Source organism: Hibiscus syriacus, unplaced genomic scaffold (genome assembly GCF_006381635.1).
Source record: "Hibiscus syriacus cultivar Baekdansim isolate YM2019G1 unplaced genomic scaffold, ASM638163v2 tig00111837_pilon, whole genome shotgun sequence".
In the NCBI taxonomy this organism is placed as follows: domain Eukaryota; kingdom Viridiplantae; phylum Streptophyta; class Magnoliopsida; order Malvales; family Malvaceae; genus Hibiscus; species Hibiscus syriacus.
The window spans coordinates 11,837,372-11,909,460 of record NW_024063194.1 but is presented as its reverse complement, the minus strand read 5'-3'; the positions used below and the strand labels follow the sequence as shown (position 1 = coordinate 11,909,460).

The window sequence follows — 72,089 nt, the reverse complement described above, 5'->3', positions numbered from 1 at the left end:
TTTTCATACTTTGTAACCCCTTCATCAACTGTCTTCTTGGGTTCCTCAACAGGTTTCCCAATATGAATACCATTTCGGGTAGTAATAGCCTTGCAATGCTCATTTCATTAGGTTTTCCCTTATTACTTTAGATTCTCGGTATCGCTGGGCAACATCTCTTGTAGTCTATTACTCAAAGCATTCACAATTTGGCCAACTTGGTTCTCTAAATCCCTTAATGATGTTGATTGATTTGCCATGTACCCCTTCATTTAAGGCTTCAAGAGATGGAAGATTGTGGCTTGTGTTAAAGATTTTCCTTGATAATTCTGCCTTTGTTGTGACTGTGTAGCCTGTTGATGTGTCTGATACTGAGGCATCAACTGCTGCTGATTGTAATGTTGTAGCTAATTGTAATGTTGCTTTTGTGGATTTTCAACATTTTGGCTCCTCTAAGATAAATTGGGATGATTATGGAAGTTGGCATTAGAAGTGTTTCCATATGAATTATCATTCCTACTGTTGTTCCTAATGTAGTAGATAAATTCAGGATTTTGGGGGCATTACTCATAACTATGATAATCTTCACAATAAACATATGAGAGAAGGGATGTTTTCTTTACCTTTTACATACCCCTGGCTTTTATAACTTCTTAACAATATCCATCAATGTTGTGATTTAGGAAGTCATGGAATTAAAAGCATCAGAATCAACCATTGGAACATTGTGTCTTCCAAACATGTTTCTCGTGTTGGGATATTGATAATCATTTTTTGATATTCGTTCCAAAATATCGAAGGCTTCATTATATGTCTTTTCTAGTAATGCTCTGTTTGCTGAAGCGTTAACTACCATTCGAGTGTGCATGTTCAACCTGTTTTAGAACATTTCCATTTGTGCCCAATGTGGGAATCCGTTCATTGGACATTTTTTTAGCAAGTCATTTTTTAAACATTCCAAAGCCTCGTACAAACTTTCATCTTCTATATGTTTGAAAGATGTCAAGTCATTTCACGGCTTCACATTCATATTTGGTGGATTGAATCGTATTAGAATTTTTTATGCTAGCTCGTTCCAGGATGCTGTAGTAACATGAGGCAGCGATGTCATCTAATCTCTAGCTTTGTCGCGTAGCAAAAAAGGGAACAACTTCAGTTTTAGTGCTTCCTCAGGAACTCATTGTTGAAAAAATGAATCACATACTTCCATAAATGCTCGAAGATGTGCTCTTGGATCTTTGATGAATGGCCCACTATATTGCCCCATGGATTGCAACATTTGAAACATCACTAGTTTCAACTCAAAATTGGCAGTATGAATTACTGGTCGCACAATGTTAGGATGTAAATCATCGAGTGTTAGCACCACATGCTCCTGATTAGGTTGATTACGGTTATCTTTATTGTAAAATTGGTACGGACCAACTCCATTGCTAGTCGAGAATTGATCATCATCTCCATATTGTAGGGGAGGTAGAGCATTGTTATCTTGCCCAACCATGGGTTCTCAGTTAGCTTCTCTTCGACAGTAACAAAATGTTCGTTCTATTTTTGGATCGAAAGGCTCTTGGTTGTTGTCACTCCGAGACATAAACCAATGAAACTAGTAATAAGTAACTACAAAAAGAAAAGACACAAATAAGTAAATAATAAAATTAACTTTAATGCAAAACTGATTATCCCTGACAACGGTGCCGAAAACTTGATGTTAGGATAATACTGTAGCATACAATGCAAGTGTACGTATCATATCAAGTAATAATAGTGGTAGCTTTATATCTCTACGAGTTTCGAATCCCACAGAGGGCAAGAATTTTCACAAGAGTTAAATTGTTAATTGAAAAGATATCTATGCTTATGAAAACAAGTAGTAAAATATAGAAATCAAAATATAAAAGACCACGCAGTGCTACAACATAATGGAAAGTATTAGGTCAAGTATCAAATAGACTATAATGATATATGATAGCTTTTAATTCGATCATGCAATGAATTCTATTCTCATGTGTCTAGCAATGATTAAAAATATTTGATCAACATAAATCAATTATCATTAATTAGAGTAATCGAATTATTAATAAAGCTAGAAAATTAGTAACATGATTCTCAACATACAAGATTGTTTCTAAGCAAAACCAATGCTGACAAAAATAGAAAGAAGTATCAATAATACCTATTTCTAAATACTAAAAATAAATCATGTTTGAAGTTAATAATATTTCTAATATTAATTTGAAAGTATAACAACACATGAGCATAGTATCAAAACATAAATTGAAATAAAAGCTTGCAAAAAACAACTAAATTTAAAATCAAATATCATCCACAAAGTTTTATAAAAATCCTTGTCTACTTGCTATTCATTATCTCCAACAAATAGCAAGAGAATAAAGTTGATCTCCTTGATTGCTGATATTGCTCGATGAAGCTCTCCAAATGTTGTAGCGCTCCCTCATGAGGGACTTAGGTACCATGGCTTGACAAAAAAGATAAAACGTTAAGAAGATATTTTGAAGAGTGAACAGTGAATGCCTTTGGATCAATAAGTCCTCCAATTTATAGGCTAAAGCAGTTGGCCTCCACCAATCAACTTCTTTCATGTTGCAGGTAATTCCAGTATTTTGATAGATGCCCTCGCTAGCTATCCCTTCCAGAAAATTTTATAACCACCTTGTCGTAACCGTTTATCGGCGGGACAATCGTTTAATTGTTTTAAAAATCAGTTACGACTTTAATTTTTAAAATAAGGTGATTTGGAATTAATTTGGATAAAATTGAACAGAGTCGCCATCGACCTTTTGGGTTAGGTAAGTCGAATACCTAAAAATGTCTTTTAAAAACAATTTTAAGAAAAATTGTTTTTAAGACAAAAGCTGGTCTGCATTTACCAAAGATTCGATTAAAACGAATTCAGGAGGTGGTTACGCGTGGGGAAGGATTAGCATCCCCACAGCGCCAAAAATTGGTATTGTTTCGCTTACACGTTGTCGTAATGGTGAAAATCCTGAATCAAATATCAAGTTAAAATATGATACATTTATTAAATATTGATTAACTTATTTCAAATTAATTAATTTTAAAAAAAAAATCATTTTACTCGAATAAAAAATCTTGAAAACATGAACTTAAAGGATTAAAATAACATAAACGAAAATTTAAGGGAATAATAGCAAAAACATACATTTAAATGACAAAATAAAAAAAATAAAAATTCGTAGAATAGAACCACAAAAATAAATAAAAGAGTTTCTATAATGTAATCTAATATATCAAACCAACCCCCCACTTATTTTCAATAATTGCATATGTTCTTCTTTATAAGGAAAACACATCCAATATGAATACAAAACCTTGTAGCAAACATTAATTTATGGGGTCTAACTTATATGCTATTATTAAATAATGTTTAATTAATTATTTATTTATATTATATGATTTTAAAGTCAAAATTGAAAGACAATGCCATGTGAACTGTCGGCAAGCATGGTTTCCAACTTTCAAATATCATCAAAATTAATATTATTTTATTCATACTTTTTTTCTTACTTTTATAATATTCTAATATTATAAACTAATAAAATAATTATTAAAGCTTATGGATCGCATAAACTATATACTTCGTTTATAATTTTCTTTTGAAATTGAAATCAATTAATCTATTGCAAATTTCTTAAATCAAAATATTAAATAATATCTATACTAAAAGTAAAAATAATCCAAAAATAAAAACCTTAGAATAAAATAAACAAAAAAATTACAAGGATTAAATAATAACTAAACCTAATGCTAGATATTGACTAAAATGAATTATTTACTAATATGGTATCTAAATTCGAATATTAATAAAAATTATAAAATAAATAAATTAGGACTAAAAAGAAACATGCAGAAATATAGAATCCTAATGTCTAAACAACAAAAATTAAATAAATTAACATTTAGACTAAAATTAAATGAACATAAAATAAAAAGATAAAATTGTAAACTCTCAAACTATTAATTAGGGACTAAAATGATGAAATTAAAACATACAGCTTAATTTAAGATTTATCCTTAAATACAAAATAATGACTAAAATACAAGTTTCATAAACCAAGAGAATAATTTATAATATATACGAAATCCATGTAGTAATATTCAAGTGATCAAAATATAATATTTACAAATGTGACACATGGAATATAATAAAAATAAAATATAATAGGTAACCATATCATAAAATTACAAAACAAGGAAGCCGTTTAAGTATAATTAACCCACAATAAAATTACAAACAAGTCCCTTGTTAAACTACATCGTTTTAACAATTGTATATAACTCTAAAACAAAGCCAAAAATTGGCTAAACACTTCATTTTACTTAGTTTCAAAACTGAGAAAGGAGAGAATTTCAAATTCTCTCCACTTATTCATCGGAGATGAGAGGAACACCCGTCGCCGACGGCGGCGTACGGCAGACTTACAGTGGTCAGAGGGACCAACTGGTCCCAAAAGCTTCCTCTCGCTCCCTACTTCCCGATTATCCCCTTAATTCGGCCTATAAACAACCCTACAAGTCTAGATCTATAATAATACCTTTCGAAAAACACCACTCCGACGACTTTTTGATGCTTCTCCGATCAAGGTAAGGGTTCTATCACTCTCTCTTTGTTTTTTCTTTTTTCTATTTGAAACCCCCTGTTCGAATATGGCCTCCCCCTTTTTCCTCCTTCGAATGGTTACCTCCTTTCATACTGAAATTTTGTTGTTGCTTAATGGATGTTGCACTGGTATACGAAATAGTGGTAGGGTATATTAGGTGATAATACCTAAATTTCAGGATTTAATTTGGTTTTAAAAATACTTAGTGGATTTGTTGTTGGCCGATTTGGTGCATGAGGTGATGTTTGACGCATGCAATGACGACCTTCGGTGGCTTGGAGGCTTGGTTGATATCTTGGCTCGACCATGGCGTGAGGGTGAAGCTCGGCTGGTTAGGCGGCGGCGGTTGGTGTTGGCAACGTTCACTGTTGTGGCTGTCATTTAGGGTTATAAAACCCTAATCCTTAAGTGATCTGGACCATTGGATGGGTCCAGATCTAATGGATGATATTGAGGCAGTGGTTGGATGATAGTTTAGGGTTTAGAAACCCTAATATTACCAGGTCGGATCCAGGTCACGGGTCGGGTTACTGGACTCGGGTCAGATATGTTGTTGGGTGTTGTTTGGGTCTTGAGACTTGTAATTTGGGCTCCTGATTTGCTGGGTTTTGGTGTAATGTGGGCCTGCAAACATTGTAACCAAAATTATTATTAATAATAATACTAATATTAATAATAATAATATAATAATATTATAATAAGTATAATATTTTTTAAGCCCGGTCAAAAATGGGTGTCTACAGCTGCCCCTCTTTGCACATTTTTGTGTTAATAAGAATATAGCAAAGATGAAAAAGACAACCAGTTTTTTTCCCCTTTTTTTTAGCATTTGATTTGGATATCCTTCATTGTAAAATGTTGATCCTTCGAGTGATACGTTGCTGATTCGAAGTGTTGTGAATCGAGCAAAGGAAATGTTGAAAGCATTCTGCCCAATGTCTTAGGGATGGCCCAGAGGACTTACGCATCATGCTCGGAAGACTTACTGATGGCCCGAAGGACTTACAAATCAAGAAACCCCCGAAGTCTTAGTTTCTAAAATCTCATTTGAAAACATCATGCACTGAAGGTCTTATGGATGGCCCGGAGGACTTACACATCATGCTTGGAAGACTTACTGATGGCCCGGAGGACTTACAAATCAAGAAACCCCGAAGGCTTAGTTTCTAAAATATCATTTGAAAACATCCTGCACTGAAGGTCTTATGGATGGCCCGGAGGACTTACACATCATGCTCGGAAGACTTACTGATGGTCCGGAGGACTTACAAATCAAGAAACCCTCGAAGGCTTAGTTTCTTAAAATCTCATTTGAAAACATCTTGCACTGAAGGTCTTATGGATGTCCCGGAGGACTTACACATCATGCTCGGAAGACTTACTGATGGCCCAGAGGACTTACAAATCAAGAAACCCCCGAAGGCTTAGTTTCTAAAATCTCATTTGAAAATATCCTGCACTGAAGGTCTTATGGATGGCCCGGAGGACTTACGCATCATGCTCGGAAGACTTACTGATGGCTCGGAGGACTTACAAATCAAGAAACGCCTGAAGGGTTAGTTTTTAAAATATCATTTGAAAACATCCTGCACTGAAGGTCTTATGGATGGCCCGGAGGACTTACACATCATGCTCGGAAGACTTACTGATGGCCCGGAGGACTTACAAATCAAGAAACCCCCGAAGGCTTAGTTTCTTAAAATCTCATTTGAAAACATCCTGCACTGAAGGTCTTATGGATGGCCCAGAGGACTTACGCATCATGCTCGGAAGACTTACTGATGGCCTGGAGGACTTACAAATCAAGAAACCCCAAAGGATTAGTTTCTAAAATCTCATTTGAAAACATCCTGCACTGAAGGTCTTATGGATGGCCCGGAGGACTTACGCATCATGCTCGGAAGACTTACTGATGGCCCGGAGGACTTACAAATCAAGAAACGCCCGAAGGGTTAGTTTCTAAAATATCATTTGAAAACATCCTGTTATTTGGGTAACGTGACCCCACATCAAAGTAATGATTCTTCTTGGATTGGGCTCCTCAATTCTTGAGGTTTTGCTGATCGAAATATAATTCCCTTCATTCAAGGCTTGAATTATGTCTTTTTCTTCTCTTCTTTTTTTGGAAAACCTGTAAAAAAAATATGCTTTGATTCATGCAATATGAATGCAACATGTAATGCATGACTTTCTTATGTGCAAAAATATTTATCAGTAATCATCTTTTGACTTCAAAACGAAGATCTTGGTCTTACTTCACTCTTGTATGGAGTTGGCCCCTAACATCAGCATGGTCAAACTAATCTTGTGGAACAATCATGTTCCTCTCATCTTCTATCTTTTGTCTTGCTTCTTCAACATAATTCTAGAAGAAGTACTTCCTTATTTGAAATCTTATTGTGATCTAGTAGATGATTGGGCAACTTACATGTCTTTGACTTGATTTTTCACCCAGAATTGTTTCTCTAGAGTCATTGGCTAACTGCAGCGTGAAGGATTCATTTCTCTGGGTAAACTCTGCTTGTATTCATCTTTCGACCCTAGCACTCCAAGGGACTGGGGTAATTTATCATGTTTGCTTGGTTTGAATCTTGTTAACGAAATCTGGCTTTGGTAATGCCTCAATGTGAGTTCTCATGGTTCTCTTTGTGCCAAAATCTTTATCTTGAAGGGTCTCGCTCTTGTATTGCTAACCAGTAATGTTAACGAATAACTTGAGGGCTTCTCTTCATGATGCCATCATCAGATCGATACTTAAGAAATGATCAATTCCTCTAACATGATTGTCTTCCACCTTTGCTATGAGCTAGGATATGTGTCACCTTCAACTAAGGCGATCATCTGATTCTTACAATGTCAAAATGAAGAGTTATAAGTTCCGTCCTCTAGTCTTTATGATCTCTCAGACTATCTTCTTTCAAGAAATGCTTCATTATTCTGGAATTATTTGCTCTTTTCTTCTCTAAAGGTAGAATGAGCTGTATCAGCTTCAAGAACCTTTTTCACTTGAGACTGTCCTGCTTGAAAATGTTTCTCTTTCTTTTATTTTAAAAATGTAAAAAAATGTTGAATAAAAGAATGTTATCATTTTTTCCGACTCACAATCAAAACAAATTGTAAAACGAGAATTCATTGAATATCAAATAAACCAAATTTTCTTTCAATCCTTAAAAAATTATATACATTTCAAAAGTGTAAAGATTAATGCTGATAAAAGGCTTAGGTTGACTTAGGAAGGTAACGTGTTTCAGGTTAATTTGGGGAGGTAATGCGTTTCAGGTTAATTTGGGAAGGTAATGTGTTTCAGGTTATTTTTGGTTAATGGTTTGAATGTCTCAGGTTGTTTTTGGTTTAATGGTTTGGCCTTCTTATTTCTTTGATATTCACTGATTTGATGGGGTAGCTTGTATGCTCCTCTACTGGAAGTGTTCTCCGGCTCCCAACTCTCATGGTCACACTCGGATTGTGCAATGCCTTATCAAGAAATTTGTGCGATCGCCTCAGCTGCACAATTTTTACATTCGAGCTGCCGTTTCAAGTTTTCAACTCGAATCCTCCTTTGGTTTCAAAACGTCATTCAAAATTTACGTCTTGAACCCCCCTTTGTCATTTTTCCTATTATGCATTAAAGATTTTAAAAAAACTTTTTGCAAATAAAGATTAATCCTGATGGGCGAGATGAAATCTTAAGATAACCTCTTCTGTCTAAAAATCCATGTATGATTAGAAGGGACTTTTTAAGGCACGTAATGTAGGCCATGGTTCATGGTTATGAAAGAAAATGATAAGTAGGCCCAAAGAAGTGTTTCAGGGTATTGAACCAAGTATCAATTCATTATGATGCCTTTAATCCTGTCTTGCTCAATTTGAATCTGTTCGTATGTGTCTCTCTCTTGATGCTCTCTGGAGACTCCATGTTCTTCTGGAATTATTGTGCTTGATCAATTTCATACTTTGAAGCTTGATGCGCCATTTGAGTTGATTCTCGTTCCTTTTTCTTTACTTTTTTTCTTCTTTTTTTTCTTTGTTTTTTGCTTTATATTTTTTCTTTATTATCCTTGCTTTAATTTTTTTTTTCATTTTTCCTCTTTCTGCTCTGATTGGATCTTCGCACTTGACATTTGATTCACCTTTTGGTATCTCCTCTGGATTGATGTATTCCCTCATGTGAGTAGATTTATTCCACCTTGCCCCCCAGTGTGGAGGGTGATCCTTGGTTAGGGTTGAATCAAAGAAAAAAAATACTACAGGCTTAAAAGGGGATAACAAAGGATATATATATACACATATATGGATAAATGAAATAAAGTTGTTCATCATCTCATAAACAAAAGTCCTCGCAGAAGAGATATCCCCAGGGGGATAAATTTTCAGAATTAATTTTATTCACATGAAAAAATGTAATTAATGCATGATAGAATTATTTCGAATTCATTCTCCTTTCTGCTTCTTGCTCCCAACATGTCTCAATCATTTAGGTTCATCTTCAAGAAGTTGACGTGTGATGCCCCACGTTGTATCTTCTGATATGAAGGTTCATGCTCAAGTGAACATCTTGTACTCAATTCCTTAGGTTTTATTGGTAAAAATGTTGGGTTACGTCTAAAATGACGATGGTATGACTTTATTGACTCAAAGGTATCAATATGACTCTTTGTATCTCCATGAATTATTCTGGGTAAAAATCGAGGGACTTTTTTTTTGACAGGATAAGAAAGGTCTAATCTTGTCATATGTCAAAAACCTATAATTCTTGAAGAATTAAAATAATCATGAATTCATTCAATATTCGAAGAACTAAATATTAAAATTTGCTCAATTATTCAACCTTAGAAGGTAGCATAAGTTCAGTCACTTAAAAGATTAAGCAAGTATAAAAGACAGAACAAAAACTTGTTCAAACAAAACAATACCCTCATTGCAATGTGGTAGATGCAATGCCCCCATCATTTTCCAATTATCTATGCCCCTGAATCAATCAGGTTCTGGATCTTGCGCTTCAATGCCTCACAATTCTCGGAGGAATGTCATGAGCTTCTTATGTGGTAACTGTGCACAATATCAACATCATTTCCCTCGGGATATGGGGACTCTTTTATCAGATCATTCTAGAAGGCTCAGTCCTACAATAAGCTAAACAGGTTCCAACTGTACTGATTTCAGCTTCTTGTTCTATGTAGTGTCACGTGGTAGGACCACTTTATATAATCCTTAATGAATGAGCTCCATATTTTTTATGAAAATGTTTAAAAATGAAATGCAAATGCAAAATGCAAAGATGTAAATGCAGATGCAAAATGTAAAGATGTAAATGCAGATGTAAAATGCAAATATGTAAATACAGATGCAAAATGCAAAGATGTAAATGCATATGCAAAATACAAAGATGTAAATGCAGATGAAAAATGCAAAGATGCAAATGCAGATGCAAAAATGTTGATCCCAACGATGGATATCGTAGAAAAATTTTCACCAGTGATAAAAGCTTTCACATTATTAGACAATCCACTTTACAGACATGCATTCGCTTAGATGATTGAGTCTGAAGTTGATTACTGCTTTATCTTGAATCTTCTTCCTTGAAAATGATGTCTCTTAAGCGCTTTGTAACCTAACTCTGTTAATGCTCTGGTGACGCTGAAGTGCATTACTCCTTGATGGTTAATGATGAAATGATCCTAGATAAGAATCTATTACTGGATTATTTCTTGGATCAATGGATTGTCATTTCAGTCTCGAATGCTGCACAATTTTTGAGTTCACTGCATCGTCTTGGATCTTCGTTTTTGGAATTGATGCCCTCAATGCTCTATAAACTAACTCCATTAATGCTTGGGTGGTGTTGGAAGTCATTAAGTCGCTCCTTGAAAGCTAGTTATGAGATGATCGTAGATAAGAATCTACTGTTGGATTACTTCTTGGATTAAAGGATCAGCTTTCCAATCTCAAATGTTGTACAATCTTCGAACAAGTCTCATTCTGGTACTCTGGACTTCTTTTAGCCCTCGGTACATGTCAATGTATGCGACTGCTTGATTGAAAATTTTTATCTCTTCTATGCAAAATTTTCTCATGACTATCCCCTTGTGAATCAATATGTTTGCATTATGTTAAATTGATGCAATGCAATGCAACTGCTAAATGCAAATGTAAAAGGTGTTAATTCCAAAAGTAACCACCGTAGAACAACCTTCATTTAGACAACAAGATTTCATTACACCATGTAATCAAAATACAATTGTGATTCTTCATTTCTTGATTTCCTTGAATCATACTCTTCATGAAATGGCACCCAAAAGTTGTCGGCGTATTTTATCACATTTGATGACGTCGGATGTCCTTAAATTGAATATTAAAACCTTCATCTTTACTTTCAATGCAAAATGGTCTTCATGCCTTTGTAAAGGGTCTTCTCGTCCTTGGTATGACTATATCTATCTTCTGAGGAAACATCTCGATCCTGACGCTTTTAAAGGTAATATTCGATCAACTTCAAACTTCTTCATTCATCGAAGATATTTTTTCATTAATTGGTCTTCAATCAGTTTCAAATTTCTTCATTCATCAGATGTCATTCTTCCTGAATCCTTTGAACATCTTTGGATCTCCCGATTTTGACTACATGGTTAAGAATTTCTTATCTCATTATGACCAGCTTTCTTATTAGTCAATCACTTGCGAATTAACACCTTTGGATAACATGAAGATGCAAATGCAATAAATCAAAAATAAAATAAACATAAAACCAAAATGGGTTATTACACATAATATAAACAAAATAATAAGTAAATAAAACCTATCCTCACATGCTGACTACTCAATCATGCTTTAGTAAATCCTACCCAACATGATATCTACCCCCATGCTTTTTCATTTACAAAAAATCCTAACCGCATGATATCTAATTCGTATACTTGTTTGAAAAGAAAACCTAACCACATGATCTCTAATTCGCATACATTTATTCGAAAGGAAAAATATATTCTACGAATTTAAAGCAGAAGGGTTTAGAAACACTCCCCCTATATGTACACTTAATTTTGAATACCTACTGACAGACAGAGGTTCAGTATAGTTATACCTAGAGTGACCGTTCTACGGTTCATTATATGCATGATTTCAGCTCTATAAGGGAAAAGGTACTCGAATTGTCCTTGATGTCGGTGCCCCCTTGGGCTGCCAAACCCTCAATCCTCACCCATTATAGGCTTAAACGGATCGAGTTCAATTCAAGAGGATACATTCCCTTATGTCTATGTGGAGAATAAATTCACACGAAGACATAAGGTATATGAATCCCGAAGGTTACTTGCTAGGCATGCACGGAGAATAAATTCTCACGAAGGCGTCGCTTTCGCCCCCACTTAGAAAGGTTAGGAGCTCGGGTATATAGCTTATATTATGCAAATGCCTGTGACGTGTGTGAGAATGAACATTCAATCCTTTGACTCAAAAGGAAAACGACACCACTCGATAAAAATTTGGACAAATCTGAAAGAAAAAAAATCAAATGTTAGTATGACAATAAAAAATGAAGCAATTAAAAAACTTCAATAAATGAATCATAAGTTAACTAAAGACTTGAAATCATAATTTTCACCACAACAACAATGAGTAAGCGATTACATATTGAATCTGTAAAAATCCCCAGCAGAGTCGCCAAGCTGTCGTAACCGTTTACCGGCGGGACAATCGTTTAATTGTTTTAAAAAACAGTTACGACTTTAATTTTTAAAATGAGGTGATTTGGAATTAATTTGGATAAAATTGAACAGAGTCGCCATCGACCTTTTGGGTTAGGTAAGTCGAATACCTAAAAATGTCTTTTAAAAACAATTTTAAGAAAGATTGTTTTTAAGACAAAAGCTGGTCTGCATTTACCAAAGATTCGATTAAAACGGATTCGGATTCGGTTACGCGTGGGGAAGGATTAGCACCCCACAGCGCCCAAAATTGGTACTGTTTCGCTTACACGTTGTCGTAATGGTGGAAATCCTGAATCAAATATCAAGTTAAAATATGATGCATTTATTAAATATTGATTAACTTATTTCAAATTGATTAATTTAAAAAAATCATTTTAATCGAATAAAAAATCTTGAAAACATGAACTTAAAGGATTAAAATAACATAAATGAAAATTTAAGGGATTAAATAGTAAAAACATACATTTAAATGAAAAAAATAGAAAAAATAAAAATTCGTAGAATAAAACCACAAATATAAATAAAAGAGTTTCTATCATGTAATCTAATATATCAAACCAACCCCCCACTTATTTTCAATAATTGCATCTGTTCTTCTTTATAAGGAAAACACATCCAATATGAATACAAAACCTTGTAGCAAACATTAATTTATGGGGTCTAACTTATATGCTATTATTAAATAATGTTTAATTAATTATTTATTTATATTATATGATTTTAAAGTCAAAATTGAAAGACAATGGCATGTGAACTGTCGGCAAGCATGGTTTCCAACTTTCAAATATCATCAAAATTAACATTATTTTATTCATAATTTTTTTTTACTTTTATAATAATCTAATATTATAAACTAATAAAATAATTATTAAAGCTTATGGATCGCAAAAACTATATACTTCATTTATAATTTTCTTTTGAAATTGAAATCAATTAATCTATTACAAATTTCTTAAATCAAAATATTAAATAATATCTATACTAAAAGTAAAAAATAATCCAAAAATAAAAAACCTTAGAATAAAATAAACAAAAAAAATTACAAGGATTAAATAATAACTAAACCTAATGCTAGATATTGACTAAAATGAATTATTTACTAATATGGTATCTAAATTCGAATATTAATAAAAATTATAAATTAAATAAATTAGGACTAAAAAGAAACATGCAGAAATATAGAATCCTAATGTCTAAACAACAAAAATTAAATAAATTAACATTTAGACTAAAATTAAATGAACATAAAATAAAAAGATAAAATTGTAAACTCTCAAACTATTAATTAGGGACTAAAATGATGAAATTAAAACATACAGCTTAATTTAAGATTTATCCTTAAATACAAAATAATGACTAAAATACAAGTTTCATAAACCAAGAGAATAATTTATAATATATACGAAATCCATGTAGTAATATTCAAGTGATCAAAATATAATATTTACAAATGTGACACATGGAATATAATAAAAATAAAATATAATAGGTAACCATATCATAAATGTACAAAACAAGGAAGCCGTTTAAGTATAATTAACCCACAATAAAATTACAAACAAGTCCCTTGTTAAACTACATCGTTTTAACAATTGTATATAACTCTAAAACAAAGCCAAAAATTGGATAAACACTTCATTTTACTCAGTTTCAAAACTGAGAAAGAAAATTATCTCCAGTTATTCATCGGAGATGAGAGGAACACCCGCCGCCGACGGCGGCGTACGGAAGACTTACAGTGGTCAGAGGGACCAAATGGTCCCAAAAGCTTCCTCTCGCTCTCTACTTCCCGATTATCCCCTTAATTCGGCCTATAAACAACCCTACAAGTCTAGATCTAGAATAATACCTTTCAAAAACACCACTCCGACGACTTTTTGATGATTCTCTGATCAAGGTAAGGGTTCTATCCCTCTCTTTTTTTTTTCTTTTTTCTGTTTGAAAGCCCCTTGTTCGAATATGGCCTCCCCCTTTTTTCCTCCTTCGAATGGTTACCTCCTTTTATACTGAAATTTTGTTGTTGCTTAATGGATGTTGCACTGGTATACGAAATAGTGGTAGGGTATATTAGGTGATAATACCTAAATTTCGAGATTTAATTTGTTTTTAAAAATACTTAGTGGATTTGTTGTTGGCCGATTTGGTGCAGGAGGTGATGTTTGACGCATGCAATGACGACCTTCGGTGGCTTGGAGGCTTGGTTGATATCTTGGCTCGACCATGGCGTGAGGGTGAAGCTCGGCTGGTTAGGCGGCGGCGGTTGGTGTTGGCAGCGTGCACTGTTGTGGCTGTCATTTAGGATTATAAAACCCTAATCCTTGAAGTGATCTGGACCGTTGGATGGGTCCATATCTAATGGATGATATTGAGGTGGTGGTTGGATGATAGTTTAGGGTTTAGAAACCCTAATATTATCGGGTCAGATCCAGGTCACAGGTCGGGTTACTGGACTCGAGTCAGATATGCTGTTGGGTGTTATTTGGGTCTTAAGACTTGTAATTTGGGCTCCTGATCTACTGGTTTTTGGTGTAATGTGGGCCTGCAAACATTGCAACCAATATTATTAATAATAATACTATTATTATTAATAATAATAAATATAATATTATTATTATAATAAGTATAATATTTTTTAAGCTCGGTCAAAAACGGGTGTCTACACACCTGATGACTCATCGATTGTTGCAGCATCTGCTCGGCATCCCTACAACTTCAACCAATGCTACAACATCAATGTAGCAAATTCCAGAAGAAAAAAACTCAAGATATGCTCCTAATATGCTCTTAATAATGCTAAATTTCAAACTAAACTGAGGTATAAATTACTTAAAAGATAACTCTTTTAGAGAGTTATCATTGGTCAAGACAACCACAACCAAAACATCATTGGGATCCTCACTAGCAAACCCACAAATGTCTCCTGCCACAGATTGAACAATCGGGTTGTAAAGGTGTTCTCAATGAACCATCTGCGCTCGCCACAAAAAATGATGGCAAAGGCCTCATACACTCAAATCTACCATTTTTGCTTACGTTCTATCCCGACCTACTAGGGTGCCCTAAAGGAGTCCTCCAAGATCCTTGGGATTTCCTAGCCCTCTTGGTTGAAGGCTAGGAAGTTCTCGGAGACTCAGCTACTCTCTTACTTTATCTAAAAGGGATATAGGATTCTCTAGGTCTCATATCCAATACCCTCACTATCACATTTGCCTAGTAAGTCAACTCAGCAAAAACTCTTAGTGGCTCGGAAGCTATGTGGGTGAGGATGTCAAAATGGAGGACCTCCCTGAACATCTTGTAGCAGTGGTACTCAGACACTACCAACTTCGGTGTATATCAGCTGAGATGGAGGAACTCCCTAACTCCCTATCTTGCTTAAACACGGACCGGTCTCCTTGGTCCAAGTGCTAAAACTGATCCCTCAAGTCATTAGTATGAGTGTAACATCCCAAAATCTAGGTTAGTGGTCAGGTTATGATGCTTCAAATAATGTAACAACAAAATTTCAAGCATATACTTTCATATCAAGTTACAAAGTGGATGTAAATTAATGCATCGAGTATCGTATCCACAGAGACTGGTATTAATTAGAGAATTGTTATAGTATTAAATAAATAAAATAACAGAATTGTATATGTGATATTATGAAAAAAGAAATAAAAATATAAAAGCTAAAATAAATAAGTGAATAAATATATGAAAGGATGAACGAAATCACAGTAGTGGCAATGAAAGCAATTGATTGGCTAAGCTAAATATTAGGGTTTTATTAAACTTAATTATGAAATTAACGATGCTACAATAATACAATTGATGCGTCTACCTTTAACTTAAAAGGTTTTCCTCTCTCGATGACTCTACCTTGAAAATCAAAGTAATGCTATATCTCTATACCCACTTATGCAAATTTACCAAGTATGCTACAACAATCAGTCAGCTAAATCTCTGTATACTGAAACGTTGCTCTAACAATCACTGATGCTGCGATAATAACATCCACCTCTTGATGAAGTACTCACACAATGCCATTCACGTCTTGATGCAATGGACTAGGTAAATAAATATCTCCATACTAATTCCTTAATAAAACCAAACAAACACGAATCAAATAAATCGGCAAAATTAACTAACATAAAACTCATAAAATATATTTAAAAATAATAGAATCCAAGCTTTAACAATACCCATATAAATTAAATAAATTTCAACTAAAAAAATAAATCCTTCTTTCGAATTCATCTTATTGTTGTTGTCGTTGATGTTGTCACCGATCACTAGCCACCACTTCTCAGTGCTGACTTTGCCTTCACGTCTAGCTACTGCTCTTCCCTAAAATTGTCTAAGTGGTCATGGTTAACGGTAAAGAAAAGAAAAGAATAAAATAAAACCCTAAAGAGCTCTCTTTTAATTAGTTGCAACTGCCTCCTTTATATAATGGTTAAAATCCCTAAAATGTAGAGTTTAAACCCGCATTAAATTAAGAATCCTTTTCTATTAAGACTATTTTCCATATTAGGATTTTATCCAGATGTCAACTCCTTCTGCTCGTGCATCGATTGCTATAGTAATGACCCAGTAATCCTACCTCGCATCAGCGCACAACAACAATTGTAGCATTAGACAATGTCACAACATTAGGGTAACAATATCAAATATCATAATTAGTCCAATAATTACCAACTCACTCCCAACAATGCATGTGATGGAAAATTCACTAAAAACATTCTAAATATGTTTTTAATATCCTAAAGTGAAAACATAAGCCTAAGTAAAAAAGGTCTAAATAATAAATCTTTTGGAGAATTATCGCATCCCCAAACCTAAGTGTTTTCTTGTTCTCAAGCAACTAGAATGCAAAGAATGACTATGGTGAATAATAATGTTGCCAAGCCAACTAAAATTTTTAACTCTTTTTTTTGCCACAAATGTGGTAGCATTAACTGATCTCAAATTAAGGAATGTGTTGTAAACTTACCAAAGTCAGAATCAATAGAGTGATGTATGTTGCAAGCAAAGTGTATCCAATCAATACTTAGCTAAATTAGAAAAAAATTGATCCTACTCACTTTTTTAAATTTTCAATGTTATAGAAACATCATCCTTACTTTATTTCATCGTTGGAGCCAGTTTCGGGCACCTCCAGGATCTGCTTTTATTTCGATTTCATTACTAGAGACAATTTTAGGCACCTCTAGTAGATTGTCAATGTCAAAAGTACTTTTTTCTAGTGGAGCCAATTTTGGGCACCTCTAGCATCCTTTTGTCCAAATCAATGCTAAAGCCAATGTTAGGCACCTCTAGCATTTTTTAAAAGTTTGGATGATTGCTATAGTACCAATTAATGTTGTGAGATTTGTAGGGTTGAACAGTTTTTAATATCTCTAAGTGTTGAAATCATACACCCATTATGTTAAATCTTTTCCACAAAATCCTAACATTAGCAAGAATCTAACGCATTTCTCATACATTTTATCAAAAAAAGAGTTTAAAAATTTTCATCAAATAAAGTATCATCCTAATCATAATGCAGTGAAAATATGAAAATAATTACAACATGAACATGAAAAATGGAAATGCAATGCAAGAAATAAGCAACACACCCTCAAACATGAGATGTGCATTGTACTAATGCATACAAAAATAAATAAAAAATAGAAAAGAAAACACGAGATAAAGGATAGCAAAAATTTCTTAATGACGTCGAAGATGTTGTGCATCAATATTAGTTTGGAATTCAAGAAGATGTTGGGAAGCAATGATTATTTAGAACTCTAAATAATGTTGTGAAACAAAAACAACAATAATAGTATGAAACTGAGGATGATGCAGTGCTCAATGTGAGGCAATACCTAAAAAACTCAAGATAAAAGAATTAAATAGAACTAGTAAATAAAAAAAATCTAATCTAATGACATAAAATGACTTATTGAAAGCATTTAAAAAGTTATTTCACATACTAAAATTGAAGTTTGTGGTACTTCTCCTGGGTGCCAATAAAATGATATATCTTTTTGCTTTTTGATGGTTATCGTGACATTATCATACAACTTCAGGTCTTTTGTGCTTGTTGGGTTCAACTATTCTTCAAAGGAAAACTCTTGCTTGTTGGAATCAGTCATGAAGCGCACTTCTTCGAGCGTCACTGGGTAAATTTTTTGATGAGAGCCTTTATCATCAATGTCTTGCGAAACCTTCCTTATTGTCTTCACTGCTAATGTGTGATTTTACACCATAGTGGCATATGCATATTTGCTCAGGTGCTAATGTTGTGACTTTGTTGTCGGCATTAGCGGTGCAAAACTACTATTGATGCCAAGATCAATGTAGAAACATTGGTTCCCCTTTAGCTCGTCTAAGCCTTTTGTAGTCACAACAATATTAAAGAGTTTTCAATATTCTCATATTCATCTAATTGCTCTTTTACTATTGCTTCAACAATGTCAACAACATGACATTCATCTTCTTTATCATATTGTAACGGGTCGAACACATTAATGTAATTTGTTGGTCATAAAGTCATAATATGAGTTCTCCTTTTTCAACATCAATCAAATTTGTCCAGTAACAAGGAATGATCTTCCTAGAATTATGGGCATCTTTTTTTCAGCTTCGCAATCCAAGAAAATGAAATCCACTAGATAGAAAAAAAATTCCACTCATTCTAGTATATTATCAATCTTGCCTTCGGCATGTACAATGGATTGATCAGTAAGTTGAAGTGTAACAACTGTAGATTGTGCTTTACCAATGCCAAGTTTACTGAAAATAAAAAAGGCATTAAGTTAATGTTTAAACCTAAGTATCATAAAGCTCTACCTATGTATTGATCAACAAAAAAAAGGAATAGTAAAAATCACTGGATCCTTTAATTTTTAGGCAATCTACTTGTGACAATAGTGTTACACCCTTCAGTGAGTGCAACAATCTTAAAATCACCAATCATATGTTTCTTGGAAAGCACCTCCTTCATAAATTTGAAGTAGTTTGGCATTTACTATAATGTTTCCAGTAATGGTATGTTAACGTGCAATTGTCTCAGTACATCAATGAATTTTCTAATTTGATAGTCCTCCTTACTTTTATGGTATCTTTGGGTGAATGGATGACGAGGTCTTGGATTATGCTACATAGGTAATGTTGGTGGCATCACATGTGGCATTTTTCTCAGCATAACTGGAGGCAATTTCCCAAAATTACTACTCTATCTTATATCCTTTGTTGTAGCATACACATTAGGTATCTCAATCTCTACTTCCAACTCCTTATTTTTTGCTTGCTTTCCGGGCTTCTCATCCTCCTCCTTCTTGTTTTTATCAATTTATTTTCCAAGGTGGAGTCCACTATGAGTTTGATGGCTTTGCAATGCTCATCGTAAGGAGCTTTCTCACAAGCTTTCGAAACTTCAGTTTCACTTGGTAATGCTACTTGTGTTTTGTTGCTTAACTCAACTAGATGTCCAACTTGATTCTGCAATACTCTCAATGATATTGATTGGCTTTGGATCACACCTTCATTTCTCGAGATATACTCCTTCAGTAGAGATTCAAGTGATGTCGATGTTGAAGTATGGTTAGAAATCTGCCTTTGATAACTTTACTGGTTGTTACGTTGTTGTTGTGGCAATGCCTGATGATATGACTGATGATGTTATAGCATTGGCTACTGGTGAGTATTCTATTACTATTGATAGTGTTGTGTATTCCCAAAAGTGGATTACAATGCTATATTGGGGTTGGGATAATTCTATAAATTTGGATTGTAGGTGTTCCTATATGTGTTGGCATTATCATTCATGTTAAAATTTCTCACAAAATACACAGACTGAAAGTTTTTTGGACATTCTTCAAAGTTATGGTTGTCTCCACAATAACACAATTGACAAGAGATGTAGTTTTTACCTCATACATACCTATAGGCTTTTGCATGCTCTTCATCATTTCATTCAATGTTGTCACTTTGTGGTCAATGTGTTTAGAGCATCGTTATCCACTACAGCATCATCGTGTCTAGCCTACTTAATCCTTGTATTTGGGTATTGGTAGTCATTGTTGGAAATCCTCTCCAAGATATCATAAGGTTTGTTGTAGGACTTGTCCAAAAATGCTCCATTGGTAAAAGTATCTACAATCATCCTTGTTTGCATGTTAAGTCCATTGTAGAATATCTCCATTTGCATCCAATACTGGAAACCATGCATCAGACATTTTCACAACAAATATTTAAATAGCTCCCAAGCTTCATAAAGGTTTTTATCTTCCATTCTCTTGAAATATGTGATGATGTTCCTCAATCTAGCATTCATGTTTGGAGGATTAAATCGCAACAAGAACATTTGGGAAAGTTTGAAACATGATGTTATAGTACTAGGTGGAAGCGAATTGAGCCATGTCTTGGCTTTGTTGCTAAGCGAGTACGGAAATAATTTCAACTTTAAGGCCTCATTGGGAACTCCTTGTTGCACGAATGAATCACAAACTTTTATAAATGCTCTCAAGTATGCTTTAGGATCCTCAATATGTATTCCACTATATTTCTCCATTAATTGCAACATTTGAAACATCACCAACTTTAATTCGAAGTGAGCAACATGAATTACAAGATGAACAATTCCAGGATTTAAGTCGTCCAATGTGGGTACAACATATTCTTGGATTGGCCTATTTCTGTCATCAATGTTGAGCATCAGAATATTCTATAAAAGTGGAAACCAACATTAAGCACTTGTTGTTGTTTATCTTATTTCATCGATTATTTCTTTGATTTATGCATAGAAAAAAGCATTAATTTATACCTACAAAAAGATAAAAGAAAAAGAAATTATTTTAGTAAAATAAAACAACTCTCAAAGTAATAACACTAATCGCTTGCAATTGGGTTAAAAACTTGATTCTTCGAATAATGTAATAGCAAAAGTGCAAGCATACACTATTCATCAAGTAATAAAGTGAATGCAAATAAATGCATCGAGTATCGTATCCACATAGACTAGTATTACTTATAGAATTGATATAGCATAAAGCAAATAAAATAACAGAATTGTATATGTGATGTTGTGAACAAATAATAAAAATATAAAAGATAAAATAAATATGTGAATAAAGATATGAAAGGATGAAGGGAATCACAAAAATGACAAGGAAATCAATGGATGACTCAAGCTAAAGATGAGGGGTTTGTTTAACTCAATCATGCAATTAACGATTCCACTTCATTACAATCGATACATATAACATTAACTTAGCAGGTTTTCCTCTCTCGATGACTCCACCTAGAAACTCACAGTAGCATAATTTCTCTATACCACTTATGCAAATTTAACAAGTACGCTACGACAATCAGTCAGGTAAGTCTCTCTATACTGAAACATTGCTATTACAATCATTGATGTTGCGATAGTGACACTCACCTCTCGATGCAGTGCTCACATAATGCCATTCACCTCTCGATGCAATAGATTGGGTAAATATATATCTCTATACTAATGCCTTACTAAAACCAGGCAAACACCAATCGAATCAATGGGCAAAATTAACTAACATGAAACTTATAAAATATATTTAAAATAATAGTATCCAAGGTTTAACAATGCTCACATAGTATTTTAACTAAACAAAAATAAACCCCCTCTAGGATTCATCTTATCGTTGTTGTCGTTGATGCTCTCGCCGATCACCAGCCACCATCTCTCGATGCTGACTTTGCCTTCATTTCTAGTTTTTGCTCTTCCTGAAATTGCTAAGTGGTCATGGTTGACAGTGAAGAAAATAAAAGAATAAAGTAAAACCCTAAAAAGCTCTCCTTTAATTAATTATAGCCGCCTCCTTTATATAATCGTTTAAACCCTAAAAAGTAAAGTTTAAGCTCACATTAAATTGAAAATCCTTGTCCATGAAGACTCCTTTTCATATTAGGATTTTGTCTAGCTATCAACAACCTTATTCTCGTGCATCAATTACTACATTAGCCACCCAACAATCCTACCTGAAATCAGCGCACAACAACAACTGCGACATCAAACAACATCATATCATCAAGGTAACAATATTAAAATATCACAATTAGTCCAATAATTCCCAAATCACTCCCAACAATGCATGTAATTCAAAATCAAATAATCATTCTAAATATGATCCTAATATGCTAAAGTGCAAATTAAACCTAAGTAAAAAGGCTCTAAATAATAACTCTTTGCAGAGTTATCTAGTTTTCGAATTTTTGGTAAAAATATTTTTGGGAATTTACCGAAAATCCAAAAACTATTTAAATCATTTTAGAAATATAATTTAATAATTTATAACTATTTAAATCATTTTATAACTATTTATCAATAAAAATAATAATTATTTAAATTATTTTAGAAATTTTTTATCAATTATAAATTCCCAAAAATAGAATTTTAAATTGATAAATATTTCTAAAATGATTTAAATAGTTTTGAATTATTAAATTTTATTTTTGGGAATTTATAATTGGTTTTACAAAGATATGAATTGTGATTTTAGTGATTAATTTGTAAAAGATCACAAATTAAAAACCTATGAAGCTTATTTTACCAAGGTTTGGCTTAGTGTTTTTCCCTCCAAGTTTAACCGTAACTTAATCTCTCTTTTTTCCAATTTTCTATCTAGATTCATTCTCTTAATCTTTCTTCAATTTCATTTCTAATTTCCATTAATTGTTCCTTTCATTTTCTCTCATCCAAACATTATCGTATCTTTTCCCAAATTATCTCAAATTCTCTCGAATGGATGAAACACTTCTTCTTCATTTTTTATTCATTTTTATTGTTTCTTGTTCCTTTCTTCTTGATCTTCTTTCTTTAATTAAGATTGTTTCTTCTTTTTCCTTCCTCTTGTCATTTTTTCCTTGATCACTTAGGAGTTGTCATTATTGATCTTCATCTTCTTTTCCAGCAAGATAACTTTATTTTACTTGGTTCCTTTTTTGATTTAATGATTAATGATCCAATGTGATTAAGGATTTTAATTGAACAATTGTTTTGAGGAGAAGTTTGTGAATTAAAAGTAATTTTCGGAGGTATTTAATGAGTTATTTTCCTTTATTTATTTTTAAGGTTTTCTTGTGTTGATTAAGATGTTTTGGATGATATTATTAAAATAATAAATAATTTTTTCAAGCTCATTTGATTTGCATATTGATTTTGTCGAAACGATTTTTTCTTAAAGTGAGGGGGATTTTGAAAACCACACCATTTTTAATTATTCTCTCTTCGGATTAATTTTTAATTAAAAAGTAATGTGATTTAGAAAACCTCTCGTTTTGAAATATTTGGGATTCTCTTTACGATAGAAAAAAACGATTCGAGGAGTCGCCATCAATCCTTGATTAGGGTGTGATTGGGCACCCAAAAATGTTTTGTCATTTGAAATAAAAATTAATTTTAATTAAAACAACAAACAGAGGTCTGCGTTACCAGAAAAAAAGTTCGGGATTCGATTACGTGTAGGAAAGATTAGCACCCCCACAGTGTCCTAAATCGATACCTAGTCGATTAATTAACATCTTTGCAATGAAATTTACAAGTTCGATTTTAATTTGATTTATGATCCCCAACAAAACAAAAACATATGAATTTTACAATATTCGAAAGCACCAAAATAGATTAAATTAAAATTATCGAGCCTTTATAAAGATAAAGAATATTCGATTATTTAAAAATAACGAGACCATATCTTAAATGAGTTATAATAACCTTTTCTCGATAAATTTAAATAACTGAATATTTTTTTTTCTTCCATTCTCAAATTTTAAAGTGATGAATCAACTTTTAGGTATCACTAATGGGATACACTTCTAATTTAAAATCGTCAAAAGTGAATATCTAATAAGTTAAGACAACTCACTTCAAACAATTTTAAATTAAAAGGGTATTACCCATAATCCTATTATGTAATATTATCGAGTTATGCACATGAGGGTATCATACATATTACACAACAAATGATGTCATTTAATTCTCAAATAAATTATTTGCATATTTTTGCATATCAAAACATATCATCATGCAAAACAACTAAATTAAAGAAGGTAATTATTTAACAAGTGACAAAATTAAAAGGTATTTAAATGTAGGAACTAATTCTAAAAAAGACAAAGTAATATGAATATGTTAAAATCAAAAATACAAATTTAATTAAAACTAACAAAAATTTTAACAAACTAATCTAGCAAAAAGGTTAATTAATAATATAATTAATCTAAGGATTAAAACACAATCAGGCAAGATAACAAATTAAAAATAAAAACAAGAAATTAAAAATAACCTAATATTGGACTAAAGCAGCTAATTAAACAAACAAAAGCCGAAAAACACGAAAATCTCACATTCTAGGTATTAAAATTGCAATAAACCCGAGACACTATACTAAACTAAAATGAAAACCGGGATAATGCTATGTTGAATATACAACATCATAGAAACTTAAAATAACATACCCCCATGACTAAAATGTAACATGCAAAAAACCTAAAAGTCTAATATCTAAACAACATAAACTAAATAAAAAAACATTTAGGACGAAAATTAAATGCACATAAAGTATAAAGACCGAATTAAAAACATAAAAGACTCGATTAGGGACTAAGATGAATTACAATGAAAACCAAAATGGCTCAATAAATAAATAACCCACATGCTGGAAAACAAAAAACCCTGGACCTTAAACGTTGTCATTTCACCAAGCTAATATATAAAATATATTGGGTAAAATTAAACCATAGCCTCACTTTTCCTCTTTTAACCGCTCCTCATCTCTCTACTCTCCCCTTCTTCTCCCATGGCCACCGACGAGAGCCTAAACCCAAAGCCTCCCTCTGTTCACCGGTCACCGCTAAGTCCAACCGAGGAAAGCTAAACGATCACCCTAAACCCAAATGCTTCCTCTTCTTATCTAGCATTTCTGTCATCTTCGACAGAGACCCTAACGACCACATCAACCCCAAAATTTCAAGATTAGCCACCGACAGTACTCGGTGCCCTAGGACTCAAATACACGACCCTCAAAACTTCCCACCGATGACAGCAACCCCAATAGTAACATATGAGGAGACTTTTTCCCTCATCTTTCTATTTCTTTAGTTTCTTTTTTAGATTTAAAAACATGCATGTAAAAAAACAAAAGAAGAATTGAGATACCTTTTATTTGAATCATTTCTATTGCTTTCAAAAGATGGGGAAGACCCCCGTTACACTATGTTTATATGGGTTTCAGAATACCCTAATTACAAGAACATAATTTTCCTCTTTCTCTTTGCTAAAAAAATGACCACTGTTGTTGATGAAAAATCCTATTCGAATCATTCCCCTCCTGTTGTTGATGAAAATTTATCGTTTTGTTAACTGCCCCTCCAATGTTCCCCCTATTTTTTTCGTTTTTTCTTCCTTTTATTATCGAGAGCTCCCCTCCTTCGTGTACTGCTAATACCCCTATAATATGATGCTCCCCCAGACTTTGAATTTGCTGATGGAATCTCTTTTTTTAGGGCATGATCGTTGTGGAGCATGGTATGGGGTCTAGTGGAGCATGGGCAATAACTTGGTTATGATGCCAACAGTGGCTTCACGTGGGAGCTGGAAATGGCACGAGTAGTGGAGCTACATTCGGGTCCGGGTCGAGTCCTGTAATCGGGTTGGATGTAACTGAGTTATGGGTCGGGTCTTGGGCTATAATTGGGTCGAGGGCTTGTTGTAAGGCCTGCAAGAAATAAAAATATAACTAATATTAATAATAATACTAATAATTATTATAATATAATAGTTATAATAACAATAATAATAATATAATAATATAATAGTAATAATTATAATATAATATTTATAACCAGGACAAAAACGAGAGTCTACAGCTGCCCCTCTTTGCCCATTCTTGTATTAATAAGAATAGGGCAAAGATAAAAAAAGACAGTGCGTTTTTATCCATTTCCATCTTCGTGCTTTGAAACTTGATGAGGGATCTGCTCCCTCTTCTTTGAAAAATCTTCGACTAGCGGGTTCGCTCCCTCTTGCTTCAAGGAGTATAGAACTCAAACAATCTTCTGCCAACGGGTTCGCTCCCTCTTGCTTCAGGGAGTATAAAACTTGAACATTCTTCTGCCAACGGGTTCGCTCCCTCTTGCTTCAGGGAGTATAGAAATCGAACAATCTTCTGCCAACAGGTTCGCTCCCTCTTGCTTCAGGGAGTATAAAACTCGAACAATCTTCTACCAACGGGTTCGCTTCCTCTTTCTTTAGGGAGTATGAAACTCGAACAATCTTCTGCCAATGGTTCTCTCCCTCTTGCTTCAGGGAGTATGAAACTCGAACAATCTTCTACCAACAGGTTCGCTCCCTCTTGCTTCAGGGAGTGTAGAACTCGAACAATCTTCTGTCGACGGGTTCCCTCCCTCTTGCTTCAGGGAGTGTAGAGCTCGAACAATCTTCTGCCGACGGGTTCACTCCCTTTTTCTTCAAGGCGTATATAACTCGAATAATCTTTCGTTAACAGGGTCGCTCCTATTGCTTCAGGGAGTGTAGAATTTGAACAATATTCTTCCAACGGGTTCGCTCCCTCTTTCTTCAGGGAGTATGAAACTCGAACAATCTTCTACCAACGGGTTCGCTCCCTCTTGCTTATGGGAGTGTAGAACTTGAACAATCTTCTTTTGCTTCACTACTTTTCTGTGAAGGCTTATAGATGATTTGCTTCACTACTCTTCTGTGAAGGCTTAAGTTTGATTTACTTCGAAGGTCGAACCTAAAAATCAAACATTATCAATCATTAATGTATGCTTGAAAATATTATACTCAAAAATTCATAATTCTAGAAAATTTTTGAAAATTCATCTTTATCGTGAAAACTTGTCTGAAAGCCATTGGATACGTGAATATACTTTGGCTCAATTGTCGTCTAAACATCATTCTTTTCAAGATTTCAAAACTAGTTATCATCATCTTGATGCTTCAATATCTTCAATCTTCAACTATTATTGGGAAATCTATAGATATTTAGGTCATCATGCAATGCCATGATCCTATTCATGCCTAAAATGTATGCAATTATGCAATTTAATGCATTTTCTGCTTCAAAGGAACACCATCTCCTTTGATCTCGATGGAACTCGGTTTCATATTGGGCACATAACATTTGACTAGTTCACCCCAGTTAACAATCTCAATACCATATCTTTTGGCTTGACAAGACTTTGACTTCTTTCTTTCTTGAAACTCGCCAATACCCATGACCAACTTCTTGATAAATGACAATCTCTTTGGGTCATCTATTAATGGCTGGGATTCCAAGGTTTTCGTTTCCCGTAACCATACAAGATTACATGTTAAAACCATTGTTAGCTTCAAAATTCCTATTTTCCAAAACCTTTTGCATAATAATGCAAAATGATCTCATGTACGTCAAGTTAAGCTATATGTTTTCACTTTTCAAAATAAGATGCTTGCAAAAGGGAAATGAACAAGAAAATATATCTCTTTATTTATATAAATGCAAAGAATTCTTAGGTAACTACATGGCAAACTTTTAATTGGAAAAATAAAAAAAACAAAAGAGTAGGCATCTTCAACTATCAATAATGCAAATGCTTTTGAACTGGCACACCGTAGAAAAATTTGAGTGTAGCTTCTGTCAAAAGGATCTCCAAAATTGTGATGATGCCTCAGACTGTGAAGCTCTTTCTGAAATCCCAAATTTCCCATTATTGGATACCCTAAACCAGTATTGAATCTCATGTGCATTCAATTTCTCCCCTGGTTATTTCCATCTAGACTCGTTAATCTTTAGTCTCAACCCTAATCATCAACTGCCATTGTTGTTACCCATATCAAGAGCTCTTTCCACTTTCAAAATCAATTCAGAACCTCCACCATGCACGAATTCTGAATTTAAAACTAAACTCAAGTCGCCCTTTACGGATTTTCAACTTTTAGACCTGCTTTTTATTTTCTTTCTTTTTTCTTTTTTTCTTTCTTTTATTTTTTCTTTTTTTTTCTTTTTTTTTTTTTTTTTTTTTTTCTTTTTTTTTTTCCTTTTTCCTTTTTCCCATTTTTTCCATTTTTTCCATTTTTTTTCTTTTCTTCTTCAAGCAAAATACCTCTTAATTACTTCAGAATTCACTGGATATGGTAATTTCGATCCTTCCATTTCAGTTAAGACTATAGCTCTATCAGAAAAGGCTTTCTTGACAACATAAGGTCCTTCCCAATTGGGCATCCATTTTCCTCGTAAATCCTTCTGAATAAGCAAAATCCTTCTAAGCCAAATCTCATTCATGGAATTCTCGAAGGTGAACTTTCTTATCATGTGCTAGTATCATACGTTTCGGGTACATCTGACCATGACAAATAGCTTTCAAACTATTTTCTTCAATTAAATTCAATTGGTCATACCTAGCATGTACCCATTCTGCCTCATTTAGCTTCACCTCTGACAAAATCCGAAGTGAGGGAATTTTCACTTCTATAGGTAGGACAGCTTCCATCCCATATACCAGAGAAAATCGAGTTGCCCCAGTCGATTTCAATACTTAAGTTCGATAAGCAAAAAGAGAAAATGGCAAATTCTCATGCCAATCCTTATAAGTCTCAGTCATCTTCTCTATGAACCTTTTGATGTTCTTATTAGCTACCTCTATTTCCCAGTCATCTTCGAGAGATAAGTGGTGGAATTATGATGCTTTATTTTGAATTGCTTATAGACCGAGTCTATCATCTTATTGTTTAAATCCAACGCATTATCAGAGATAATCCTCTCTGGTAAGCCATATTTACAAATGATCTCCTTCTTTAAAAATTTACATACTGTAAAATGGGTAACATTTGCATAGGAAGCTACTTCTACCCACTTAGTGAAGTAATATATGGCTACCAGAATGAAACGATGACCATTTGAAGCTTTGGGCGAAATTTGTCCAATAACATCCATGCCCCATATTGAGAATGGCCACGGAGCTGTCATTACATGCAACAGATGAGGAGGAGTATGTATCTTATCTCCATAAATCTGACAATTTGTGACATTTTCTGGCATAGTAATATAGTCACTTTCCATAGTTGACCAATAATACCCAAATCTAATAATTTGCCTATTCATAACATGCCCATCAGGATGGGTACCACAAATTCCTTCATGCACTTCTTCAAGAATCAACTTGGCTTCTTTCGTGTCCACGTACCTTAATAATATCTGATCTAGGCTTTTCTTGTATAGTGTCTCACCGTCAACCACATACCTGATGCCATTCTTCTAATGGTTCTCTTATCATTCTCAGCGGCCTATTCTGGATAACTCTGATATATTATATATTGCAAGATATCATAATATCATGGGTTTCCATCTTCTTCTTCTTCAATATTAAAACAATGGGCTAGATACTCATAAGCCTTCATTTCAATGGGTGACATATTTGAATGTTCATTCATCTTAAATGCTGCCACTGGTGTGGCCAAGGCATCTGTCATTCTTTTCTCTTCTCTAGGGAGGTAATTAAAAGTTACTTCTTCAAATTCTTCAGAAAGTTCCATAACCAACTTATGGTATTCTAAAAGCTTGGGATCTCTTGTCTCCATTCTCTCCTGAGTTGGTAGATTACCAAAGTTGAATCCCTATATACCTTGAGCATTTTTACTTTGCGTTCAACAGCAGCTCTAAAACCCAAAACACAAGCTTCATACTCGGCCATATTGTTTGTACAATCAAAATTAAGCCAATTGGTAAAAGGATAATGTTCTCTGTCTGGTGAGATCAAAATTACCCTGATTCCATGTCCCATGGCATTTGAAGCACCATCGAAGTTCAACTTCAAATAGTTACTAGTGGATGTAATTGTTTCTTCTACTGAAATGGCCATTAAATCCTCATCTGGGAAATTAAAGCTCAACGGCTCGTATTCTTCTGAAGCCCTACTTGCAATGAATTCTGTTATAGCACTTCTTTTAACTGTTGTCGATTTACATATTGGATGTCAAACTCGGATAATAGGATCTTCCAATGAGCTAATCTTCCAGATAATGCAGACACACCCATTAGATACTTCAAAGGATCATGCTTGGATATAAGTCGAGTAGTATGATACAACATATATTGGCTAAGCCTTTGGGTAGCCCATACTAAAGCGTAACACAACTTTTCAATTGGTGCGTATCTAGTCTCACATTTAGTGAACTTCTTTTTGAGATAATAAATAGCCCTCTCTTTTTTCTCAGTTTGGTCACATTGCCCCAGTACACACCCCATGGAATTTTCATAAGTTGACAAATAAAGGATCAATGGTTTGCCTAAAACGAGTGGCGCTAAAATTGGAGTATTCGACAGATATATATTCACTTCTTCAAAAGCGTTTTGACAATCCTCACTCTATTCCCCTGAGTTATTCTTGTGAAGAAGGCGAAATATAGGATCACATTTTTCAGTCAATTGTGAAATAAACCGAGCTATATAATTCAATCTCCCCAAAAATCCTCTAACCTTTTTCTGTGTTCTTGGGGGTGGAAAATCTTGAATGGCTTTTACTTTATCTGGATCTATTTCAATTCTCTTTCGGCTCACTATGAATCCCAAAAGCTTCCAGATGTCACTCCAAGAGTACATTTATTTGGGTTGAGTTTTAGCTGGCATCTTCTTAGTCTTTTAAAGAGCTTTCTTAAATTCCCAATATGTTTTTCCTCTGTCTTGGCTTGGACAATCATATCATCAACATAAACTTCTATTTCTTTATGCATCATGTCATGAAATAACGTCATCATGGCTATTTGATATGTTGCCTCTACATTCTTCAATCGAAACGATATTACTTTATAACAAAACGTTCCCCACATGGTAACAAACGTCGTTTTTTCCATATCTTCAGGGTTCATTTTAATTTGATTGTAGCCAGAGAAACCATCCATAAATGAGAACAAATAATTTCCAGCAGTATTATCCACTAAAGTGTCTATATGTGGCAAAGGAAAATTATCCTTTGGACTAACTCTGTTGAGATCTTTGTAGTCGATACACATTCAAACTTTCTCATCCTTCTCTGGAACTGGGACAATATTCGCCACCCACTCAGGCTATTTAGCCACCTTAAGAAACCCGTCATCAAATTGTTACGTCAATTCTTCTTTAATTTTGAGAGCATCTCAGGTCTCATTCTTCTCAGTTTTTGTTGTATAGGCTTATATTCAGGCTTTATCGGCAGTTTGTGGACAACCAATTCTGTATCTAAACTTGGCATATCTTCTTATGACCAACCAAACACATACTTGAATTCTTGAAGCAATTCTATCAAATCCTGTCATCCTTCAATAGACAGACTGGTACCAATCTTTACTTCTTTCTTATCCTCATTCGTTCCCAAATTCAAAATCTCAGTAAGCTCTTCATAAGGCAAAATCTGTTTATCTTCATTTTTCACCATTTTCGACAATTCAGGAGGTAGTTCACATCCCTCATCATCATCGCAATTTTTTATTTCTTTTTGAGATATAGGCTTCTTGAAATCAATCTCCGAGTCAGTGTCATTAGCATTCATATTATTTATATCTGAGTTCCTGAAAGCATAACTAAAGAGAAAATATATATACATATATACATATGGGAGGATCTTTTCCCATATAAATAAATAGAAAGAAATAATACATATATATATACAACAAAGAATGAAAAAAAATGCATGGGAGAATGTTTGTCATTTTGAACTAATGGAATGCATCATTTATTGAAAGCAAGTAAAAACAAACAGCTTAACCCTTTACAAAAAATCACCCATTTCCCCAGGGTATGAACAACAGGGGAAAGTTCTAGTGCATTACTCTGTAAAAGACTTGTAAACTACAGGCAGTTCTTTCGCGGTCCAATCGTTCAACAAGAAGCCTGGCGATGCAGGGTAAATGCACGTTTCTCTTATTTCTCCAAACTCCTCATTGGTTATAACATTAATGCCTAAATCCTCCAAGGCATTCTCAACCATCACCATACTGTTCCTCGAATTTGAAACATATCCCCTCCTGATATGAAAGTGTTACTTAATAGAGGGAAGGTCATGGGTTCCCAGGTCGGGTCCTCACCAGTCAATCTTGCCTTTCTTAATTCCTGACTCTTCTTGATGCCTCTCAGTTTTTCCTTCAAAGTTGGTTGATACCCCCTAAACCAAACCTGTCTCTTTTAGTAATAGGGTAAATTGGATTCATCGATCCTTGCAATTAACTTCTTAACCCTTTTCTAACTTTTACTCATGAATTCTCTCGATCTTACCAACACGCACTAATATCTCATTTATTGCTTTCTATCTTTCCAGAAACATACCCCGGGTAACTTTAATTTTCTTTCAAAGCTTCTGTGTTACTCTCACGTTTTCATGATTAATGCATGTAAAAATACTTAAATTAAAGCAATGCAAATGCAAAAGGTGTTAATTTCAAAAGTGGCCACCATAAAACAACCTTCATTTAGATAACAAGATTTCATTACACCATGTAGTCAAAATACAATTGTGATTCTTCATTTCTTCATTTTCTTGAACCATACTATTCATGGAATCTAACATTGCACCCCCACAGTTATCGGCATATTTTATCACCTTTGATAACGCCGGACGTCCTTAAATTGAATCTTGGGATCTCCATGTTTACTTTCAATGCAAAGTGGTCTTCATGTCTTTGTGAAGGGTCTTCTCATCCTTGGTATTACTGCATCTATCTCCTGAGGGGACATCTTTGGCCTTTGCTCCTTTGAAAGAAGTCTTCGATCAACTTCAAACTTCTTCATTCATTGGATGTCTTTCTTAATGGATCGATCTTCAATTAGTTTTAAATTTCTTCATTCATCGGATGTCTTTCTTCATGTATCGGTCTTTAATCAATTTCAAACTTCTTCATTCATCGAATGTCTTTCTTCATGAATCATTTGAACATCTTTGGATCTCCCGATTTTGACTACATGGTCAAGAATTTCTTATCCCATTATGACAAGCCTTCGTATTAGTCAATCACTTACAAATTAACACCTTTGGATGACATGAAGATGCAAATGCAATAAATCCAAAATAAAATAGACATAAATCCAAAACGAGTTAGTACACATAATATAAACAACAAGATAATAAGTATTGTAATCTTTAAATAAAACCTACCCTCACATGCTGTCTACCCAATCGTGCTTTAGTATATTCTACCCAACATGATATCTACCCACATGCTTCGTCATTCACAAAAAAAAATTCTAACCACGTGATATCTAATTCACATGACTTTTTGAGAAATAAACATAATCACATGATCTCTAGTTCGCATACATTTATTCGGAAAATTAAATGACTCAAAAATATTTTCTTTGTGTACCCTCCTCAAGGGACTCTTAATGTTTGGGTCAGGTTCGACCTAAGTTCAGGCTTTATGTTCACTATATGCTGGGTTTGGTTTTAAAGCATTGATTTCTCGAATTGTCCTTGTCGGTGCCCCCTTGGGCTATCGAACCCTCAATCCTGGCCCATCACAGGCTTTTGGGACCGAGTTCAATTTTGAGGGATCACACCTCCTTATGTCCATGCGGAGTTAAATCCATCACGAGGATCATAAGGCGTGAGCTCCAGGTGCGATCCACTATCCCATTCGAAGGTGAAAACCTCACAAGAGTGTAGTCTCAAACTCCTACTTAAATAGGACGGAGCGGGGTTTTAGCTTATGTCATGATAATGCAACTGTGAAGTGTGTGAGGAAAAGCAAAAACAAAACAACACATAATCAAACCACACTAAAAAATCCATTCTCAATTCCCTTTAAAACACACAATTAATTTGAAACCATTAGCAAAAAAATCAGTACAACTATTTATTGGTTAATCAAATTCTGAACAAACAATATTAAAACCAAATAGGGGATCAAAAACCAAATTAGAAGAAATTTATAACTTTCAATTGCAAAGATAATTAATCGACTATAGGCCTGACTCTCTAAAAAAAAGTCCCCAGCGGAGTCGCCAAGCTGTCGAAACGATTTTTCCTTAAAGTGAGAGAGGGATTTTGAAAACCACACCATTTTTAATTATTCTCTCTTCAGATTAATTTTTAATTTAAAAGTAATGTGATTTAGAAAACCTCTCCTTTTGAAAATTTGGGATTCTCTTTACGATAGAAAAACACGGTTCGATGAGTCGCCACTAATCCTTGATTAGGGTGTGATTGGGCACCTAAAAATGTTGTCATTTTAAATAAAAATTAATTTTAATTAAAACAAAAAAAATGAGGTATGCCTTACCAGAAAATGAGTTCGGGAGTCGATTACGCGTGTGGAAGGATTAGCACCCCCGCAGCGCCCTAAATCGGTACCTAGTCAATTAATTAATGTATTTGCAATGAAATTTACAAGTTCGATTTTAATTTGATTTATGATCCCCAACAAAACAACAACATATGAGTTTTACAATATTCAAAAGCACCAAAATATATTAAATTAAAATTACCAAGCCTTTAAAAAGATAAAGAATATTCGATTATTTAAAAATATTGAGACCGGATCTTAAATGAGTTATAATAACTTTTTCTCGATAAATTTAAATAGTCGAATATTTCTTTTTCTTCCATTCCCAAATTTTAAAATGATGAATCAACTTTTAGGTGTTACTAATGGGATACACTTCTAATTTAAAATCTTCAAAAGTGAACATCTAATAAGTTAAGACAACCCACTTAAAACAATTTTAAATTAAAAAGGTATTACCCTAAATCCGATTATGTAATAATGTCGAGTTATGCACATGAGGGTATCATACATATTATACAACAAATGATGTCATGTAATTCTCAAATAAATTATTTGCATATTAAAACATATCATCATGCAAAACAACTAAATTAAAGAAGGTAATTATTTAACAAGTGACAAAATTAAAAGGGATTTAAGTGTAGGAACTAATTCTAAAAAGACAACGTAATCTTAATATGTTAAAATCAAAAATACAAATTTAATTAAAACTAACAAAAATTTTAACAAACTAATCTAGCAAAAAGGTTAATTAATAATATAATTAATCTAAGGATTAAAACACAACCAGGCAAGATTACAAGTTAAAAATAAAAACAAGAAATTAAAAATAACCTAAAATTGGACCAAAGCATCTAATTAAACAAACAAAAGCCGAAAAACACGAAAATTTCACATTCTGGATATTAAAATTGCAATAAACCCGAGACACTATACTAAACTAAAATGAAAACCGGGAAAATACTATGCCGAATATGCAACATCACAGAAACTTAAAATAAAATACCCCTCGACTAAAATGTAACATGCAAAAAACTTAAAAGTCTAATATCTAAACAACAAAAATTAAATAAATAAACATTTAGGTCGAAAATTAAATGCGCATAAAGTAGAAAGACCGAATTAAAAACATAAAAGACTCGATTAGGGACTAATATGAATTAAAATGAAAATCAAAATGGCTCAATAAATAAATAACCCACACGCTGGAAAACAAAATACCCTGGACTTTAAACGTTGCCGTTTCATCAAGCTAATATATAATATATATTGGTTAAAATTAAACCATAGCCTCACTTTCCTCATTCAGCTTCTCCTCATCTCTCTACTCTCCCCTTCTTCTCCCATTGCCACCAACGAGAGCCTAAACCCAAAGCCTCCTTCTGCTCATCGGCCACCGCTAAGTCCAACCGAGAAAAGCTGAACGATCACCCTAAACCTAAAACGCTTCCTCTTCTCATCTAGCATTTCTCTCATCTTCAACCGAGACCCTAACGACCATAGCCACCACCTAAACTGCAATAAATCACCACCGCTAGAAAAGCCATAAATCGGCCACACCCAAAACCAAGCCTCCAAACTCAAAATAAGACCTATCTACATTAAAAACCTCCAAAACTAACCCAACGCTTCACATTCACTCTTATCACCGCAAACCAAGACACTCCAAGATTGGCCACCGACACTACTCAGTGCCCTAGGACTCGAATACACGACCCTCAAAACTTCCCACCGACGACAGCAACCCCAATGGTAACGTGTGAGCATACTTTTTCCCTCCTCTTTCTATTTCTTTAGTTTGTTTTTTAGATTTAAGAACTTGCATGTAAAAAAACAAAAGAATAATTGAGATACCTTCGATTTGAATCGTTTCTATTGCTTTCGAAAGATGGGGAAGACCCCCGTTGCACTCTGTTTATGTGGGTTTCAGAATACCCTAATTACAAGAACATAATTTTCCTCTTTCTCTTTACTAAAAAAATGCCCACTGTTGTTGATGAAAAATCCTATTAGAATCGTTCCCCTCCCGTTGTTGATGAAAATTTCCCGTTGTGTTAACTGCCCCTCCAATGTTCCCCCTATTTTTTCGGTTTTTCTTCCTTTTATTGTCGAGAGCTCCCCTCCTTCGTGTACTGCTAATACCCCCATAATATGCTGCTCCCCCAGACTTTGAATTTGTTGATGGAATCTTCTTTTTTAGGGCATGGGCGTTGTGGAGCAGGGTATGGGGTCTAGTGGAGCATGGGCAACAGCTTGGTTATGATGCCGATAGTGGCTTCACGTGGGAGCTGGAAATGGCATGAGTAGTGAAGCTACATCCGGGTCCGGGTTGAGTCTTGTAATCGGGTTGGATTTAACTGAGTTCTGGGTCGAGTCTTAGGCTCCAATTGGGTCGAGGGCTTATTTTAAGGCCTGCAAGAAATAAAAATATAACTAATATTAATAATAATTATTATTTTTATTATAATATAATAGTTATAATAACAATAATAATATTAATATAATAATATAATAGTAATAATTATAATATAATATTTATATCCCGGATAAAAACGGGTGTCTACAGATTTCATTAAAACAAGCTTGATTTCGGTGTTTTTCAGAGATCCGAGAATTAGGATTTGTAGAGGTTAATTCTAAGGTTTTAGTTGAGTTTAGTTCTTGATATTAGTTTTTTTATCATTTCCTATTGAGGAGAAGTGTTTTCGATCGAATTAAAGGTTCAGAGAGTTGTTTCAGTAATGTTTTTTGGTAATTTCGATCTTTTCGCTATGTTTTGGAAAAAAATATACTTTGTTTTTTATATGTTCTTGATGTGTTATTCTATTTTCCAAGGTGTTTGATGTGTTGATTATTGAGGAAAATTGTGCATTGTATTTTGGTAAGCATTTGCTAAGTGTAAGGAGGCTATTTCAGTTAATGGACAGAAAAGATTCCTTGTGGATGGACATGTTCAAGGGTAAAAGAAGGTTTAGTTCAAGATGTTTATCTAGTGTGAACTATGGTATAGATGATTCATTATTGATGCATTTAATTGATATGAAATGTGATAGCAAATGTGGATGTGCTATGTGAATTATGTTTGTGTTGTGGATAATGCATACAGATTTCAATATATATATATATATATATATATGAATGTGTGCATGGAAAACTTGACCATCTCCCTGTCTATAAAAGTTTGAACATGAAAACCATCTCTGATTGTGTTTCAAAAATTGTTTGAAAACATATATGTGAAAAACTATGCTTCATTGACAACCACTCTTGTGAACTTGGATTAATTGGCTATTTGTTCTTAATGAGACTTTTGGATATGAAATGCATGCCTAGGAAAGATTACTCTATGTGTTTCTATGTATGTGTGATATCGAGTTATATAGGGTAAGGTTGGTGTGTTGAGCTATGCTCCGAGAAGAACACAGGGTAAGTTTGGTACATTAAGCTTTGCTCTGAAATTCATGGTTTTGGACCTAAGTGAGTCCACAAATAAAAGGGATTTGTATGGATTTTGTTTATCTAATGAGTGAGTTACGTTTCGAACAAAAAGACCATTGATCTTTAATTGGAATAATGTATGCATTGTGTGTTACTTGCCAAAAAGGTAATGGTGCATGAGTGTATGTGTTTACTGTTGGTTATATGAGAATAAAAGGCATGAGAATATCTTGAATATTTTGTGCTTTTAAGGTGTAGTATGTGAATATAAAAGCATGACATGATGATATGAATGGTGAGGTAAAAACAAGTGAGGTGTGATTGCATATAGGGTTTTCCTTTAGCTTTGAAATGTGCATTACTTAGAATATTAGTTGTTCACTAGGCTTTTCATCTCACACTCGTTTTTAACACTTTTTTAGAGGAATATAATCCGAGTCATAGGTGAGGAGCTAGCATCCAGTGTGGTCAAGCAAGGCATTTCTAAATAAAGTGTATGTTGCTCAAATCCATGTGGTGTCAACATAGGGATCATTTTGGAACCTATATATTTGTTAATATGTTGAGTTGTAATAAGTTTGGTTGTGATGTGGAACTTTGGTATTGTGTTGTAGATTGTTAATTAGTTTGATTTGTTGGTTTAAAATGTTGAATGCATGTTGTTGGTTGAGTGGATCATGAAAATAGCCAAATGTTGATTTGTGCCTTAAAGAAGTGGTTGGTTTGTTAGACAAATGACACTAAGTGTACTAAACTTATTAGACTCATAGGAAGCGTGAAATGATGCAAAATACATAATTGGACTAGGTGACGTGTTAAAAGTGAACCAATATGCAATGTTTGACTTTTAATGCTAAAACCTTATATGATGTTGTAACTTGTGTTATGAAGCATGATAAAGGTTTATTCTAATATGTATGAAGTGGTTTAAAAGTGTCTAAGCATGTATATAGTCCCCATGATCGTTTATGTGGAAGTTTCGTAACTCATTTATGCATGTTCTTGAGAATTATACACTTTTCCATAAAAAGGATGTATCCCTTAGGGGAAATGATCGATCCTTTTTCAAAAAGTATCAATCCCTTGGCCAGAAGAATCGGTGCCAACCTTTTTGTTTTGCAAAGGATTAATCCCCCGTGAAAAAGAATTGATCCCTTGTCTGTGTGCTCGATGAAAAATGGTAAAATTGCATTCATTAAAGGCACTAAGTGTCCCTAAGTCTTAGTTAAACCCAGGATGTTTATATAAGTTTAGAATGGTCCAAAATTGATTTATTAATTAATAATATACCTTAACTCAGAATTCAATCAGACTTGAGGTTGTCACACTTTAATAAACCTAATTACATAATAGAAGTGTCAATTGCATGTTTGTTGATGGTATTTAACTTTTGAATTATTTACATTTTTGTCCCTAGAAATGTATGCTCAATTAGGTCCTTGTTTTATTTCGATTAATATAAGAACTTGCATGTCACTAATTAAGGATAAATTATAAATATTGGTAAGTTTAATTTGTTATTTACCCTGTAATTGTTTGATTATTTGAAATGATTGTTTTACCCATATTTGGTTAATAACATATATCTTGCAACGCTTCGATGTTTAAATTATGTTAGATTATTATTGTTTATTTTCTTCCAAATGTTGAATGATATATGTTTAAAATTTAAATGCTTTCGCATAATGCACATGATTTAGGATTTTGTTATGTTCGACAAGATCGGAACCTAATATATGCCCAGGTACATGGGCATTTCCACATTGCTACATTTGGTTTGAAAGTTTTTGCACGTCTTGCCTTGATCACCGGTACGCTTCTTACCTTATTTGTTTAATTGTGTGGTGTTTAGCCTAGTTGCAATGGAGTCGCGTCGTTCTATTCTGGGTGCTCTCGGGAATAATTGTCTTTCCACTGGAGCTAATGCAATAGAGATCGAAAGTGGTGCCAATGGACCCTTACTTGCGGCTCTACAACTAAATCGTCTTATTGATGTGTCGACCGAGGCGGTTATTGGTGCCTTTCACCTTTAGGTCGACTACTAAAGGTCAACTACTAAAGGTCACTTTGGCCTTGGTTTCCAACTTGATTCAAGCATGAATTCAAATTTTAAACATTATTTCCAAGCAATTACAATCAGCCCCATATCAATTTCAATTCAAACAACTAAATTCCATAGAACCCTAACATGTTTAAATCCTTATTTAACCATTTCTCATTGTTTTCCATCACTTTTCAAGCATGGAAACGAATCAACATCAACTCTATACATCATAATTCATCTTTAGAACATCAAAATCTAACCCCCTCCATCCATTCGACTAACTAAACTAGAGTATCAAGCATGGAAAGCATGAACAAATGATATCGAATGATAGAGAATCTCCAAGTAGAACGATTTTCTATTTCATGCTTTCATCCAAAATCCTAATAAATTGGCTTGAAAATTGAAAATAAAATTGTTTCCTTACCTTGTATAAAGCTCTCGACCATGGAGGAGAGAATGAAGAAAACTCTTGATTTTTCTAAATAAAAATCTCAAGTCATTTGTCATTTTTAAGGCTAAAATGAATTTTTAACACCAAATGATCATTTTACCCTTTAAAACTCATGTTTATTTCCATGCCACATGCCATTTTATTAATCGTATGGTCAAAGGTGAACCAACAAATTGATAACTTCCAACTTTACCCTTGAACTTCTCCAAAATTACAATATTTCCATTTTTCATCCAAGGGTCTCGATTTAACATGGAAAATCAATTTAAATCCAATGGTCCATGTTAAATTCTACTAATTTAAAACATGGAAATGACATTATTAACCTTTCTCTATTATCCTTCAAAATATCTCTAATCCGATTCGATTATTTGAATTTTTCTTGGACTTTATCACTTTATAGTTTTTAATACAAACTACGTAACAAAATTTTGATCGACACGAAAATATCATTTTCGAGGTAAACTATTCATTTATGGGACTAAACAACATAACTTTTGAAAAGTACAACTTATTCCCTAAACTTTTCCCAAATTTACACTTTAACCACAAAGCTTCCAATATATTCATTTTGATCACTAGCCAAACTTTTGCGGTATTACAAATAACACAACCAAGATATGGGAAGCTATTAGAATGAGGAATGAGAAAGTATCATGGCACAACTTGATTTAGCAACTTTTCGACATTTTGTGATCTTAAGGATGGCCATGCTGAATAGATTGCCTACAAGGGATAGACTGATCTCATTTGGTCTCCAAATTGTTGGGAGCTTTGTTCTTTGTGATAATGAGCAGAAAACAAGAGATCAGGTTTTCTTCAGTTGCTCTTACTCTAAAGCGATTTGGTCTACGGTGTTGAGTGCTTGCAATCTGCAGTGGAGAGTTATGGATTGGAATTCAGAGGTTGCATGGGCCATTAGTATGTTTAAGGGGAATTCTTTGTTTACTGTCATCTTTAAAATTGTGTGGAACTCGGTCATCTACCTTGTCTAGAGGGAAAGGAACGCGATAATTTTTCAGAGGAAGCAAGTTTTGGTGTCCAAGCTGGTCTGTCAGATAAAAAATGTAGTTAGATGGAGAGTGACGAGTAAGAACATTAGTAGGATTAACTCTGTTAATAGCAAATCATGTATAGATTAGAATCTTGTATAAATTGTTTGTTAGAAGTGAATAGTGGACTTTGTATTGTTTATTTTCAAGTGTCTGCTATTTTTTCTGGATAAATAAAATAAACATTTAACCAAAATAAAAAAGGTCAAAGGAAGTTGAACGGCGTCCGACAAAGTCGGGCTCATAAGACTGAGACTCCTAAAAATTTTAAAATCGAGAAAAACATAGAGGAAAATTAAATGAGTTGGCTTATGAATTTCATTCAATAAAATTTGAATCTTATATGTATTAAATTTAAGGCTAACTTATATCATTAGTCTTAAATATCTCTTTTATTATGTTTTTGTAACTAAACTATTTTTTTCAAAAATTATACTTAATATTATATTTTGATTATTTATTATTAAAAAATTAACAAAACTGTTGACGTGATATTATCTTATGATGATACATCAGCATCATAGTTAATATTTTAATGGTGGATAATTAAGATGAAATTAAAATGTAACGTTATGTATAATTTTAAAACAAAAAATAATTGAGTGATCAATAAGGAACAAAAATAATAGTTGAGATACTAAATATGTAATTTATCTTAAATTTTATAAGCATTTTAGATTTATATATATATATATATATATATATTGAGCGAATAAATAAGAAAATAGACATTGAACATATAAAGATGCAAGATAATGTCTGGGCATATTAGTGGATATCGAGGATAGACAATGTCTGTCTAAAAATTTAGAAATGTGGGGTTTGTTTGCTCCATTCAAGGTCCAACCAACTCTTTTACATTTGACCATCAATTCCATATTTGGCCTCTTTTCAAATTTGACTTCTCCTTTTTGCTTATCATTAACAAACATTCTTTTTGGAAATTAGACTCCCCCACCCCATGTAATAGTATACATAATCCAACAATAAATTATTTTAAATTAAAGTTTTATAATACCCAATCTGAATTATTGATTAATAGGTAGGATAATAATAATAATCTGACATAAAACTCAAAACAGAAATAATAAAGCCAACGTGAAGTAAAATAGTGGTGGGGAAAATAGGGTTTGCATGTTGCAGAATGACCCAAGGTGTGCATTAGAGGCCAATTTGACGGTCAAGATTAAAGAATACGAGTGTACCCAAAAGGGCCTGATACGACAAATTGTTGCATTGCAAAACGCCTGAAACGCACAGTGTCCCCCGGCTAAGAATATCTCGAATTGGTAAATTGCAAACTATTTGGACAGTCAGATTCATCGGCAAACCCATTTTATCTTGCAGCCTCGAAACTGAGAGAAATATAAAGGAAACTGAAAGCATATACAGAGCCCAGAATCTCCCAGGTAAAGCAAACTTCAGTTCATAAACAGTAAAAGGCGAAAAAAAAGGGTGCCATTGTTGAACATGCAAGCAAATATCAGTAACCCAATCTAACGGTGAGCATGATCTTGATATCTGATGATGATGAAGAAGAAGTAGAGGATATGTGAAAGTTGTACTCTCAAAACGGAAAGGTTTTAATATAAAACTGAAGGTGAAACTAAAGTTAAACAAGTTGAAAAAAAAAAAGAAGCGAAAACAATCAAAAGCAACTAACAACATAGAGAATGATACCGTTCTAACTCCCCTATTGAACACAGACAAAGTAGACAAACAAAAGAAAGCAAATAAAATAAAAATAATTGACTAGACCAAACGAGGATGAAGACCATGTAAGCGTCGCCATCATCGTGATACGTTTCATTGCATGATATTGACCGTCAATGGGAAGAGAGGTTTCTTTTTTCTTCTTTATTCATTGTTTTTTTTTTCCTTTTATCTTGTAAAGTCATGGACAAGGCTTGTTGGCCTATCTGTGACGTTCAGTCTCCAAGAAAGCAAATCTCGATCACTATCTTCAATGAACCTGAATTCGTTAAGAGGGGAGAAACATGGCATTTTCTGGTTCTGATGAACCCATGAACTGTTGTGGTGATAATAGCCATTATGTTGCTGATCCACCATTGATGAGTTGTTGTTTGCATTTGCTGCGCTCGCTCTTCTTTCTTCTTTCTTGAATCGGATTCCACAGGCATTGCACAGTGACTGCAATTTGACAAAAATGACTACATATAAAGTTGTTTGTTCTACATATATAGAATTGTTGGAATAATTTGTAAGTTTTTTATATTACCTTTGGACCTCTTGGCCCGTTCCTCCAAAGTGGTGTAGAAGTGGTGTCGCAGTTGGCACAGCGGCGAGCTAAGAGCGGATCATTTCCGGAGCTGTTACTGCTATTCCCATTGCTTCCACGGCTAGCTTTGGTGGTTTGGTGTGAATAAGCTGGTGCATTCTTTCTCTGGAACAAGTCCCAGCAATAGCTAGACATGCAAGGATTACCAGAGGTACGTTCATGGCGGAGGATGTGCTTGTTGTCATCGTCTTCGGAGAGACGAGTCGATGGAGTCCCCAACGAGAGAGTGCAATCGACTGAAGATGAAGACATGAAAGGGTAGACGGTTTTTTCATCGCAAGATCTGTGGTCGGGCATGGAAATTAGCCAGGAACAGTTGCTTTGGCATTGAAACAGGCCACATGAACATGGACCCATCATGTTTCCCTGAGAGCTACTGCACCTATGCATTGTTTTCTCAACCTCTTTCTATATGATTATGTATCAAAGCCTCAATTTCAGCACTATGGGATATGGGGAAAAGATCAAATGAAAACGAAGAGGCAAGGGGATTGCAGATGAAAATGCAAATGAAAATGAAGTGATGGTGTGGGAGTGGGGGAGTATGGTTTAAAGAGTAATGGCAGGGTATAGTAATGGCAGGGATAGTACGAAAATAGTAAAAACTGAGAACCAAGTGCAATAATATAGTGTTTGAAAGTAAACTGGAAGAGAGAGGGGGGTGGGGAACTGAGGGAGAGTTGTTTGTCTGGTAGCTTTATAAGCTAATAAAATGGCGAAATACCAGTCAGCAGCACCTGCAGTCCACGTTGTCGTCAAATTGGAAGGGAGAGAGGTACATGCTTGAATAGCAAGAGAGACATAAAGATCCAGACAGAGAGGGTCCCAGGTTGCATGTTACAGTCTTACAGAGAGAGCTGAAAACAATAAACTTAGGAATATGAAGGGTTTAGTTAAAATACTACTAGTATACAAGTAGTGTTGAAGGAATAGAAAATAAGGGATGCAGGAGTCAATATTTGTGGGTTGATGGGGGCAAATGGCAATGGAATTTATAGTCCAAAACGGGAGGGCTGGGTAGTCAAAAGAGAGGCACGTGAATAAAGGGAACAGTCTTCCATGGATCTACCTCCCTTCTCCGATCACGAGGCACTATCGATTAGTATTACGCTGAAACACAATGCATCAAAAAGAAAAAACTCTGTCCGTATCCGAATCTCTGCTCCCTCTCCTCTGTCATTGCCAGCCTCCCAAGGAAAATGGAACTGTTCCCCCACTTCTATTTCCACGCGCTTTCTTCTCACGCTCCTCCGTTCACCACTGTCACACCTCAGCTATATTCATTTTCACGGATTACCTTCCTCATGCAATCTAGCTTTATAATGTGAATTAAATTTTGGATAAACTACACGTTAGTACCACGACTATTATTTTATTATGTTTTGGGCATCTAACTATTTTTTTCAAAACATGTCTAACGTTACGTTTTGATTTCATTTTAGTCACCCAATTAAAATAACTACTGACATGATATTTTCTTTATTTTTTCAATGATGATGTAGTATTATTTTATTGTGATACGTCAGCATTATTGTTAACTTTTTAACGGTTTATGACCAAAATAAAATTAAATTTAAACATTAGGTATGATTTTGAAAAAAGAATAATTGAATGATCTAAACAAAACAAAAATGACAGCTGATATACTAAACATATAATTTACCCTTAAATTTTTATATGTGTCACACCTTTATTTTATTTGAATTTATTTGTTTTAATTTTGGGGGTCAAATTGATAGACTTTATAATTTTGGGGGTCATTTTGTAACTTTTAGGTAATTTTGGGCCTAACCTCTAATTTGCCCAACCCATATCAACTAAAGGGAAAACAATGAAATAAGGGTTTGGTGGGATTAAACTCGTGACCTACACAAGTAAGGGAGCTCATACCTCTACAATCTAAACTACACTCCTATTTGGAATTTTAAATAATGAAAAATTATTATAAATAGATTTAAAACCATATTATGAATTCCTAAATTAACCCCCATTAGAATCAAGTCATTTTTTCAAAAAAAAAAACATAAATGTTTAAAACCCCTCCATCACCCCTCACTGTCGGTCGTCTCTCTGACGAGTTGTTGCATGTACCGCCACTGCCATTGTGACTATTTTCGTCTCATGACCGAAGCCCATCCATCCCCTCGTCATGAAATACTATCATGAAGTGTCATCATTCATAGTAGAAATTCCCTTGATGGCTCATCGGAAAACCAAGCAGTTCCCATTATATTTCATGAATTTCGATAACTTTCTGTCATGATCATGAAAGATATAGAAATCGGAGAAGACGGATGATAATTAGGGAAATTGGAAATAGGGTTAGGGATTTCAATTAAGGGGAGGGGTACTGCCAGCAATGAATGAAGTCATGCCAACAACACCTAACAACACCTGCGAGGGAATATAACTATTACGGATAGATGTATTGTCAACTGGTAAATGGTTGGTACAAAGTAAATATATAAGCAATGTACTAGGTAGGGCTTAAGGCATGAAATGAATGAATGAATTCTCAGTTTTTTTGAATCCCTTTTATTCTCTTCTTTAATCTCCATTTCCTCAATTTCCTTCAATTATTCTTCTTCTATCGCAGTGACATAACAATTGGTATTCAGAGCCATTATTTCCTGCAACTTGAAGAAAAAAAAACCAAGGCATGGCAGACTCCATTAATCTTTCTTCGATTCAGAGGCAGCTTGACGATTTCACCAAGATGATAAAGCATACAACAACTAAATCAACTCCTCCAAAATGGTGGGAAGAACAGAATGCTCGCATAACTGATTTGGAGATGAAAATGGACACAAACCAGAAATCGGTGGAGCAGATCTTCCAATTATGGCTAGTACAATGAGTAAGAAAAAACAAAAGCAGAAGGGATTTGGTAATGTGTCTCAGGTATTCGAAAAAATGCAAGCAAAAGAAGCTGATCCATTCATCATTGAATCATCCAGCCTCTTTGATGGTCAAAATCTTGCAGAAAATGAAGCTGAGCAAAAACATACAACGAAAAACGATATAAAGGCTACTATAATGGATGATGCTTACGGTAAGAACATTTACCCTATTTATACACTTGAAGAAGCTTGTTTTATGCCCAAAAGTAAGTTAGAAAGCTCTGAACCACAACTTAAATGTTATGCTAAAATAGCAAAGAGTGGCCCCAATAATGGTGTTATGATACTTCATTGCAGCGGGCATAAAATATTTGAGAAAATGTTAGAGCTTCAACATTGCGTAAACCATAGCAGTGGTGACAAACTTCTCAGTCGTGGTGCTAAAAAATCAGAAAATATGAGTCTAAATAGGTACACATCCACTGGTTAAATCAATACGAAAGTCTGAAGTCTTACCTCAACATGGATAGAACCAAAATTTGGGAGGAGTTGAATCTGAAATAGAGACTTCTCCAAAATCGAATGCAGATTCCAAATGAGCTGAGAAAGAGAACCACCATTTATTATGATACAATATGGAGGGTGGACCAATATCAATTGAGGAATATTGGAAATCAGGGTTTTGATGATCCATTTGGTGATAATCCTTTTAAAGTTGTTCCTTCAACTGATGCTACCCCAGCTGCACAATAAATTTCTACTTCCACACCTACTTTCCAGCCTGCAACAAACCAAAATGCAGTAGCTCCTCAGTTACATTCTGCAAAATTTGAGATAGTTACCAACTTCAATTTTAGGGATTCATTATCCGCCAATGCTTACTCTCTACCTGGTATCTTCACCGTACAACCTCCATTAACAAATCCCCATTTTCTGCCTCAGGAATTATCAACTCCCAATTAGGAAAATAATTCACTGCATATATTTTCCACCTTCTAGACCTACACAGCCGAGTACTACCACATATAGCCAATCTATGTAGCCAAGTGTTAATCCTTATAGCCAACCGCCACAACCCAATGCTAATCCCTATGGCCAACCCTCACAGCTAAATGCTAATTCATATGGTCAACCTGTGCAGCCAAATGCTAATACAACTGGTCAACTTGCACAACCAAATGCTAATCCATATGACCAAACCATGTAACCAAATTCGAATAATTCATATGTTAATTTTAACCCACATACCATGTCTATAGCCCATCATATTCCAGAATCTGCTACCTAAAGCAGCAATGGGAGCTTCAACTCTCAGATAGGTTCTAATGCTCTTGTCAGTTCACTTATGTCTGCTCAACCTCAAAATAACAATGATTTCCTGGGTGGATTAATTTCACAACCAGTCTCAAAGCCTTCAATGGAACCATAAATAGTTACTCCATCGGCATAAGTACTTGCTATAGTTCCAGTTTCAGAACCATCGAATGATAAATTTGAGACGAAGTCGACAGTTTGGGCTGATACATTGAGCAGAGGACTAGTCAATCTGAATATATCTAGATCTAAAACAAATCCGTTGGCTGATATTGGAATGGACTTTGATGCTCTTAATCGGAAAGAAAAGAGGGGCATGCTGGATTTAAATACTGCTGAGACTAAAGGTGATGCCTCAGAAGCCCTTGCACAGGCATTGCAAGAAAAGATGGCAGCACTGTTGCTTTTATTACAACAGGAAGAAAGGCATTTACTTGAGAAAAATGTTAATGCAACTCTTCAGAAAAAGATAGATAAACTTAATAGAAATTTGCTTCAAGTTACAAATGAAAAGGTGAAGGCTCTCCGGGAGTTGGCACAGTTCAAACGGAGATATCAGTTATTGTAATCGAAAATCAGTAATGAGATATCAGAAGGGTTTGATCCTTGGGGACAAGGATCATTTCAAGGGAAGGGGAATGTCATAACTATATGGCAAGTCAACAAAGAAAGCAGCAGGAATTAGTTATTTAAAAAACTTTTGAATCTAAAATTTTTTCAGAAGACTCAAGCAAGGCTGAAATTTTTTGCTAAAATAAAATTGACAGACAGAGGTATAAAGATAGAGGACAAAATTTACCTGAAGTTTCGGTCTTACAATCAAACCTCACTTGCTCTTCGAAAATGATTAAGACTAGCAGCAAGGGTCTATGGTACCTGCATCATTTTACATTGCATGGGGTTAGTAGCATTTAACTTGTTATATGAGTCCTCGAATGTGCAAACAGTGAATTATGATAGTTGGTTGAAAAAGAAATCTGGAGATCAACACATTACCTCATTGGAGCCTTCCAAGTTTGGATATAAAGGACAATTTAAGGTCCAATCTGCTATGAAGTTTGACAAACATTGGGAGAAGTACAATCAGCTGTAGTTGACGAATTTAAGGTTGGAAAATGTCTTTGGGGTAAACTATATTATGCTTAAGGCACAATTGTTAGGTTTTGATCCTTATAGACAATGATCCTTTCATGGAGGGGGTATTGTTATGATCATGAGAGATATAGAAATCGGAGAAGACAGAGGAGAATTAGGGAAATCGTAAATAGGGTTAGGGATTTCAATTAAGGGGAGGGGTACTGCCAGCAGTGAAGGAAGTCACGCCAACAGCACCTAACAACACCTGCAAGGGAATCTAACTGTTAGAGACAACTGTATTGCTAGCTGGTGAATGGTTGGTAAAATGTAAATATATAAGCAATGTACTAGGTAGGGCTTAAGGCATGAAATGAATGAATGAATTCTTAGTTTTCTTGAATCCATTTTCTTCTCTTCTTTAATCTCTATTTCCTCAATTTCCTTCAATTATTCTTCTTCTATCACAGGGACATAACACTTTCATCGTCCATTTATTACATCTGCGATATCAATGGGTCCCATTTATAGTTCCTCTTCATTCGATGGGTAAGGTGAAGTCGTTGTCGTTATTGTCAAAGTTGATGAGTGTGAAGTGAGAATGAGTTCGACCATTTGGGAGATGTTTATTTCGTTGTTTTCAACCATTTTTTATCATGAAACAACACCAACAACATACTAGGCGACCTTGAATTAAAATTTTGGAAAGTTCGATGGTCGTCCGACCATCGTAGATACCGCAAACACCCATGTGCCACCCTCTTCACGTGGGGTTCATTTATCACTAGGGGAGTCTTATAGAACCGACTGGGCTGGTCTGAATCAAATGGACTAGTCTAAACTGACCAAAACGGTTTAAGCCAAATTAGTATTAGTTGTACCAAGCTGAGCTGATCGAGCGATTGACATAGCCGATCAAGACATTGACCGAGCTGATGGAGCCGTTGACTAAGCCACCGAGCGAGCCATGCTGACCCGTTAACCCGTTGATTGGCATTGGCCGACCATTGACTTTTTCCAAAACTACCTATCATGTTATTTTTGATGTTATGGGTTCGTCTTACCAAATTCGAAGCCGGTAAGCTATTTCTTAGCATTTTACCTTCCAATTTCATTTGATCTTTGCTTTTAAGTCTCATTTCTGATGTAATTCATTTACAATGTATATAAGATATTATTGGACATCGAATTCAAGTTTGATGGTGATTGAATGAAGTTGAAATGGCTCATCGATGTAGCTCCTATTTGGAATTTAAATTATGAAACTTTCTTATAAACATATTTAAAACCATATTATAAATCTCTAAATCAATCCCCTATCAAAATCGAGTCATTTTTCCCAAAATTCATAAATGTTTAAAACCTCTTTATCACACTTCACCTTCGATCATCTCTTCATCTAATCGTGGTGTGCACCACCACTACCATTGTGACCATATTCATCCCACGATCAAAGTGCAATCGTCTATTTCATCATGAAATGTCGTCATTCGCTGTAGAAATACCCTCAAAGGCTTATTGGAAAAGCAAGTCGTTCCCACTATTTTTATCATATTCGAGCAACCTTCATCGTCTGTTTACGGCACCACCAAATAATAGGTCCCTTTTTAGTTTTGCTTCTTCCGATACTGGAGGTGAATCCATCACCATTTCCCATTGTAGAGAGTATAGTGAGGAGGAGTTCGACCAGTCATGGGATGTTTATTTTGTCACTCTTTATTATTTTTCATCAAGAAACAACACTAGCAACGGGTTAGGATACCCTTGAATTGCATTTCTAGAAAGTTCAGTGACTAACCACTATAGACATCGCGTGCCCCACACGCCACCCTCTTCCTGTGGGTTTCATCTGTCACCAAGGGAGTCTTTTAGAATCGGTTGGGCCAGTCTGAATCGATTGGAACGGTCTGAATCGATTAGAACGGTCTGAATCGATTGGAACGGTCTGAATTGATCTAACTAGTTTAATTTAAACTGGTCTGAGTTGACCAAACTGAGCTAACCGAGCTAATGATTGAGTCGATCATACTGTTGACTAAGCTATTAATCGAGTTAATCGAGCCATTAACTGAGTCAATCGAGCCACTAACAACTAATAACCAAGCCAATTGAGCCATTTATCAAGACGATCAAATAATTGACCGAGCCGTTGATTGAGTCTTTGACCAAGCCATTGAGTCAAGCCATTTAGCCTAGCCAGGTAGAGTTGTTGAATCCATCGACTACCATTTCTCATTGATCACAGTTGACCGGTCATTAACTATCGTTGATCGATCGTTAACTTTTTTCAAGACTACTTATCTTGACATTTTTTGACTTATTGAGTCTGATTTTTGGGGTATATTTTTCCAAACTTCAACCTAGTAAGCTATTTTTCATTATTTTCCCTTTTGATTCAATTTGATTTTCGTGTTTAAATCTCATTTTTTATGAAATTTGTTTTACTATGTATCCGAGATATTATTGGATGTTGAATTCAAATTCAATGGCGATCGAATGGAGTTGAAATGACTGATCGATATAGCTTGAAAATCAAGGTAATATTTTACTACGTATTGCGTGCTTTGTGATACATGTTGGTAATTGGTTGATGCGTAAATAAATATGATTGGACATGTAATAAAGGTTAATTGTTCTAAACCCATACTGGTTCTGATAAACTGATTAAGACTCGAATGACTAATCTAGGAATTTAGAAGACCGATAGGAAATTCTAACCTTAATGATTGTTTGATAAAGCAGTTAATCTTGAAACATTCATTTTCGATTGTGCTTATTTAAAGATTTAATACCTAAAATTCTTAGTTATGAAATGATAAAAATGCCCTTGATATGCAAATATAACATGGTTTACCTCTAATAGTGGAAATGACATGAAAATTATACTTTACTTAATAAAACCCATGAATTATCTAGTTAAATACCTAATATGTTTGTAAAACCCCAAAAAATTATTTTAACCCTTGAGTTCGTAAAATACTCAATTTCTTGATTTCTAAATAAACATTTGAAGACCAATTTATTGAAAATACTTTATATGTTTTAATGGTTTGAAAAGACAAAAATATCATTGAGTATTGAAATCACCCAAATACCTTCGTGATTTGGAATAAAGTGAATACCCTTAGATAAATTATGAACATACATATAAACTTAAATATTGTGTTGCTCGTAAAGGTTATGGAGCTTAACCCAAGCATGTCATCCATTTTTTATACTATTATAATATAAAAATAAATAAATACCACCATAATGTATGTTCATCTCCTCAAGATCTATTCCATGATGATTCTGAAGGTGATTAGTTCAACTATATAGTGCAATTAGTATTAAGAAGTGAATATTCATGAAGTATCTCGATCGGAATAAATTAAGTATCGTAGTGTTGGGATTTGTTTGTTTAATTTAACTCAAAATTTTGATAATTTGATATAAATCATGAATACTTCTAATCATCATTTACCCTTATTAGATTAATTTACTAATAATTCTTCAGGAATCAAAATATCTAAAATGGTCATGATGGCCTGAATAATGGAACCATTTATGTTATATTCTAATCTTAATAATTATGATGTAAAAGCTCCTAAATACCTTCAGGTATATCCTAATCTGAAATGGTTTTAAGCTACCTAGTTTTGAATGCATGATTAGATTAGTTAGATATCGAATCAATATGGATCTCGTTTCTAAAAGTAGTTCGATACTATCCGAAATTCTATGTTACTTTCCTGGTAATTACCAAGTACCAGCGAAGAATAAATTAGACCCTTTAGTTTGTTCCATATGTATTTTGGTATTTTCCCAAATTTGAAATTGTGATAGTTTTCTCTAATTTAAAAGTATGAATCTATTATCTGAAATGAAAGTATGATCTCTATTTATGTTTCCTGATAAGAAAATATATTTGATTCATGAGTCCTGATAATATTGATGTCCGTTTGAAAATTGATTTTATTCAGGGTACTCTCTAGGATCTGTTATGGAATCTTAGCAGGTTCAGCTTTGATCAAGTTTGTAATTCATTTGGACATGAGGTATCCCCTTAGGTTTGCTCCTATGCCTAATGAGCCTAGGGTAAGTTCTTATGGATACAATTCTGGAGAACTACATATTGGTGTTTGGTTTAAGGGCATTACGTACTATTTTTAAAAAATATATTTTACTGAAATAAACTAATATTATTTTTAAACTATCTGTACACTTATTTTTTGGAGTTGTTGGAACACACTAGACTCCTCAACTCAATCTCTTGAATCCGTCTTTCTGAATGTTTCCTTGGGTTGTAGGTTTTTTGTCTGTCTTAAAGAATTAATTAATGAAACATCAACTCATCACTAAAACCAGTATATGACTCAATCACTAAGAAAATTCCATGATTTACCATATATCTACTTGTCCTATAGCATTCATCTCGTAGTCTTGTATTACTAAGTTTTCCCAAAGCTCACTCTATTACTTACCTTTACAGTTTAAAAGAATTGATCATGTACAGTTATTGTTATCTGTAATGGAGTTCTTTCAACGTTGCTTGCATAGTACGATACTCATATAATTAGGGGCCATGTAGGTCACATTTTGTGTGTATATTAGAGTCCGAGACTTATTTTTGATATTGTATATTATCAAATTTTGTTTTTAACGTCTGAACAATTCCTGAACATTTTTTTATTTATGAAATCATTTTATAGTATTAGTTTGATCTATTAAAATGTCAATTTTTCTTGTCGTTTTAGCGTGGGTCACTCTGTTGGCCCTAATGTGACACATCAAATCAGATCGGATCACTCGTATCAATACGAGTGTGCTACAATATGATTCATCTAAATTAATGTGACCTTCCATTTATCAAATTATTAAAAATACTTTGCAAGAAAAATATAGAATTTAAGTTGTTTTCCAAGTTGGATATAAAAAAAAGAATTTTTATTAATATGGGGATTATAAGGTAGTATATGTTCTAAAGACTCTCAATCATTTTGATAATGAACGCTTAAACACTCATATAAATGAGGTGTTTAAACCCAGGACCTCTAAAAATAATAATCGTTCCTTTAATCATTGTAGTCGTTTCGTTCATGGAGAAAATAATTTTTATATATAGTAAGATTAATTACGTTTGTTAAGTTATATGTTAATGAAGAAATGTAAGTTGAATATAGATGGCATAGAGGTATAATTTTGCAATTCCAATAAACATTTGTCAATTAGAAATAATTAATTATTTTAGTTGGCTTGTGGTATCAGGAAGGTTTTAAGTACGTCTTAGTGATTGGATAGCTGATTATAGATTCAAGATATTTGAAATGAAAATATAATTTGATACAGGAAGAGAGGTGTTGGTTGTCACGCACTGATTTTGGCCGTGGGAAGGAAAAAGGAAGCAGAAATTAAGTTTAAAATCAACAGAGGAATGAATACTGCTAATGCCCACTCCTTCCGTCCTTTGTTGTTAAAATGCTAGTGGTCTGTAGTAGTTCAAGGTAGAATAAGTAAGATTGATCTACGGTAGTTTAAACCGTAGAAAAGAAATAATTAAGTCAATTTTTTTTTTAATTTAAACAAAAAGTCATTAGTCGACTATAATTTGGATGCAAGAGGTAGAACGAGTTCTCTTCCCATTGGAGGAAAAAAAGAATACTCCTCAAAATCACAGGGAGGGCTTTGTTATATATTTTCTGTATTTGATAGTTACGAAATTGTCTTATAATTTAGTTGAATATAAAACTTCGAAGATTGAGCTTAAATCGTTACAAATGTGGATTCATTGAATCATATGTTGTTCTTTATTAGGCTTCACGAGTAGTTTTTAGGTATGAGCCTTCCAAAGTTGTGGAGTGTCATGGGGTAAAACACTTATCACTCCTACAATTAGGTAAAGCGTTGTTAGTGACGTGATTCATATTATGGTGTGATTGATCTAAAGATTTTTATTTACGAAGTTATCCCTTTATGTGGAAACGAGTAGACTTTCTCGGGTCATAAGCTTTCCTATCTTGTTCATTGTTATTGGATCGTTTTATAGAGGTTGAATGAAGGGGAAACTCAATTTTATTTCATATGTGAATGCTTTTCTTTCAATCCCACTTTTATAATTATTCATTCTCATCTTTAATGATTCAATAGAAATCTTTTAAGTGATTTATTCCATGGTTTGCTGTCCAATATTTTTTAGCATAAGTTTTTACATTTCTATAGCTTAAATTGAAATCATAAGGAGTAGATTTATTCTTATGAACGTTCAAATCCATACATATGACTTAATATCTTTGGATCGTATGGTGTATTTATTTTACTTAAGGCCTTATAAGTTGAGAACTTGTAAGCATTGTTTAAGGATGGAATTTGATGTCTTTTAGGAAATGCCATAGGAGTGCCAAAGTTGAGTGTCGAATGTTATGAGAGGCTGGTGTAATTGATGTAATTTATGCTATTGGCACTTAATTGATGCATGTAAAGGGGCATATGCAGGAGGGATTTGATGTATTATCCACCTTGGGGACCATTTCTTACAAATTCTAAGGATCAATTGCTCGTATGGTAAGAGGTTTAATCGGTGTCTGCATTATTTTAAGGGATACGAGGGAAACTATGTAATTGAAGTGCTTAATAGTCGTAGTGCTCGTAGGACTCCTATAATTTGGCTCTCAGGATCAAGTTATTAAGGCTTTTTAGGTAGTGGTCCCATGGGCGGTCTATTTTGGTCTATATCTAATGCCTAACACGAATCAAACAATGTAAAATGCAGATGTTCTAATTTTGATATAGAAAAACAAGGATAGTTATATCTCAACAATCTTAAACTATAAGAGTTTTTATACAATCCTTGAAAAGATAGTGTTGTGAAGGTTATATCTCGTTCTTGAAAGTAGGGGTGACCAAAACTCGACTTGATTCTAAAAATTGATTTTTTCGACTCGACACGAAAATTTTTTAAGTTCGTTATTACTCAAATTATTTAATAATTAGTATATTGATTTTAAAGTCCGAGTCAAGTTTTAGTTGAGTCTTTCGACTTTGTGTGGTATATGTAAATCACATAAGAAAAAAATACAAAAAAAACAAATGTATTGTATATGGTTATAAAATACAATTTAAATTGGAATCAAATAATGTCATAATATTTTAAATATTTATAGTTAAATTTAAATAAAAAACTCAAAATTTTGACTCGATTCGACTCGAAAAAAATTTCAAGTCAACTCCGAGTTATAAAGTAGGACTCGTCAACTCGAATAGCTCGAAATTTTTTGACTCAACTCGATTCGATCGACGGTTGAGCTCTACTTAAAAGGTTGAATTCAAAGTTAATGAATTGAAAAATCTTTAGTGATAAAAAATTAAGCTAATGAATGTATATTAATCGATAAAGTCAAACCAAATGTTAAGCTACATAGTGTATAAAGCCTTGAAGATGATTGGTTCTCTATAAAATTTGTATAGAATCTAATGAAAACAGTTTTAAATTTTGTATATAAATATATTTTAATTTAATATTAAAGGTTAATTTTATTTTTAAAAGATTTATAAAAAAAATTAATAAAATATTCTCTTAGACAAATTTTACATCCGATAATCTAATTAACAAAGATATAAAAAGAAAGTAAGGGTATAAAGAGCAGGGCAAATCATAAGCTTTTGAAGATGCTCCTGATATAGGCACAGATCTGGAATCTCTGGCGATTCACGAACTAGCTGTTCACTACCATTAAACTCTCACTTTTCTTGTTGAATAATTAATATTCTTCTTTTCTCCAATAACTTCCGATTCACAATGTTTCTTAAGCGTCAAAAAGATCTCCACAATAATACTGTAGCCAACAAAGCCCCACTCTTGTGCTTCATAATAAGACTCCCTTTTTCTTTCTGACAAAGCCAACTTTCTTCAAACTGGATTTCGATTCCTGATCATTATCATTTGAAAACAAGATCCTGAAATTTGTAGGTTCTCTTCATTTCTAATAGATAAGATTCAATTTGTATACCTTTTCTTCATTACTTTTATATATGAGGGTGTACATGTGAGACATGAATACATTAAAGAAATGCAAATTATAGAGTATATTGCGTATCTTCCAGCAGAGTTGAGAAGAAAAGGTGCAGTTTTCCGTGAATTGAAACTGGAATCTGCATGATGATCAATTGTCAGTTTTCGTGAAAAAATGAAAACCACCTCAAGGCTTGCAAAAAGACAATAGGACAAGGGGTAAGGTGGAATATAAACAACTTACAATCGCAAAGCTTTCTGCCAGAAGATCATGAACTTTTTCCCTCGCCAGAAGGAATAGGAATAAAGATGCAGCAGACAAGATATTGGAAAAGACCAGTCAAAAAATGTATTGAAAATAGGATCCTTATAGGATACAAGTTAACTGCAAAAAGGGATCAAAATCCTAATGTTTATTCAACCTTATGACTCAATATATTATTAGTTTGGTGGAAGAAAGAGTGCCTATATCCTAAGCTTTAGGCGTTAAAAATGTTTTGGGTTTAGAAAACTGGCTTTAAGTATTAAAATATAAATAATTTGGGTTTGGAAAATTGTGTTGTGTTTCAGGGAAAAGAGGCTTGGATAGAGATTCAAAGTACTTAAAGAAAAATAAAGAAATGGAGGTATAAAGCACAAAAAAAAAAAGTAATGGTTTACGTAAAGGACAGGCATACAAATGAGTGAAGGGAAGACTAGATCCAGTCCAACGATACTTAACTTCTAATGCATTGATCAATTTCTTTTTGTTTTTGTTTTCAAATAATATATATGGGTTTTGCTCATGATTTTAGAATTTTTAGCATTAAGATTTAATTTTAATTTTTAGATTTCTTGGTATTGGAAAATACTTATATTTTATGTATTCTTTTTTGTTAATGTATGTTTTGTCTTTTAAGCTTAGCCTCACCCCTTAAGTATCTAATTGGCTCTTTATATATATATATAGGTCACTGAAGTGTTTTTTACACATTTGGTCATGAACTTAATTTTAGGTGTTTATTTTATACATGAGTTTAGAACAAATATTTACATTGATTTAAAAAAGTTATTTTTACTAAATTTTATTAATGTTTCACTTCTAATCAATCAATGAATGTCACATGTTTTTAGAAATTAACACTTGATCTTGGTTCAAGTACTTTTATTAGTAGTTGATTTATTTTAGACATATTATATACTTTAGCTATTCTTTCTAACCTAATTGATACTTAGATTTTTTTAATTAATTAATGTCACGTGTCTTTAAAAGTAGGTGATATGTCAATAAAATTTGAACAGAATTGATTTTTTTATTAATATATGTTATAATTTTAGTTTAGGTGTCAAATTGATACAAGGTAAGGGTCAAATCTTAAAGACACGTACATTAATTGATTGGTTAGAAGTTACATTGTAAATATAATTTAAACGAGCTAAAATTTTAAATTAATGTACCTAATATGTTTCAAGTTAAGTATCGAGTTCGAGTTCTTGTGAATATACAAAATTTCTATCTGAAAATTCATTCACCATAGTCAAGTGTACAATGTTAATCTATCCTGAATTAATCAAGATGAATCCTTAAAACCGGGAGGATAACCAAAAAACAAATGTTTCAAAGTTTAGATACCAATTAGATATCCAAAGCCAAATTTAAGAGATAACTAGTTATTTAAGGCCAAATTTAGGTATCAACTAAATATTTAAAATTAAGTTCATGGAATAAACGAGTGAAAAGACAATATAAAATAAAAACGAAAAATATGTGAAAAATTAGAAAACAATAAAAAATTGTTTTCCCTAAGATTTCTTTTAACTTAAAATTAAAAATAATAATTTTTAACATAATGAATATACCCGAGTTGAAATCAAAATAAATATAAAATTTTTAACAATTTTTAAATATTAATCACTAATCTTGGTTCGAATATATATATATATATATATATATATATATATATTAATTTTTATCATGTTTATATTATATGAAAATACACGACCAAATATGTTTTCATATTTTTATTATTGAAAATAAAAATTAATCTATATTTATCAAATATATTTTTTTAATTTTTAAAAAATAGAAAACACAATAATTTTTAAAAATAAAAATACAAATAAAGACATAACTCATTTTTATTGATATGAGATAAGTACAATGCACTATTTGTTTAAATATAACTCTCAACTATTTGATATTAAACACTCACATCTCTAATATTTATAGTGCTTGAAGATAAATTTCAAGAAATAATAACAATTCTTTTACTAATCAAGTGACTTGGTTATAAAAAATGTACTTTTTGAAAGCTTGTATTGGGCTAAAGGAATCCCAAACAGTAGATGACTGCATAGTAAATTACTAGGTTATAAGAACGAATTTGTTGAGATAATTGTAGACATCCATTTTTGTTCGAGTCTACAAAAAAATAATAATATTAATTATTATTAATTATTATTATTATTATTATTTCATTTACATTTTACATTTTTATGTAGGCCTAAATTCAAGCCTAGCACTAGTGACCCAACATTACACTAACCCATACCCGGCTCAGTAACCCACCAACAGCAAATCTAGACCCGGGGACCCAAACCGATCTGACTGGAGCCCGACCCGTAACTGACCCATTTGAATTAGGGTTTTTAAACCCTAAATATCAACCAGTCAACCCCCGCCGTTCATCACCGGCACGTATGATGCACGCGCCAACTTTTCAATTCCTGGACCAGCGCGTGAGCCACCACCGACAATCCTGAGCCGGCCGTCGTCACCAAAACCTGCCAAACAACAACCCATGTAATCATCTACAGTGCAAGAAATCAACAAATCTGAAAACCCATTAAAAAATTAAATCCTAAAAAATCGGGATTTAATCCACCCAAATAAAAAAACAGATCCCTAGCCCTAGATATCATCATCTCATCCAGAAAAGCAAGGATAAATCAAAGAGAGGCAACGAAAATAAAGGGGAGATTCGAAAAGAATATTGGGGGAAACATTGAAAAAAACAGTGAGAAAGGAACCCATTCGAGGAAAGAAAAATCGAAAAGAAAATAGTGATATTCAAACCAAAAGGAAAAAAGCTTTCGAGCTAAAGTGAAAGAGTTTACACCATACCCCACCACCTACGGTAAATTTCTTACCCTAGTTTGGGGTTTTGTTTTTTAGTTTTGAAGAAGGGAAAAGCTTAAAGTCTAGGACTTTACAAAGGGAATAGAGAGAGAGATGATATTCTGGTTCGGTTTGCACGTCTTCCCCGTCGATTTACGACAATCTTGATTTCTTGATCTCTTCACGGCGGAGGGAAACCAGAGAATGGGAAGAGAGCTTTGGCTCTCGTGTTTTTGGGTTGGAATAAATGAGGAAGTAAATTTGTTTATGGTTTATTTTCAAGCATTTTATTCCTTTCGTGAAACAACACCGTTTTGCAAAGGGCGAGTCTGTGAGTTTTGTAGTGAGGGGGTAATTACAGTTTAGGCCCCCCTTATTTTTAATATTTTATTTTAGTAATTAATGAAACTTTGTTTTTCTTTGATTTTGGGCTCTCTATCTGTCTTACATTTTATTATTATCCTTATTATGTAACGAACATATTTATGTGTATATTCTTGATTTAGCCCTGTATTTTAATTTGTTTATGTTTGGGTATTACATGTTTGTTTTAATGCGTTCTAGTCATGTTTTATTGGTTGTAGTCTCTTGGTTAAATTGATGTTGGGGGTATGATATTTTATTTCTTTTCATTTTAGCCATACATGTTGACTTGGGTTTTATTTCCAGTTTAGTCCTTGCTGTTTTGACCACATTAAGTTTTAATTCATGTAATTATTACATAATAGGGTCTGTAATTTTTATTTCATTCTGTTTTAATCCTTGATGTTATTATGTGTGAAATTTGATGTTTTTATTGGCTCTCATTTTTTATATTTTATATTTTGATCATTTATTTATGTGCACATTGGTATTATTGCTTCCACCTTATTTTTATATTTCATTGTGTTTTCTAAAATGTGTAAATGGGAAAATTTCATTGTGAGTGAAATCTACGAAGACATCTCCCAACTACAAGGGAATGTGTCTTTTCGAGGATTTTTTGCATAAATGTTTGTTTTGTATTCAAAAATAAATGTTTATTTATTTTTGATTATTTTTCACCTCTTTTTACTTTTATTTTATTTTATTTTTACGAAAATTACGAAATAACGTCTTTTGTGAACATCAAAGAAATGAGAACACCATGCCTTTAACCAAAGACAATAACCTAAGACTTTTTATCCTCTCCTTACTTAACCATACCTCAAATATAATAATAATCTTGACACTTGTTGAATAGCTATAATTTATTTTGAAGGAATAAAGTGTAATTAATTCTTTGTTATCCAATGAACTCTTATTTTATGATTTGTCTCAATTGTGAAACCTACAAAAGGGCAATATATTTCAAACTTTTGATTAAACATTTTTCAACATCCTTTTAATTGATATTTTCAGAATCTTGAATGTAAAACAAGAAGAAAAAATATTTTTCAAACAAGGCAATCTCTCTGGAGTGGATCTTGGTAGTTGACATGTGGCTCTCAGACACAAAGCTCATGCTTAGAATCAGTGCTGAAGAGAAAAGTGATGAATGATGTGGCATCTTTGGAGATTTAACATCTAATGTTGGGGCTTCTTTAGAGATTCAACTTCCTGAAATCAATATCAGATCTTCTGAAGACATTTCCCCAACATGCAAGAGTGGGTAGTCTATAATCGCTTGAGATCGTCTCTCTCAAAACAAATTTCATTTTTCCACAAATTTTGAAATTTTTGAAACAAATTTTGTCTCGCTTGAGACAATTTCTCTCAAACAAATTTCGTCTCGCTTGAGAAAGTTTCCTTCGGAATACAAATTTCAAAGTTGTTTTACTTGAAACAAAATTAACCTCACTTGAATTTGTTTCTTTTAAAACAGATTTGTCTCGCTTGAGACATTTTTCCTCAAAATAAAAAATTTGAAATTATTTCCATTGAAACAAAAATCTTTGAGTCTTTTTCTCTTGAAACAAATCCATCTTCGAGATCGTTTCCTTTGAAACAAAGTTTTGTCTCCCTTGAGACGGTTTCCCTTGAAACCCAAATCTTTGAGTATGTTTCTCTTGCAATAAATTTTGTCTCTCTTGAGACAGTTTCTCTTGAAACATCATCTTTGAGTCTTTTCCCTTGAAACATTATCCCTAAAGATGGCCAGACGTCCTCATCGCGTAGGAACCATGTCATTTCCCGACCAGACCTCCTCATAACATAGGAGCCGTGTCACCCCTAGATAACCAGACGTCCTCATCACGTAGAAACCGTGTTATCATCCCTAAAGATGGCTTGTCGTCCTCATCACGTAGAAACCGTGTCATCCCCCGACCAGACCTCCTTATCACGTAGAAGCCGTGTCACTCCTAGATAATCAGTCGTCCTCATCACGTAGGAATCGTGTTATCCTCCCTAAAGATGGATAAGATGTCATCATCATGTAGGAACAGTATCATCTACTGACCAGATCTCCTCATCACGTAGGACCCGTGCTACCCTTACACAACCAGAACACTTCATCACGTATGAGCAGTGTTGTCCCCAACAACAAACACTATAAATTTTTAAACCAAAAAAAGAGAACCGGAAAAAACTGATTGTCTTTTTTGTCTTTGCCTTATTCTTGTTAACACAAGAATGTGCAAATAAGGGCAGCTGTAGACATCCAATTTTTTCTGGGTCTACAAAAAATAATATTAATTATTATTATTATTATTATTATTATTATTATTATTTCATTTACATTTTACATTTTTGTGTAGGCCTAAATTCAAGCCCAACACCAGTGACCCAACATTACACTAACCCAGACCTGGCTCAACAACCCACCAGCAGCAAATCCAGACCCAGGGACTCGAACCAACCTGACTGGACCCTAAATTAGATCTGACCTATCCAAATTAGGGGTTTTAAACCCTAAATATCAACCAATCAGCCGCCACCATTCATAGAAGCTGGATCGTCCATCACACACGCGCCGACTCTTCAATTCCCAGACCGGTGCGTGGCCAACACGGACACTCCTGAGCCAGCCGTCGTCGCCAAAATCTACCAAACATCAACCCATGTCATAATCTACAGTGCAAGAAATCAACAAATTCGAAAACCCATTAAAAAAATTAAATCCTGAAAAATTGGGATTTAATCCACCCAAATAAAAAAATAGATCCCTAGCCCTATATATCATCATCTCATCCAGAAAAAGCAAGGATAAAATCAGAGAGAGGCAACGAAAATAAGAGGGAGATTCAAAAAGAATATTAGGGGAAGAATTGAAAAAAACAATGAGAAATGAACACATTCGAGGAAAGAAAAATCGAAAAGAAAACAATGATATTCAAACCAGAAGGAAAAATGCTTTCGAGCTACAGAAAAAGAGTTTACCTTCAGCAAGATCCGGCCACCATACCCCACCATCGACGGTAAATTTCTTAACCTAGTTTGGTTTTTTTTTTTTAGTTTTAGAGAAGGGAAATGCTTAAAGTCTAGGACTTTAGGAAGGGAATAGAGAGAGATATGAGATTCTGGTTCGGTTTGCAAATTTTCCTAGTCGATTTACGGCGGTCTTGATTTCTTGATCTCTTCACGGCGAAGGGAAACCAGAGAATGGGAAGAGAGATTTGGATCTTGTGTTTTGGGGTTGGAACGAATGAGGAAGTAAATCTGTTTAGGGTTTATTTTCAAGCCTTTTATTCCCTTCGTGAAACGGCACTGTTTTGCAAAGGGGAGGGTCTGTGCGTTTTGTAGTGAGGGTAATTATAGTTTAGGTCCCCCTCATTTGTAATATTTTATTTTAGTAATTAATGAAACTTTGTTTTTCTTTGATTTTGGGCTCTCTATTTGTCTTACATTTTATTATTATCCTTATTAGGTAAAGAACATATTTATGTGTATATTCTTGATCTAGCCCTGTATTTTAATTTGTTTATGTTTGGGTATTACTTGTTTATTTTAATGCGTTCTAGTCATGTATTCTTGGTTGTAGTGTCTTGGTTAAATTGATGTTGGGGGCATGATATTTTTATTTCTTTTCATTTTAGCCATACATGTTGACTTGGGTTTTATTTCTAGTTTAGTCCTTGCTGTTTTGACCACATTAAGTTTTAATTCATGTAATTATTATATAATAGGGTCTGTAATTTTTATTTCATTTTGTTTTAATCCTTGATGTTGCTAAATGTGAAATTTGATGTTTTTTATTGGCTCTCATTTTTTATGTTTTATATTTTGATGTTTTATTTATGTGCACATTGGTATTATTGTTACCACCTTATTTTTATATTTCATTGTGTTTTCTAAAATGTCTAAATGGGAAAATTTCATTGTAAGGGAAATCTACGAAGACATCTCCCAACTACAAGGGAATGTATCTTTTTGAGGATTTTTCGCATAAATGTTTGTTTTATATTCGATAATTTTCTTTCTTCCATGTTTATTTATTTTGATTATTTTTCACCTCTTTTCACTTTTATTTTATTTTATCTTTGCGAAAATTGCGAAATAACGTCTTTTGTGAGGGGAATCTATGGAAAAGTCTCCTAACTACGAAGGAAGTGCATTCTCGAAGATTGTTCACACAAAGTACATTCGTTGTCTGAAAGTTGACACTTTTTGAATAAAGTTAAATGAATAACAGGATCGTAATTTAAATTTTTGAGTTTGTAATTCCCAATATTTAAATAATATATAATCGTTTAGGTACCAAAATTTGGGCGTTGTGGGGTGCTCACCCTTCCCCACAATTAATCGACTCTCGAATTCTTAAAAATGAATATTTGATAAAATACAGACAATTTTTTTGTCGTTTAAGGTTTCCAACCTACCTAATTAAAAGGTTGGTGGCGACTCCAAAATCAGTGTGTGTTTTTCAAAATTATATTTTATCGTCTTTTCCCAAAGTATTTTTTTTAAGTCTAACGAATCCCGAGGGAGAGGTTATGACAATAACTATAGCCAATTTCCTACTTGGAACCATTTTTTTAGTGGAAGAGAGAACTAACAACTACAGTTTACAAGAAGTCAGGCAATGAATGCCTGATTGAGTGATTGTCTTCATAGAAAGAACTCCCAACCTGGGTGGTGCATGGAAAATATGAGATCCAAATGGTCGTTTCCAAGCCATCTTTGCCATGCAATTGTGCTCTCGTGGTGCAAAAGTAAGGTGAATCTCCCAGGTATGATCCACAAGTCCGTTAATATGGTGAATCATTGGAAACTCCACTCTCAATCTAGATAGAATCAGAATTAAAAACCGAAATGTCCTCTTTACAATCGGTTTCGATAATGATCTGTTGTAAACCAAGATCCCAAACTAGGTTCATGCCTTCGAAGATACCCCATTGCTCAACCTCCAAAGTTGAATATCTACCGATGGATTTAGTGAAGTCAACGAGCCAAGCCCCTCCATGATCCCATATGACACCCCCACACACAACTAACTTCAAAATAGTACGGCAGGCTTCGTCCGCATTTAATTTGTTCCAACCATTTGACGGAACAGACCAACAACCAGCTCGATCTACGGTTCTGATCTGGGATTGTGTCACTGTCAGACAGGTTACCAGGGCAGCATTTACTTTCGACTGTAAACGTCTTCTTAGTAACAAGATACTCTCCAGTCTCCACCGACTGTGAGGAGTAAAGATGATCTGGCTCCAGCATTTCCACAAGCACCATAAAATGTCCTCAAACAAAAGATCTCAATCAACTTCAAGGATCGAAAAATACGATGGTTGGCTGATGTTCATAATAATTCAATCTCGAAAATCCATGTTCTCAGATTCTCCAATTAGCTCAGGCTTGATGAGACTAATCCAAGTTACCTTAATTATCGGACAAGCTCAGAAAATGTGTGAATCTGATCCAGCTGCACTGCCACATATACTACAACTTACATCATAAGTCATGTGGCGTCGAGATCGTTCTTCATTGAACAAGATCCTTCCTTGACGGAGCAGCCAAAAGAAAGCTTTAATCCTAGGTAATCCCCTAAACATGGAGACTATCTTCCATATTGAAGTTCCATCAAAATTAATTTCCCTTGAATGTCGAGCATTCGCTGTCTTGGTTGTAAACCGACAGAAATCGCCCCATTTCCAACCAACTGAATCAGGACCCGCATTGAATGTAGGCGGTGTTGAATTTATCAGAGGAAGAAGAATTTACAGAAACAATATATTATTCATCTCAACAAGAAGAGAATACATTTGATATATATATATATATATAGGAATAATACAAGTACTTCTAACTACTCTGCTACCTGCCTACTAACGTTCTAACTAATCCTACTTCACAACACTCCCTCTCAAGTTGGCGGGTAAAAACACCTTTTAGCCCAAACTTGGATAACAATAGATGATGCTGTTGAACACTAAACGCTTTATTCAGGATATCCACTTGTTTCTCTGTCGTTGAAACATGTTCAGTCACTATCTATCCTTCACGAATTCCCCTAATAAAGTGACAATCTATCTTGATGTGTTTGGTGTGCCCATGAAAAACCGGATTCGCAGCCATTTGAAGAGCTGCTTTGCTGTCACTATACACTTTTGCTGGTTAAGACTCATTGATGTCAAGCTCACCAAGAAGCCCCTGCAACTACACAATCTCAATCGTGATAGTTGCCATGCTTCTATACTCCGCTTCTGCCGTGGAACAAGCAACTGTCGCCTGCTTCTTGGACTTTCACAAAATTAATGAATCCCCAAGCTTAACACAAAAGCCAGTAACGAATCTTCTACTCATGGGGCAGGATGCCCAGTCAGCATCACAGAAGGCAATCAATCGTTTATCACTTGTAGTCTTAAACAAAAGACCTTGGCCTGGATTTTGCTTAACATACTTCACAACATGTATAGCAGCTTCAAGATGTGTTTTCTTTGGTGCATGTATAAATTGGATCAAGTTCTGAACTGTAAATGAAATATCAGGTCTCGAGTGTGTCAAATAAAGCAGCCTTCCAATGAGTCTTTGGTACATTCCCACATCATCCGACAACTCATTATGAACTTCCTCTGCTGCACCAATCTGATGCAAACCTTAATCATACTCCACTGTTGTCATTTTGCAATTTTGTTCTAACAGTGCTGAACACGGCCTGGCCCCTATACCCGTGTCTTAAATAAATTCAAGTGCATATTTGCGCTGATTAAAAGTATGCCTTCTGAAGATCTCCTGATTTCAAACCCAAGGAAAAACTTCAATTCTTCTACGTCCTTCAATTTGAATATGCTATGTAGTGTGCCTTTCACTTAATCAATTTCTCATCATTACCCGTGACTAGGATATCATCCACATACACTAGTACCACTACAATTTTACTACCCTGCATCCTTGTGAACAACGAATAATCATATCTACTTTGTACAAAACCAGCTAGTAACAAAGACTCAGTTAACTTGGCATTTCATTGCCTCGAGGCTTGCTTTAAATCATAAAGCGATTTTTGCAGTCGACAGACCAGACGCTCCCCCTGATTGCCAAAACCATGCGGTAATTCCATATAAACTTCTTCATGGAGATCACCCTGCAGAAAAGCGTTGAATACATCCATCTGATACAAGGGCTACTGAAAAATAGATGCAACAGCAAGAATAAAGCGTACTGTCATAATATTGACCACAGGAGAAAAAGTCTCCGAAAAATCAATGCCAGCTTTCTAATTGTAACCCTTGGCTACAAGACGAGCCTTGAAACTCTCAATTTCACCCGAGGCCTTATACTTGACTTAGTAGACCCACTTGCAACTAATGGACGTCTTACCAGAAGGCAATGGAACCACCGACCATGTATCATTGGACTCCAAAGCTTATACTTCATCCTGCATAGCTTGTACCCATCGAGAATCTCGACAAGCTTCTTTAAAGGTGGAAGGCTCAACAATTTGAGAGATAGAAGAAATAAAGGACTGAGTGAGTAAAGAAATGTGAGAATAAGAAATGTAATCAACAATAGGATACAGACCTCAAGGAGAAGAAGATTGGTATGAACAAACGTAATCATTTAACCATGATGGAGGTTTAGAAACTCTAGAGGAAACTCTGGGTAGAGGAGAAGGAACACGAGCATGAGCTGAGAAATCTGCTGAAGCATTCGAAGGACTAGGCACATAACCAAGAGAATGAATAGGAACGCTATGGGAAGGACTTTAACCAGGAGATGAAGAAGAACCAACTAAATCACAATTACGAGAAGTACTAGGAGCCAAAGAATGCGGATGAAGAAAGTCAAAAGTAGAATCAGAAGAAAGGTCTTGTAAAACGGGAAAAAAACGTAAAGTGTGTGCAAAGAGTATAGACATAATTTACGGTTTACATTGTGCAGACCCAAACATCACAATCTTGGAGCCCAAATACATCAACCCAGCAGACAACCGACCCACTGGAACCCAATTGGGATCTGACCTAGGCTTGCCCAGATCCAACCCCAAGCCCAATTAAACCCGACAAATTTTCAGATCCAACCCGAAGATAAAGCAGTCTAGGATCTGACTCGCCCCCTAGGGTTTCTGAAACCCTAACCCTAAGGTCTGATGTTGCAGCCGCCACTGTCTTCCCTGCCTATGTTGCCGCCGACTGTTTCCCTGCACCAACAGTGACAGTAATCCATCAAACAGCGGAAAACACAGATAAAAATCAATAAAAATATTACCCTAGTCCTAGCTTTCATCATCTCACCGGATCATCAAGAAACAACCATAAATCAAGAGGGAGAAATACACAAAGGGGATTTTTTTGGGGGAAGGGAAAACCAGAGAGAAATATCGAAGGGAGAGGATTTGGTGTTACAAAGAGAAGAAAGGGGATTCGGGGAGAACAAAAAAGAAGAAAATCGAAAAGAAAACAAGAGAGTTGGAAAAAAACACGACAAAGAGAGAAAACCATTCGGTTTTCAAGAAAAATACTTAATCGATTCAAACTAGAACAAAAGAGAGAGGGATAGAACCCTTACCTCGATCAGAGAAGTGTCGGGAAGCCCAAAGATCGCCTGTTTCCAGAGGTTTCGAAAGGTATAAAGCCTTAAATATGAGGTTATAGGGGTGGTTTTAGGCTAAGTGGGGATGTTTTTTGAGTTGGGGGATGAGAGGGTGATTCTAGGGTTGTTTGGGCCACTTCGGCCACCATGGACTGCCGTGCGTCGTCGTGAGGCGTCACCGACAGCGGAGGTTTTTCCCCTCCCCGATTAGGGAGTCGAGAGAGTTTAAAATTCTCTCTCTCCCTCTGTTTTTTGAAATGCTAAGAAATGAGAAAGGGTTGAGAAAATAAGCCTATGGTTAGGCTTATATATTATTTGTGAAACGACGTTGTTTAAACCAAGGGGGTTCTGCGTGTTTTCATATTAGGGTCTAATATCAGTTTTAGTCCCTACATGTTGTGATCTTACCCGTATTTGTCCTATATTTTAGGGTAAATCACAGTATAAGTCCTCCATGTGTTGTAATATGCCATTTCAGACAGTTAATGAATTCTATTCTATTGCATTTTGAGCATTAATGTTTCATTACTTGTATTTTAGTCATGTTTTTTTTACTTATTATGTTATTATTGTGGATATTTCACTTTGGACACAATGTTTGTAATTATTTTATTTTAGTCACTGATTTCAGTTACTGTGTATTTTTTATATTATTATTGTTTATTTTTATGTTTATGTTTATTTCATTTTAATCTTTAATATGATTTATGTGTTATTTTCATTTATAGTACCTGTACTATTTGACATTTTCGTTTTTAGCTCTGGTTTATGTATATTTATGATTCAGTCGTTTAAATTTTTGTTTTTGTTATTTTAGTCTTTTAAATGTCTGTATTTGCTATTTAGATCCTTAACTTTCGATTTTTACTGTTTAGCCCTTTAAGTTTATGTTTTTTCCATTTTATTCCTTTAAAATTTTGTTATGTTAGTCCTTTAAGTTTCTATTTTTGCTATTTTAGTCCCTTAAATTTATATGTTTTCTATTTTAGCCCTTTAAGTTTATGTTTTCGCTATTTAAGTCATTTAAATCGAATATGATTATTCCTTATCTTGAATATATATTTCATTTTGTTTTCTAAATATGTAAGTGGAAAATTTTATTGTGATGGAAATCTATGAAGACATCTCCCGACTACAAGAGAAGGTGTCTTTTCGAGAATTTTTCGTATAAATGTATATTTTATAATCAATAAATTCTCTTTGTTCCACGTTTATTTATTTTGATTATTTTCAACTCTTTTCACTTTTATTTTGTTTTATTTTATCTTTACAGAAATTACGAAATAATGTCTTTTGTGAGGGGAATCTATGAGAAAGTCTCCTAACTGTAAAGTAAGTGTTTTCCCTAAGATTATTCATACAGAAGGGTATTTGTTATCCGAAAATTGATACTTTTTCGAATAAAATCAAGTGTATAAAAAGATCTTAATTTAAATATATTTTCGAGTTTGTAATTCCTAATATTTAAACACTGTATAATCGTTTAGGTACCAAAATTTGGGCGTTGTGGGAGTACTCACCCTTCCCCACACGTAATCGACTCCCGAACTCTTAAAAATGAATCTTTGGTAAAACATAGACCATTTTTTTGTCGTTTAAGGTTTTCAACCTATCTAACTTAAAGGTTGGTGGCGATTCCAAAATCAAAATGTTTTCCAAATCATATTTCATCACCTTCTCCGAAAATCAATTTTTAAGTCTAACGGATCCCCGGAGAAACGTTATGACAAAGAGAACGAAAAGTACACATTCTCTTGAAAAACTCACGACTAACAAATAGAGAATGAGTTTGTAAGTCAAATAGCAAGTAACCTTTTTGAGTAGAAGTGTAAGCTAAAAAAGCAGACGGTATAGCTCTCGAGGAAATTGTCTTTATTATTTGGTTTAGTAGTATAGCACAAACAACCGAATACATGAAAATGAGACAAATTGGGTGATTTACCATATAAAAGTTCAAAAGGGGTTTACCATTGAACAATAACAGCTGATACTCTATTGATAATATAACAAGAAACTGTGACACACTCACCCCAGAATTTAATGGGAATGTTTGGATGAAAACGTAAAGCAGGAGTAATTTCATAGGTATGTCGATGCTTGCGTTCAGCAACACCATTTTGCTGTGGTGTATGAACGCAAAAACTTTGGTGAATTATTCTAAGAGAAGAAAAAAACGAATTACAATCATTTCCAAAAAAATTCACTCCATTGCCACTTCGAATAATTCAAACAGAAGTTGAAAATTGGGTTTTGATAAGACTCAGAGACTATTTTAAATATATAATTGTCTCACTCTTATGCTTCAACAGAAAAATCCAGCTCGTTCTCGTGTAATCATCAACAATAGTTAAAAAAGACCTACGCCCACTATGAGTTGAAATTCTGTAAGGTCCCCATACATCAAGATGCAAGAGATCAAAAGGTTTTGTTGATTTAATAGTGCTCGAAAGGAAAGGTTTCCTAGTCTGTTTAGCTAGTGGACAAAAATGACACTGATAAGTAATAGAACTATCAAAAGACACATCCTTCATGTAATCAAGTTTACTCAATTTTGGTAAAGACGCATGACCTATTATAGCATGCTAAAGAACACATTTATTACTAGAACCAGAATGTTCAATAATAGAATTGTGAAAAACAACAGTACATAAAGAATTATTCAAAGTCACTTTCTTAGGTATAGCTATACTAGATTGATCAGAAACTGAAAATAGTAAACTGGGTGAAGTATAAAAAAATTTGTACCAATTGACTCCAAGAAGTAAAGCCCCTTCGAATCCCCTACCAATCCCCTTCACCCTTCAAAAATCAGGATAAAAACTTATTGCATAGTTTAATTCACGGGTGCGTTTGGAAACAGAGAGCAAGTTATGGTTGAACTGAGAAACAAATAGCACATTACTCTAAGTTTTAGTGGGGGATAAACGATAAGAACCCGGGAAAGTAACAGGAGTTGTTTTACCATTGGGTAAGAGAACTAAT

The 72,089-nt window shown here is 34.0% G+C and overlaps 1 protein-coding gene across 1 annotated transcript; it reads right to left on the bottom strand.

Annotated features, from left to right (window-relative positions):
• Positions 1-43,274: 43,274 nt before the first annotated feature.
• Positions 43,275-44,422, bottom strand: LOC120171884 (GATA transcription factor 18-like). The gene is made up of 2 exons (XM_039179501.1): positions 43,805-44,422; positions 43,275-43,716 (listed from the first exon to the last, which is right to left on the bottom strand). The coding sequence occupies exons 1-2, from the start codon at positions 44,252-44,254 to the stop codon at positions 43,447-43,449; spliced, it is 720 nt and encodes a 239-aa protein (XP_039035432.1). The 5' UTR covers positions 44,255-44,422; the 3' UTR covers positions 43,275-43,446.
• Positions 44,423-72,089: the final 27,667 nt, after the last annotated feature.

Excerpts from the sequence above, each read along its gene's own strand:
- LOC120171884 (XM_039179501.1), bottom strand. The coding sequence starts at position 44,254 with ATGCATAGGTGCAGTAGCTCTCAGGGAAACATGATGGGTCCATGTTCA. Across the intron at positions 43,717-43,804 it reads ACGGGCCAAGAGGTCCAAAG|TCACTGTGCAATGCCTGTGG; the intron begins GTAATATAAAAA and ends GTCAAATTGCAG.